General features: G+C 31.3%; 1 long non-coding RNA gene across 2 annotated transcripts; it reads right to left on the minus strand.

Annotated features, from left to right (window-relative positions):
* Positions 1-1,369: 1,369 nt before the first annotated feature.
* On the minus strand, positions 1,370-52,825 carry LOC127723323 (uncharacterized). Of its 2 annotated transcripts, XR_007991999.1 has the most exons (4): positions 52,752-52,825; positions 9,091-10,298; positions 8,117-8,196; positions 1,370-4,682 (listed from the first exon to the last, which is right to left on the minus strand). It is a non-coding gene; the product is annotated as an uncharacterized LOC127723323 (long non-coding RNA). The 2 variants fall into 2 exon arrangements; XR_007991996.1 differs by lacking the exons at positions 1,370-4,682; positions 8,117-8,196 and having other exon boundaries at positions 9,015-10,298.
* Positions 52,826-72,089: the final 19,264 nt, after the last annotated feature.

The following is a 72,089-nucleotide window of genomic DNA, read 5'->3' on the forward strand; positions in this document are numbered from 1 at the left end:
ATTACTGAATTATTATGCGGCTATATAGATTTACATGATAAAGTGCAAATTTGGTAAGTTTTGGTTGATACGGTCAAATAATTTTGCTATACGAGTCAGCCTGGGGTATCAAAAATACTGAAATTTTGTTACGTATCAATATATTGAACAAAAGGAGGACATGCTGGCACTCTAAATTTATGCGGACAAAAATGCGGGTAAAATTTTGTAGTGATTGTGTTCCAATATTGCTGTCATTTGTATTATATATTCTATCCCGACATAAAAATATTTCTGATTTACTTTACGGCTATATAGATTTACATTATAAAGTGCAAATATGGTTAATACGATTTAAAGAATTTGATATGTATTGGAATATATATTCAGCTCGTTAGCATTGTAACCATTATCGTTTTTTTAATATATAGAAAGGCAGATCACGGATAAATTTGTATATAAACAAGCAAAGTTTTATGCGTACTATATTTACAAATAGATCACTTCAACACGGAGCTACATGTATTTAATCATGTTTATATCACGGAAGTATTAAATTGACTTTATTTTTTTTATGTTTATACCAAAAAACAAAGACATTAAAAGATATTAAAAAAAAATCGATGTAGAGCGGTCCTGGTTACAAGTTATCTTAGTGTTGAGCAGACCAGGCCAAAAGTTAACTTGAGATCAGGTCTGGTTCGATCGGAGTTGTCAAAATCAAAGTTAACTTGTGTTAACTTATGACAGAACTGGTTTCGAAAATAACTTATATCAATAGCGGATCTGTTTCCCAGTTAACTTTTTCGGCAGACATAAAAACAGTCCTAGGACCAAGTCCGCTTTTCAAGTTAACTAGATTGTGGTCCTAGGACTGGTCAGAGCAGTCCTAAATCCTGTCACAGGTTAACTTTGACCAGTCCAAATGACTGGTTATCAAGTTAACTTGCTGTACAGGTTAGGACTGCACCCATCTGTAACTATATGACTCTCTGTGGGGCCCATGGACTTGAATGTAGATGAATTTAAAATTTCATTCTTAAGAACGTCCGTGTAGTATTTACGGCATACCACCACCACATTGTTGGCTGCTTTGTCGGCAGGTACAAACACAAACCGCTTTGAAAGTTCTTGAAGTTGATTTCTTATACTGGAAATAGGCGTATGTACTCTATTATTTACTTCTAAATTATTTTCAAAATGTGATATTCTATTATCTACCACATTTTCCCCGTTTACACCAATTTTTACAAAACGAGGAAAGAGCATCTTTGGTGACCTGACGACACTGTTTCCAATCTATTTTAGATGGAGGACGATATTTTGGTGTGTTCATTTCTGACAGTGAATTTGATGCTTCTGCATTCAAAATAAGGGAAAACAAGCCATCATCACTAAACACAATTTTACCAATACAATGACTGGTTATTAAACTATAGAATAAAAATGTAATTTAACATGTTTGATTGAGAACAAGACAAAGTTTTAGCTTTCATTAGATACATTCTGTGATTATTTTCAATAAAAGGAGACAGATTATATTAAATGGAATATTTAGACTGTCTTTGAAACCATGGTACACTGTTGATCCCTTGGCCTTGAAGTGGATGGCATATGCTCTAGTGCTCTGGTTTTATGAAACTTCAAAACAACTTTGGTGTTGGAGTTGTATGTAATAATCAGGTTTTGTTGTTCCAAGAGATAATCTTCAACATCTTCCATTTTTGCAAGCAGATCTAATTTTAGATTTCCTGTACGGAAGGTCAATACGACTGATGAAAACATTTTTATCTTTATCACTTGAGGTGTAGACAGATCTTTAACATTCATTGTGCAGGTGTATGCATTATTAAGGTTGCCTTTTGTTTCATATTACAGGAGTTGCAGCGTACTAAATTTTCTGTTGGTATCTCTTTGATGGATTTGTGACAGTTGCCACATTTAGCTGATTTGTGACAGCTGCCACATTGTGCTGATTTGTGTAGGATTATCTGGGTAATTGCCCTGTAATAATAGAAGACATGGATTCTTCCTCATGTGTAGCTATATTTAATAAATCTTGATGATCGTTTATATCTGTTGATGATGTAGTTGTTTATGGAAAGCCAATTAACAGGGTCAAAATTCATAATTCGTAAATTGTCAATTTGTAACTTGTAAATGTGTAATTTCAAAATTCTTAATTCGTAAATTGTCAATTTGTTACTTGTAAATGTGTAATTTCGAAATTCTTAATTCGTAATTGTCAATTCAGACTGTGGGGGAAGATATATACTAATATACATGCCTACTAAACTTTATTGGTCAAGAAGTAATTGCCGCCACCCGATGTTTCGTCCTATAAAAATTTACAAAACGTGTTGCAGACAAAACGTCCTACAGGGTGTTCTCCAAATACTCCCGATTCCCGATTCCTTCCCCTTCAACTCCGGCTTCACGCCCCTACTCCCAGGATCCCACCCATCCCCTAGCCACCCACTCCCCATGGTTTGCCACCATTTTGCTCTCCAAAATGAGCTCTCACAGACCGGGCCCCCCAATCATGTGCAAAGATTTTCATGGAGAAATGAAACTGTTGCAAACAGATTGGCGAGAATGGTTTCTGTGAGGTCTTCTCTATGACCAGCTAGAGAAGTACTGGTCAAAAAGTATTTCTTGCCGGCAAGTTATTCTTGCCACCCAATTTTTGGCGCCTCTCCTGTCCGAAAAGTTATACCTAAATTTGAAGACATAACAACTAGCAGATTGCTGATATCTTGCTCTCTAAAATGAGCTGTCATATATAAAGATTCTCAAAGAGAAATAAAATTAGGGTAAGCAGATTGGCGAGAATTGCTTCTGTCATGAAATTGGCGAGATGGCGATATCTTCTCTCTGACCAATCAGTGAGGGAGGGAGGTGTCACTTTGGTTAAAAATGATTATAGATTTGTAATAAAAAAGAAACAGTTTCATAGTTTTACGATCATGGTCCTTGACAAAATATGCAGAGGGGACACCAGGACATCACACCATTATCCTACTATTATATGTCATGTCTCGACGATCTCGTATTCAGTAAGTTTTCTGATTGGTCAGATTCATTTAGACTATATAGATAACAAAATATTGGATATTCAAAACAGTTTTAATACATAGTATACATTATATTATTCAGTGTTTAGAAATAAGATCCAGGTGGAAACAAAATATATAAATGATATTTTATTATTATGAGACATGTTGTAATAGTTATATAAGACACATGATGTGTTAGGCTCTGATCCTGTCCATAACATGATAGAATTATATAAGGTTCTTGTTTTTTTGTTTATGTTTTTTTATTTCCAATCATATTGTGCATATTGTTGTTGTAAAATGATACCCTTTATGAGTTCTTGATTAGAATAATTCTTATTCTTATTCCTATACATTAATTAAGTGAATCGTTTAAAATAATATTCCTTTGCTCATTCAATTTGTTTTGCAAAGTACAAACATGATATAAACATTTTTATCTTCATTACTCAAGAGCCAAATAATTAAATATTATTCATAGATTTGCTTCTTGTATAAAAAAAAATCATAAGATAGTTTAGTTCTTTTCCAAAATTTTGAACTCATTTCTCCCATCATGTATTTAGTACTAAATACCCGGCCCAGAACAATATTAGTCTGAATTTTCCAGTCCAGAAAAATATTAGTCTGAATTTTCCGGCTCAGTCTTCTATTTCATGTATTTAGTCCGAAAATTTTGACCCGGTCATATATTAAGTCATATATTTGCCATTTTGAAAAAGGGACCCATTCCAGCGACACATCTGTATATACCTTAATAAAGGAAGTGACCCCCCCCCCCCCCCCTTTCTCAGGTGTGGTGACCAGTAAAATAGAAATACATGTATCTTCGAGGTCACCTCTATATAAAACAGACTCTCTGTATATATTCCATATAAAAATAAAAAAAAAATATTTATCTATTTGTTTCCTTTTATATGTATGTGCTGTACATAATTGATTTAAATTACTAAGAGTATATACTCCATATGGAGGTGCTCCTACTTACAGGAGGCTAATACACAGAAGAATAAAAGCGAGCGCCATCTGTCGTCATAATGATCGTTAGAATAATACAACGATGACATTTAACGAATCGACATGTTTCAAGTTACAAAACATCAATATACGAATTTCAGCGTGTCTATGTCAAATATTTATTAAAGTGATCTTAAGTGACATGGTAACAAATGAAGAATGGCAGAATAAGAAATAGTATACGAATGTTAGATTTAATGAATTACAAAGTCGCAACTATAAAAGAATCTCAATATTACAAATGTTGAATTTCAAAGTTGCAAATTGACAATTTACGAATTCAGAATTTTGAAATTGCACAGTTATATGTTACAAATTGATTATTTACGAATTAAGAATTTCGAAATTACACAGTTGACAAATTACAAATTGACAATTTACGAATTAAGAATTTTGACCCCATTGGCTTTCCATAGTGGTTAATGTATATGTGTTGAAAAATCTGGTCGACACATTTGCGAAATTATAAGTATTCCCACCAACTACGCTGTCAATGTGGTCTTTCCACAAGGTCAACTCCATTTGCTGTGTGTTGTCTGCAATTATGGTTGTGCATTTGGTCATCAGTGTTCCTTGTACATCAACAATTTCATTGTTGGATTTCCTTATAACAGCTGATACTACATTAACCTGAAAGAACATTTTATTATTACACCTATAAAAAACCTGACACACCAATATCAAATATTGATAAATATGATCCAAAGAGTTGTGCTATAGGGATTATATTGGTCGATTGGGATATTGTAAAACCATATCAAAGATTTTACTATAATCAATTTGTATATATTTTAACTAATTTTAAACTGTTAGTTATACATGTAGTCACATGTTTAACTACATATATATCTTAAAAGGTAGACCGGAAATGGCTGATAGAAAAGTGATTGCACTAAAATTATATGTACTATTGAGAAGCATGTCGTTCTTCCCCTCAAACGTGTTCATTGCTCCAAACGTGTCCACATGACGTCACTGTAGAACACACAACGTCTTAAACACCTAATTATGCCCATATTCTGAAATGGACACCAAAACATGTCTATATTCATAGATCATGAAAAGCAAAAGTGATCCGTTATCACATAATAGGTTGTCTGAAAACCTTTAAGTGCTGAAAGAAAGAAATGGAGAATGTGTCTATGGACCACAGATGCCCCCGCTTGTAAATATGCATGAAGTCAATGTGCTAATTATTGACATTTTCTTTTCTTATAAAGTTAATGACACATATTTCTACATGTTGTCATTAGACATGTTAGAAATTGCTTACAGGTTTGAGTGCTGTCATTGTTCAGTAACATATAGTAATAAAAAAAAAACAGAGTTTGAATGTCCCCCACGTTGCACAAATGTTATCTATCCAAGGTACAAGGGCAATTACTTAAAAAAAATAAATTTTTGTTCTTTGAAAGTTTTTATAAATATCTTGGAAAAATGAAGGCTTCAGAGCAAATAAATTTCATAAAAATCTGGCAAGAATTGTACAAATGAGAGTGCTAACAATGCAATTTTCCATATATTCAATATTTCCAAGGGGCGTAACTCTATTAAAAATAATTGATCAGCACTGATTTTCGAACTCGTCTAAGACATTGCTATAATTTAAACCTCTGATATAAGTTTAAAAAAACCTGGCAAGAATTGCCAGAGCGCTAACAAGACCGGACGAACAGACGCCCGGTATTTCTATGTTTCCTACAACGCGTTGCGCGGGAGACAATTAGAAATGTTGTTTGTTTTTTTTGTTTTTTTATGATCTGTGTTTTGTGGTAATAGGCATTGTGTATAAGTTTCATAACATTTGCTTGAGGCAAACTAAAGTTAGAAAACGGAAATGAAAAATTCAGCAATTTTCATGTTCATAAAGGGACATATCTCATGAACGGTGAAAGTGACGCCACCCAATTTCGAACTTGATCTGTGTTTTGTGGTAATAAGCATTATGTATAAGTTTAATAACATTTAGTTGAGGCAAATTAAAGTAAGAAAACGGAAACGAAAAATTCAGCAATTTTTATGTTTATAGGGCATAACTCTTAAACAGTAAAAGTGACGCCGCCCAATTTCGAATTGATCTGTGTTTTGTGGTAATTAGCATTGTGCAAAAGTTTCAAAACATTTGGATTAGGCAAACTAAAGTAAGAAAACGGAAACGAAAAATTCAGCTATTTTTATGTTTATAAAGGAGCATAATTAATGAACAGTAAAAGTGACGCCACCCAATTTCGAACTTAATCTGTATTTTGTGGTTATAAGCATTGTGTATAACTTTTATAACGTTTGGTTGAGGCAAACTAAAGTTAGAAAACGAAAACCAATTTCTGGGACGTACGCGACAGACGGACGGGACGGACCAGGGTAACACAGTTGGCAATCATACCACATCTTCTTATTTTTATATTGTCATATTTGCTGAACTTTGTCATAAACTACCTTTTAGTTTTAACCAAAGTAAGTGAACTTAAATTTGAACCTGAGGGAGCAACGTATGAAAGGAGATATTTTTTACTCTGTGGCGCCCCCACCGAAACAAATATCGTGAATAGTCGATGCATAGCTAGTTTAATTACCTTTGGTTTTTCTGCAAGGTTTTGAATCTTATCAAGTGTGCACTGTACAGTGGTTTCCTTTTGGCTGTTCCTTGTTCGGAGCACATTCAATGTTGATGCTATTTTGACCAATACATCATTATGAAAAGTGTCTCTTTTACTCGGTACTTGTGAAATACGCTGCAGTTTAACTGGAGACTTTTGTGATGACTGCTGTACCCATATTTTGACTATTTTATTTATAATGTCTGTTTTGTTCACGCATCGTTGTAAATATAACGGAATTTTATAAGACTGTCGTACAAGTGAGAGGTTTAGCGCTATAAAACCAGGTTCAATCCACCATTTTCTACATTTGAAAATGCCTGTACCAAGTCAGGAATATGACAGTTGTTGTCCATTCGTTTGATGTGTTTTGTCATTTGATTTTGCCATGTGATTAGGGACTTTCCGATTGAATTTTCCTCGGAGTTCAGTATTTTTGTGATTTTACTTTTTGAGTGCTGGCTGATCGGAATTGTGCATGTTTTCCAACGTCGAAACAGACAAAATGTTGAAAAAGTTTTCTATCTGAATTGTATATTCATAATAATTTTAGGGAGCAACCATTTGATTTTTTTTAATATTAGAGAAAGGATCAAAGGTTTGTTGCTGGAATTTTATTTTCCTGAGCGATACAGGTCCTGTATTTTTTTTAGCACCGAAAGTGATCCTGTCTATTTTATTGTGCAAAAATCCTGGTGCTTTTTATTTTAAAGAATCATCCGGCCTTAAAATTAAATGCTTGCTCTTTTTTTTATCATAAATTCATAAAAATATAAATGGTAATTGAAAAATTAATGATTAGATTCATAATATTATTGAAAATGAAATAAAATATGTTTTAGCCTTTACTTTAAAATCAGAAAATATATACATTTTATATATATAAATTGCCTAGAAAATCAACCTTACAATTTTATATATAGAGATAAAACAGTACAAAGTAGCCAGTTAATATTTGAATAAATTATTATTTTTCGAAGTTATGAATGTGTCGTTTCAAATCTCCTTTTTATATGAAATGTTGTAAGAATGGACCCATAAGAATATAAATATTTGCCACTGGACATTAAAATAGCATTCATTCATCCGTCAAACAAAAAGCAAAAACTACAGCAAATAGTAGCTATTAATCCAATTCCTGACAAAATAATATGATGATATAATCACATGTTTTTATCTTCACAGAGGAAAATTTAGAGGGGGAAGGGGTGGGGGTTCAGGGCATACGACACACTTTATCATTTTGGTTTTTTGGGGGGGAGGGGGTTTCAGGGCATATGACACGCTTTATCATTTTTAGTTTATTCTCTTTTCTTTCAATTGAAAAAACAAAATTTGAATCTGGAATAACTGATCTAAAAATGTTCATAAAGGATATACTCATTTTAAAAGCAAAACAAATTGTAGAGGTTTAGTTACATGTATGTTGCAGTTAAAAACATTAAAACATAAATTGAGACTTCTTACTTTCTGCTTCAGCTTTTCGAAACGTTTCATCCTTTCTAGCATTTCCTTTAGAAACAAGTTCTCTTTGTCTCTCTTTCCGTCTTAAATCAGAAATATCTCTTTGAGACTTCTTACTTTCTGCTTCAGATTTTCTAAAATCTTCATTCTTTCTAGCCTCTCTTTTAAAGACAAGTTCTCTTTGTCTCTCTTTCTGTCTTAAATCAGAAATATCTCTTTGAGACTTCTTATTTTCTGCTTCAGCTTTTCTAAAATCTTCATTCTTTCTAGCCTCTCTTTTAGCAGCAAGTTCTCTTTTTGTAAAATCTTCATTCTTTCTAGCTTCTCTTTTAGAAGCATGTCCTCTTTGTCTCTCTATCTGTCTTAAGGATGTTCGCTGATCTTGTTTTTGAATTTTTGTCAGATGTTCGGAATCCTCTGGTTTTATCCATGTAGTGCCAATAAATATTTTGCCCACTAACCCCTACTTTTCTTTTCATAATTTTATTACATATAGTTTAAAAAGCCATATTTGAAAATCTTATAAAATCCTTTTATTTTTTTTCTTAGTTTTCGAAAGAAAAAAGATGGCAATGTTAAATCTATGAAAAATCTAGAGAGAATCATTACCCGCAAATTTTTCAATGGCTTATATCTCGAAACAAAGGACACGGACCCTTCATCTTTTTCTCCTTTTTTAGTTTATGTTATTTATATACTATCAATTTATAACAGTCTTTAAAAAAGCTTGTTTTTATTAAACAGAGTAGCGAACATCCTTAAATCAGAGTTATCTCTTTGAGACTTCTTACTTTCAGCTTCAGCTTTTCTAAAATTTTCATCCTTTCTAACTTCTCTTTTAACAGCAACGTCTCTCTTTTTGAAATCTTTAACTTTTCTTAAATATCTTTTAGCATTTAAATCTTTTTCTTTGGATGTTTTATTAATTTTGTTCTTCTATTTTGCATGTACGTTTTCATGTATTAAAATCTGGGTACCTTTGTAAAAACTTGACTCTTCCACATAACTGTTTGATCATCTTTTTCATTGCTAACATTCAGTTACTTGCCACAAGATTTTGTATACTGGTATTCAATTCTTTTTGTTTTGTGTTCCTTAGTTTCTGATCTTCAAAATGATTCTTGATCTGCTTGTTTAAAACTGTCTCTGTATCTTTACAACTGATGCATACAGGTAGAATTTTATATTATGAGTCTAAATCAATTTGTAAACTTGTGTAAAAAGCAAACAAGTAACTGAGGAGGTCATGTAAGTCAGCAAATCCAATCAAAATACTTTTGCCATGGAAATCTAATGGGTTATTCAGTGTACATTCTGAATGAGAATGAGTGTCAAAAAATAGTATACTTGATTAAATTACTAAACTGCCGAACAGATGGCTCCGATATTAATAAGAAATTTGTTTGACTGCTTTATACAATTTTGAATTGCTTCTTGTAATGTGAGAAATGCAGTCAACTCTTGGTACTGTAAAGCTATACCAAACCGAATATTTAATTAGTTAATTGTAAAAAATCCTTCAGGAATTTCATCAAAATTTAAAAGCATATTTCTAAATAATTCATGTGCTGTTAATTCTTAAACATGCTTCCTGTAAATTTCATATCCTTTATTGAAAATGTAATCCAGGTTCAGTGTGTTTGGATAAAAATTTAAAGTAGAAAGTGATAACAAAAACCAAGGATTTACAAGTACATTGGCTGCCCCTGCTTTCATCATCAAATTTTGTGGCATACTGATCAAAAGTTCCAAATTTAAGAAAGTGTGCATTAAAAGAATAGAACTTTTTTGATACCTCTGTATCTGAATTAGTTAGAGATTGTTAATTTTGGTTTTGCACTAGATCAGTTTGGATATTACTATGAGAATCTTTCTTTGCATAACTATTGTTTTATTCATTTAACAGAATATCTGTTTGTATACGAGAATTTTCTTTTGCACAGTTATTGTTACTATTTGGATTCAAGTTACTGTTGTTTGCATTTGAGTGGAGGTCAGTATCCCCCCAAGTTCTTTGAGTAACTGTTGTTGAAGGTGTCAGTATCACCCATGCCAAGGTCAAATTTTGTACTGTTAATGGAACAGTATCCCAAGTCAAGTCCGTCAATCTCTGTTTCTTTGGGGTTTTCACACCACATTTAATGTCTGCTACTCCCCAATTTTTCTCCTTGGCATCTTTAAAAATCTATAATTACATATGTAAATGACGTACAATACTGAGACCTATAGTTATTAATTTCTGTGTCATTTTAGTCTATTTTGGCAATCATACCACATTTTTTTTTTATATTTTCATCTTTTTAGTAAAAAAGATACACCAATCAAATGAATTATATTAGATACATTCAATTACTTTTACAAACTCTACTGGAACACATTTTGAAAGATAAAATATCGCTTGTTCAAGGGAGAATAAAGTTTAAAACTTACTTTACTGTTCAAAAAAATAACTTACTACGGACTCCTAGAACCTTGCCAAAAGTACACTTTTCAATTTTCAATCTTATTTTATTTTTTGTAAATATGAATTTACAGTGACAAAACATGGTTAGTCAGTCAGCTAAAACATAAAGAACTTAGAAGACACATCGTGTTTTACCCTAATAGAGCTAAAATGTAAATCAAGTCGCAATATTGAAAAAACTGAATAAAAGATTCGTCTGAACATTGTGTGTCGCTTTAATTTATGGTACAAAATGTGAAAAATTTACTTAATTCAAACAAATAAAAGACCAGTAACTAAGCATTGAGAAAGTAGGATTTTTTTTTTCAATTCTAAGTAGCATCCGTTTTCTCATGACAACAATAGTGTACAATTGAAATAAAGCAATACATAAACCCATGAAAAAAAACCCAAACTTAACATTGACCAATGAACATTGAAGAGGTCAAGGTCAAATGAAACATGCCAGAAAAACATGTACACCTTACAATCATTGCATGCAACAAATATAGCATGTATAGTTGACCTATTGTTTATTGTATCTGAGAAAATAATCAAACTAGGAAAACTTAACATAGATCAATGAACCATAAAATTAGGTCACGGTCAGATGACACCTGCAGGGCAGACACAAACACCTTACAATTAATGAATATGTACTTTTTTTCGGATGTACTTATTTTCGCGAAATCGGTATTGCAGATGAATTCCTGTGTATTTAATTTCGCTGTATTGCCGAAAATATAAAAAAATTAATCACAGACATTTTGTATTTAGTGAAACAAAGAGTATCAATTTAACAAGGTAAAAATTCTTAAGGCACAAATGATAAAAGAGAGTAAAATTTAGTTCATACCTTCGGTAGTATTTCATTTATATGTATTTGTGCATAAGTGAAATTTGACATTTGTGATTTTACATCAGTCAATATACTTGTGTTTAAAAATGTTTTGTGTTCTAATATGACGTTCTTCTTTCGCTTTGGAAACAAAATCATGTTCTAATTGCAATAGAACATGGGCTGCACATGACTAACGTCACATTTAAATTGCAACGTCAGTTGTATTTTGAACAACGCGGGAGATCGAAATGGATTTTTGTGTTGTGTTGCTCACTAGGCAATTTAATAAATCATTCTAAAAGTAAAATTACATGAATTTGTTCATTTTTTATTGTAAAACGGTTGATTCTCTATATCGTTTTAGCTTCATAAAAAAATGGATGCCTTTCGAACGTGTATTATACATGTAATATGTCCGCTTAGAAGTACAGAAGTTCTAATAAATATTCCTATTAGAATTGAAATAATTCTATCATGCCATGCTCTATGCTCATTTTAATATGAGTAGGCATTATATTTGTCAACATTTTACACCTCGTTAACGCTCAGTATAAAGATATTGACAAATATAATGTCTACCCATGTTAAAGTGAGCATAGAGCATGGCATGAAATAATTATTTCTAAATTTGTTAATATGTTCATAAAATATTTAAATTTTCATTAATTAAGCCTGTGTTTGTAAAAAACTAAATATAATTTAACACAAAACAGGTCAGTGATATTGCTTACAAAATAAACATAGATTATTCAATCATCAAAACAGAAGTCCGTTAGAAAGACATTATTCTTCAATTAAGTTATAGTTACACAATAAAAACTGTCAAATTTGGCTTTGGTCATTATTTGATACCCTTTGTCCTTAATTGATTTCACTGGTGTTGTTTCAACAGTTTTACAGTTCAAACAAGGCTATGTAAATGAAACCAGATGAATGTACATGTACAGTTATAAAATCAGTGAAAAATTATTCAAAGATTTTTACATACAAGCTGCATTTGTATTCACGAAAATAAATACTTCATGAAAAAAAGTACAAATACAGTATTCCGTATACCAAATATAGTTGACATTCTGCTCATAGTTTCTGACAAAGAGACCTTATCACATGACTAACCTTGATGACTGATACACAAAATGAGGCACAGGTGAACCCTGTCTGACCAACATGTAGACCTTGCAAGGATTCCATATACCAAATAATGTTATCCTATTACTCATAATAAGTTATAAATGTTTTACAGTAAGTTTAGATTTAGATTTTTGGTGTTTTAACGCCACTTTTAAGCACCGCTTTTAGACTATTTCGTGGCGGCCAGTTTTTATTGGTGGAGGAAGCCGGAGTGCCCGGAGAAAACCATCGACCTTCGATAGGAAAACTGACAATCCTAGTCAATTAAGATTGAAGTCGAGTGCACCCGCACGAGCGGTGTTCGAACTCACAACCTCAGTGTTGACTGGCTACTGATAACAGTAGTAACTACTTAGACCGCTCGGCCACCGAGGCCCCTACAATAAGAAAACAACTGCTATCGGTCGGGAGACAGGAAACAAGCATATCATTTTTTTTTGGCCTGACTGAGTTTACAAAAAGCAGCATTTTACAGAAAACACACAATTTGTTTTTTATCATGAAGTCGATTAACTCTAGTATACGTGTACAGTTCTTCTTATCAAAGGTGTATGGCGTTTCATTTAACATAAAGGTCATGGAAAAAACATATTAATTTATAGATCAATAACAATTGGTTCAATTTTTATTTCGTAGGCCTACAAATAAAGTATCAGTACACAAGAAACAGAACTGCAAATTAATGGTAAAGCTTTTTCCATAAGGTAAATTTTATTTGCTGTCTTTATATTTGTTTGCATTTTAAATTCTTGCATCATCATTTTACTTCTAAACGACTAAATTTAGTATGCTAGCTGAACAAGTATCCAAAAGATTTTTTCATTTATACTGGTCCTATTTATTTATATTATATCTTTTGCCTATTTCTATTTGATAATACTAAGCCATTTTGTCCCAATTTTGTTTTAAACTTTAGCAACTCTCTAGCACTCCTTGTGTTACCTTCAAAAGGTTCACCAAAAAGGAAGTTTTTAACTTTTCATTGAAGAGTTTCAATCTGCTATATCTTGATACCACAACAACAAAGTCCAATATATAAATCTGAAATTCATGACGTCTTCATTCGTGTTAAGTAAATTGAATGGTTTAAATATTTCTCATATATTCATTCAATACCAATAATATATATTCAATTTATCCCAGGACATGAGCCAGGAGGGACAAAATTTAATCAACAATATTTTTCCTAAACTACTATTAAATTATAAAATAAATTTTACAACTGCTGCTCAAAATGAATTGTAAACTTCATATATGACTTAGGTTATCCTTTAACAATGAAAGGTCAAAAATCAAATTAATATTCTCGATATTTTGGGAAAAAACTTCTATAATAGTTTATTGACATTTTGTGCAATTTAGTAATTCAAGTTAATTTGTACATCTTGTCTTGTTTTCAAATTTACATTTTCAAAGTTTTTGTTTATCTACAAAGTTTTATGATATTATAGGTTAAAGCACTTTAGTTGGTCAAAATTCATCATTTATTGGCAAATAATCTTTTGACTTGCTTGACAACTTCAGTCTTATATTTAATTATTATCAAAGCTTCATTTCAATTATACGTCACTATGGGGCAATTACTCATAAATAGAATCAACCAATGATTTATGCCACATTGAATTATTTTTTGATCTTGCCTTTCTTATCATTTTTGTCTTTTAAAATGTCTATCTATCTATTATAGTTTTCAGGATAATAGACATAAATGATTTTTTTTTTTTTATTAAATTCGTTGTCTATAAGGACAATAACTCTTAAAGGAGTTGCCTGGCAATTTGGGACATGTTGACTTATTTGTAAGTCTAGTCTTGCTGATCATTTTTGCCATCAAAGTTTCTCTCTATTTATTATATTTTTCAAGATAATAAGCAAAAATGAATAAAAGAGGTAAAATTCATCATTTAAGGGCAGTAACTCCTATAAAAAGTGGTCTGACAGTTTGGATGTAAATGGAGGGTAGGTAGATCTCAACATTTTGAACATTTATGCTTTGTCAGATTTTCTCTGTTTATAGCGGTTTTCAAGATAATAGAGAAAACTTGCATTTCTATTTTTAGCCATGATTGCCATATTGGTTGGCAAGCGGGGTCATCGAGCATTTTTTTTAAAACTAGACACCCTAATGATGATTGTGGCTAAGTTTGGTGAAATTATTTAAATATTTTAAAATGTCAAAATCCCCGCTTGGTCATTCTAGGGTAAAGTGTTCATTTAAAACTTCGATAAGGCAACTAATTGTTTGTTTGTTTTACAATTCATGATTTCTTTTTGGAATTTTATAATGTAATCAAAATCCCTTTGATGAACAAAAAAAAAATCATCATAGATACCTGATTGAAAGCTTTTTCATTAATCACGACATAATAATCTGTCATTAGAAAATGATCAAAAGTATAAAACACCCTTGCAATGTTTGCAGCCCCGTAAAGCTTTTTAAGAACTAATATGTAGTGCCTGTTTATAATTTTACACTGACCTTACTGCAATAAGGTGTCTGTTTAAAAGCAAATCATTTTGAAAACCGATATGACTAATGATTTGCGTTATATAAATGTCAAATTCCTTTTCCTTTAATCATTCAATTTTGTGGTATATCAGAACATCTTTTAATACGAATATGGTTTTGTTCAGGGTCGATTAAATCAATAACAAAAGACACAAAAATGGATCGACAAGTATGTACCAAGATTGCTTACAATAAAAGTAAACATTAGTTAAAGTAAAAAAAATATGGGAAATTGGTAATTCAAGAGCAAAATCCCTGACAAACATGTAGCATGTTTTTGAATAAACTGTGGTATTGAATTATTCATTTTAATCAAAGGCAAAGAAATATTAAGACTTTGATATCCGATTAATTTTTTGAAAAGATTGTTGAAGATTTGAATTCTACCATTTAATAATGTGAAGTAAGAAAGATGATATAGAAATTCAAGACAAAATGAGTAAAGCATCAATGTGAATAATGAATAAAAATTACAAGTAACTTTTTCTATGTTATAACAATATTTCTATGTTTTTTTCTTATAAGAAAATTCCATGATTACCTCTTTTGGGAGGAATCGTTAATGTTCAAGAGCATATATGTGTGGTAGAGTTATCAGCACTGACACTATGATACGATTTCATTCGACCAGTCTGTTTTCCTGGTGGAATGATATATTCCGTGACCGATATCTAAAACCCTTGACAAGACATGACATAATGTTGTTCTAGTCGATTATGAACTTTCCTGATGATGTGCTTGTATTTTTGTAAAAAATATTGAGGAGCAAAATTTTGCGAAGGGTTTTGCCAAATAAAGATAAGTAATCTATAAATGAAGTAGGACAACATTACGAGTTTCTCGAGTTTTTTTTTTAATTTTGAGCGTCTATTTTGATATGTAATAAATTACACAAAATTATCCTTAAGTGGTCAACATGTAAGATTATCATTGTAAATAATACATTAGAACTTCATATAATGTGTATTGTTTAAAATCTGTTGTATATGGATTCTGCGGGATTTTGGTTTAGTGGCAAAGGTAATTGATATCGGCCACAATTAATTCATACAGAAAAGGAACATTCTGATCTTTTTAAATGATTGTTTGCCTTCAAATTCTCTTGTGTTATTGTCATTATTCTAGTTTTTGTCTTCATTTTTATTAAATGAATTAAATATATAGAAGGAAAATCGACAGTCAATACTGAGTGTTCTTGCGTTTGTTTGTACTGTATTCCTGTCACGTAGTGTTGTCATTTTAGCGGTATTTTTTAACATTGCCATATAAGCGGGAGGTTTGGCTAGCCATAAAACTAGATTAAACCTACCATTTGATCTTAAAATGTCCAGTACCAAGTCAGGAATATGGCAGTTGTTATCAAATATTCCGTTTCCATGTTTGTTGGCGTTTGTTTTTGTTGCAGTTCAGTGTTTCTGTTGTTCCGTTGTTTTCCTCTTAAAGTTGATGTGTTTCCCTCGGTTTTAGTTTGTAACCCGGATTTGTTTTCTCGTAATCGATTTATGACTTTTGAACAGCGGTATACTACTGTTGCCTTTATTGTTTTATTTTAAACAGAATCAGTTAAATGTGTAACTTGAGTATTATATTGTTTGAAGCAGTAGTCGGATATACACATTGTCGCCCTCCCAAAAGGTTATGTATCCTTTACCAAAGACTTCATGGATTACATTTAGGATGTTTACTTTGAAAATCTACACATAAACCAACACAAATAGGATCGTTATTTACAAGTACTGCATTTAACTACATTATTACCGGAATAGTCGACGTCCACTTTCTAAAAAAGTAAGTAATAAAGTCATCGTTTGGTATTTACGAGTCTGATTGGTCCGATCAAGACTTTTGTCTTAAACAGGGATATATTTTATACCCTAAAACCCTTGACAAGACATGAACTAATGTTGTTTTTTGTCGATTATCAACTTTCCTAATAATATGCATTTATGGTTGTTAAAAAAATCAAGTATTTGGTTTAATATCCCCAATGGTTTGACTCATAAAACATTATAAAAACGATACCAGGCTTATAATTTCGTAGGTCAGACACGCGTTTCGTCTGAAAAGACTCATCAGTGACGCTTTTATAAAAAATAAAAGCCAAGTTAAGTACAAAGATGAAGAGTATTGAAGACCAAAAATTACGAAAGGTTTTGCAATATACAGATAAGTAATCTACAAATGGAGTAGGACAAAATTTCTCGAGTTTCTTTTTTAATTTGAGAGCCCGTTTTATATGTAATAAATTACACAAAACTATCCTATGTGTGGTGTGATGCCGCAACTATATATTTTGTCACAAAGGAGAAAACGATGGTCAAAATGACTTCGTACAAAATGCAAGTTAATAATTATAAAGAAAGTTTTTTGTATACACACTAAAAATTAGGTGTTTGAACAATTTATGTGGTCGTCAACATGTAAGGTTATCATGGCAAATAATACAAATTTACATTAGAACTTCATAAAATGTGTATTGTTTAAAAGGTCTGTTTTATATAGGTTGTGTTTTGGATTTTGATTTAGTGGCAAAGGTATTTGATATCGGCCACAATTTTTTAATACAGAAAGGAAACATTCTGATCTTTTTAAAAGTATGTTTACCTTCAAATATCATTATTGTAGTGTTTGTGTTAATTCTTATTAAATAAATAAAATATATATAGAAGGAAAATCGACCAAGTCAGTTTAATCCAATATTTGATTATCATATTGTTTGAAGCAATAGTCGGATATACACGTTGTCGTCCTCCCAAAAGGTTATGCATCATTTATCTAAGACTTCATGGATAACATTTAGAGTGTTTACTGTGAAATTCTCCCCATTCACCAACACAAATAGGATCGTTATTTACAAGTATCGAATTTAACTAAGCTTTTGCTGGAATAGTCGCTGTCTATTTTTTAAAAATGTAAGCAATAAAGTCATCATTTGGTTATAACGAGTTTGATTGGTCCAATCAAGACTTTTGTCTTAAACAGGGATATAGTTTTTACCCTACACCTTTTCCATTTTATTGACGGCCCTAAGCTATATGTTGAAGTGGTCAAATTTTGGTATTAGCATAGTTGTTTGTTCAGTATATTACTTGTGTTTTTTTGGTGAATATTTTGTTTTGCTTAAATCATTATTTCATAGTGACAAAACTTCACTTGCCTGTGTTATGAAGTAGAAAATAGAAATGAAGTTTTCTTTCTGTGATTATGTTACGATTTTCTTTACTTTTTCCTTATAACAAAATTCCATGATTACCCCTTCTGGGAGGCTTCGTTAAAAGAGCATATGTGTCGTAGAGTTATCAGCACTGACACTATAATACGACTTCATTCGACCATTCTGTTTTCCTGGTGGAATGAATAAATTCTGTGACCGATATCTAAAACCCTTGACAAGACATGACGTAATGTTGTTCTAGTCAATTATTAACTTTCCTGATAACGTGCATGTACTTTTGTTAAAAAAAAAAACATCAAGTATTTGGTTAAATATCTCCACTGGTTTAATTCATAAAATAGTATATAAAGATACCAGGCTTATAATTTCGTTGGCCAGACACGTGTTTCGTCTAAAGAGACTCATCAGTGACGCTCAAATAAAAAATATAAAAGGCCACGTAAAGCACGAAGATCAAGAGCATTGAGGATTAAAAATTTGCGAAAGGTTTTGCCAAAAAGAGCTTATTAATCTATAAATAGAGTAGGACAAAAAAAACGCGAAATTATGTAATTTTTCAAAACAACACGCTGTCAGTTATCATAATCGACATCAATTTATTTTCGATATTTAAATTATGAAATTTTATCAATTTCATTCAAAAAATGGTGCAAACTATTTTACTTTAATTAATACATTTTGCAGTCTCTCTAGGTAATACTTCTTACATATAATGTGCAATTTCTGCTGTTTATTTTCAACTTACGTTCCTGCAACTCGGTGCGTGTTACTTGTCAAATTATTCTGAAAACCGATAACACTTTCTAATTTCCCCTATATAAATGTACATCCTTTCATTTAATGTACATCCTGTACATTTAATCATATAATGTTTTAAAATCAATTTAAGTATTGAAATTCTGATTTTTTTTATACCAAATCAAGTCTTAAAATTTCTATAGTTTTTAATTTTGGCAATACAGAATTATTTATAATTTGTCTAATTTTTAGTAATGATCAATGTAAGTTATTAAAAGCTCAGCTTTTTCCAAAATGATTATACCTTACAGTATTGTGACTTCAGTTTTCATAGACATCCCAACAAGTCATAGAAATAAAGTTAATATTTAATGCTTTATAGTGAAATGGTTTGACATATGTGTGAACACTTTTTCAACTTTGATATTCTGTTCATATAAAATAAGGGTTTTAACAAATATAATAAAATCCATATCTCGACCAAAAAAAAAAAAAAAAAAAATACGATTGTCGGACAATTGAAAAAGATGAAAAAGAATTAAAAGCATGGACAGCACATTCCTCATGTGTTTTGCTTTCTGGCAAAAAATCCTAATTCATAGTGATTAAACACTTATGGATTCAAACTTAACCATCCAGAAAACATTACCGAAACATTTGCTCAATTTCTTGCGATAATCAAGACATTGAGAAAAAAATAAGAAGAACATTTTTTTGTCAAGAATGACTTGAAGGATGGCCTGACAAATTGAGATAATATAAACTTTTTTGAAATACAGTTTCAATATACACAATCTAGCTTATTGAATCTTTATGTTTTTAAAGAACACTACTCCAAATGAGGAAATGTATACTCGATTTATCTAATGAAAGCATTATTTTTCATTTTATATTGATTATCATTGTTATTATAATTAAAATTATTATTATTGATATCATTATCATTTGCAGATCGGCGCAGTTGTAACCCTTTCATGTGCTTTTTTGACAGGTAAAAACAATATTGAGGTTAACGCAGAAGGAAGTTGAAACTTGACACCAGTCCTGAACACACGCTTATATTGACCTAGACTGAACAGGTCGAACAAGACACGATTTGAAGTGAAATAACTGGGCAAGGTCAAGTCAAAAGTTTTCTTATGAGGAGATCCACTTTTATCAATTGGTCTCTTAGTTTCTTTACATTAAAATTTTACAATTCTAATCTATTACATAAAAAATATGTCTTGCAATAGAATATCTCCTCATTCATTTGACGGAAGCTTTCAATAGTACATGAATTTGTTGTTTACACAGTTAAAAGGCAACGAACTTACAAAGTTCACGAGGCAGGGAAGTTATATCTTTCATCCAAAGAAAAGTTCTAAATCTTTGTAAAAGGTTGCAATCTGAAACCGTTTGTAATCATCAAATTAGGTTCTCCACCAGAGGAAAAGATTGTGTGTTTACATTTGTGTGTTCCTGTTGTTTCTGTCACTCACCCACGTTTATTGCAAAGATGTCTTATGATTTCAAAATAAAGGCAATATAAATATACACTGAACAAATAGATAAGCGTCTTTAATGAGAAACGTCATTAAATGTTTTCTATATCGGAAATAAGCTACTGGATTTTTAACGTGCTAATTCAAATGGACTGCAGCAATAGGTGCACCCTATTTGGACATTTTATTCTGATTCCGAGAGAACCAGTATTGTGCCATGCGGGATGATCTAAAATAGATTTATCTCACAAATAAGAAAAAATATGAAATTTGAAATTTACATTAACACTTATTGAACTTATTGACAGTCTATTCACACATAAAAAAAATCACACCTGTGTTCACTCATGTTAGTTTCTTCGTTCACTTCGTACTTGCTGTTGACATCTAATGGGTTTCGTCACAGGTGGATTTGTTATTCCAGATTTGGTACGCACCATAGCAACGCGTACTAAACCGTCCTTTTCCTTAACAGTGTCCTAAACAACACCAAGTTTCCAATGCACGCGTTTCGATTCGTCGTGTATCTGAACAACATCACCTTCGTTCATCTTCCGAATATTGAATCCCGCTCACTAGAGATAATCTTGCAGTGAAGTAAGGTATTCTCCTTTTAAATCTTGTCCTCAATCAAATGTCTTTATCGTAAAGCTTGACAGTTTAGTTTTGTGTGCGTTAATTCATAAATATTTAGTTTTTCACTGTTTGACGATACATACGGTAAAGAAGTTAATCTTCGTCCATGCATAAGATGAAATGGTGAAAGCGGCTTCTTATCTCGGATATCTGTAAAAATATACGTGATTGATCGGTCATTGTACGTGGTTTCTATCTCCATTAATTTAGTTCTTAGATTTTCATTGTTGACATGCGCACGTCCTAATATTTTCTCTAGGGATGTTTTATCAAGCCAATCATCCTTTCCAACATGCCCCCGAACCATGAGGCTATATTTGGAATGCATTTCCATTCAACTCTGAATATTTCCCATAACTTTTCTAGAATTGTAAAGTAGTGAAAATCTGTTTGATGCAATTTTGAACTTTAGCGCATTGTCTTACATCATTATTGTATGCACTGAACGTTGAATCACTGGAAAACAATGCAAAGATAAACTAATTTCAAATGTATAGCTCGAGTTACGGCAAATGTAAGCTTTCGATCATCGTTGTGTCTATTCTTTAACATTATCGCTCCTTTGAAGTCTACAACCGTGATGCTAAAGGGTGTAGCATCTTGAAATCGCTTTTTCGGTAACGGTGAAATTTCTAATGCTGGATAAGATTTTCCAATTTCTTTTCGGCATGTAACACACTCAGATAATATAGATTTCATCTACTGTCTAAATGTCGGAATCCAAATCGTTTGTTGTATGTAGGCTTGAGTAACATTTATACCAGAATGCAGAGTGTTCTCATATGCTTCTAACGCTATCAAATGTGTAAGACGATCTCTTGCCGGTAACAGATATGGAACTTGACTGTTTTGCAACTGTCGCATTGTCTATTTGTTGTCCAACACATCATAATAATTTCTTTCGTCTAGAAAGAGCTTCTATTGTTTATACAAATTTATTTAGACTTTGAAGAAGAAAAAGTACATTCTTACACAACGGAACAGTGAAATTCTAGAGGAGATAACCGAGGAAAACATCATGCAGGTCAATGACATGCCTTACAGATCGTCAATGAAGACAACAAGTTGTAGTATCTATCACAGGCTACCAAAATTGAATCTTCCATATCTTAATGGCAATCTGTTAAACTGGTAACCCTTTCTGAGATGCGTATCAATTATACACGATAACCAAACAATAACAGACGAACAAAAGTAATTGTATTTGCATTATTCATATGTTATGTTTTTTATATATAAAGAATTGGTATTATTGGCAGATCTTTGATAGTCTCTGTTAAATTGATTCACAAGCGATTAAAAGCTTGCCATATCGTGTGGACCATGTTTATTTTTTTGACGACCCTATATTTGCTTCTACATGTTTCTGAATGTTTTGTTTAATCATTGCAGTTACGTCTATCTTTATCTATTTAGTAATATCAATGTCTTCTTCAGAGAAGAATGAATATTATAAAATTGGACATTGAAGGTTCTGAATGGGTCAGTATGTCAGTTATGATCAAGCGAGGATATTTTAAAGATGTAACACAGCTTCCTGCTGTATCCTATCTATCGAAATTAAAATCATTATATGATATAAGATTTAGGATTTATTGGTTCCATAGAAATCAAGTTTGGAAACATTTTTTTGTTTACAATCTAACTCAACACTCTGCTTGCTACGAGGTTCATATGATGAATGTTGATGTGTAGAATTGGAACTGACATGGATGATGAACATTTGATTTGACATATAAACAACAATTCCGCTATAAAAGATGTTATAGTAAGGAGAACACATCGAATCAACGCGAATGGATATTCCTTACAAAAGGCAGGTGACGTTATTAGGCGTTTAGTAAACAAGCCCGATTAACAAAAAAAATTATGGGGATATTTAAGCTAGCAGGAGAGAAAACACTTTATTTAAAAGATTGAGGAAACAAAACTCCTACCGATCGACTAGTACATTATATTCCGCATCACCCTGTTGCCAAGGAATATAAGCTACGCAGATACGTATTGTTTATGATTGTAGCTACAGAAATGGAAGAGATAATACAAGTCTGAATGAATGCTTCGAATCGTACCCGCATGTTATGAATGACATTACGGGAGATTGCATGCTACAAAACATTATACGACCGCGGTTTGAGAAAAAAGCATCTATACAAACACAGTTCGACGAAATAAACAGAGATGCCACGAGGTAACTGTTGCTTAGCGATCCTGCAATTACATCAAGTCCGCTCAAAACATATCGCTTTAAGTATGTACTCTTCGCATCTACATTTTCGCACTTCACGTTGAGCATCATACTACTCAAGCATTTAAAGGAAATTCCGAGAAAACTTTCAGACAACATTTTAACTAGCTTTGATAAGGAATACAGGGTAATAGATTATTACAGGAGATCGAAGGAATTACTCACGAAAGACGGATTCAATATATGCTCTTGAAATTCGAAAAGTCAAAAATTACAAAAAAATGATTGCAAAAAAAAAAAATGGACAAAGATAAAATTCTTGGTATGCAATTAAACGTTCAAATGGACAAGTTGGTTTATCAAATTACAACTTTGAAATAGACGAAAAAAATGTAAGCAATAAAGTCATCTTTTGGTAATTACGAGTCTGATTGGTCCGATCAAGACTTTTGTCTTAATCGGGGATATATTTTATACCCTACACATTTTCAATTTTATCAGCACTGACACTATAATACGACTTCGTTCGACCATTCTGTTTTCCTGGTGGAATAAATAAATTCTTTGACCGATATCTAAAACCCTTGACAAGACATGGCATAATGTTGTTCCAGTTGATTATTAACTTTCCTGATAATGTGCATGTATTTTTGTAACAAAAAAAAACATCAAGCATTTGGTTAAATATCTCCAATGGTTTAAGTCATAACATAGTATATAAAGATACAAGGCTTATAATTTCGTAGGCCAGACACGTGTGTCGTCTAAAAAGATTCATTAGTGACGCTCGAATAAAAAATATAAAAGGCCAAGTAAAGTTCGAAGATCAAGAGCATTGAGGATAAAGAAATTGCGAAAGGTTTTGCCAAATACAGCTTATTAATCTATAAATGGAGTAGGACAAAATTACGTGAAAGTATGTAATTGTTTAAACCAACAAGCTGTCAGTTATCATAATGACCACCAATTTATTTTCGATATTTAAATTATGAAATTTTATCAATTTCATTCAAAAAAAGGTGCAAACTATTTTACCTAGACAATTAACAAAATTTGCAGCCTTTATATGTATTGTAATACTTCTAACATATGATATGCAATTCCTGCTGTTTATTTTCAACAAACGTTCCTGCAACAGGGTGCATGTTTCTTGTCAAATCATTTTGAAAACCGATATCACTTTCTAATTTCCATTTGATAAATGTACATCCTTTACATTTAATCATATTAATTTTTAATATCATTTTTAAGTATTGAAATTCTGATTTTTTCATACCGAAACAAATCTTAAAATTTCTCTAGTTTTTAATTTTGGCAATAAAGAATTGTTTATAAATTGTGTAGTTTTTAATAATGATCAATGTAAGTTATTAAAAGCTCAGCTTTGTCCATAATGATCACACCTTACAGTATTGCGACTTCAGTTTACATAGACATCCCAACAAGTCATAGAAATAAAGTTAATATTTAATGCTTTATAGTGAAATAGTTTGACATATGTGTCACAACTTATTCAACTTTGATATACTGTTCATAAAAAATAAGGGTTTTAACAAATATAATCAACCCTACCTAGATCCAAATCTATATCTCGACCAAATAAAATACGATTGTCGGACAATTGAAAAAAGATGAAAAGGAATTAAAAAGCATGAACAGCACATTTATCATGTGTTTTGCTTTCTGGCAAAAGTTCATAATTCATAGTGATTAAACACTTATGGATTCAAACTTAAAGGTTGCAGTCTTGTAATTGACTTCTCCATAGGCTAACATGCAAAACAGCTGATCTTTGAAATTTGTTTAAAATAAAATGCTACATAGAAATTGTTTTTCATGTGCATATCATGTATGTAGTAATGTGAAATTGTGATTTAATCGAAAAAAGTGGGTCATGCCACGAAGAATAAAAAGTTATGTAACCCTGAAGTCAAAACTATATTTTTCTACTTTCTGTTTGCTGTTTTTACTAGGCCGCACCACTTCCAGTAAACATAATATCCTTCCACTTTCATGGTTTGATATCCCCAAAAAGATGCAAGATTTTTTTAAAATTTAAATATATGTTTCAACTCAGCATAAACTTTTAATCAAACAGAAAAAATTGAGTCCAGAAAAAAATTCAGAAAAAAATGGACTATTTTATTTCACGCCATGATTTGACATGCACCGGAAACTGGAGTTGTAATACAAGACTGGTACCTATAACTGTAATGACATGTCTTAAAAAAGTAAATCATTTATTTTGTTTCATTAAGTAGCCATATTTGAACATAAAAATGACCATTAAAAGAATTGTTTAGTTGTATTATTAATTATAATCCCATTATAAAAGGATTACTTTTTTCTGAAACAAGGCAAAATTTGGAAATAAGTCATGTCTATCAAATGATCTGTAAATCTCATTCTAGTTTATCTTTATGAATGTTAACTAATTATTTGGATACTGTGAAGCCAGAAGAGAATTGTTATTTATTATTCTTATTTTTTTCCTTCTCTTTGATCGAACCACATTCAATAGTTTACCCCTCCCCTTTTTTTCCATAAAATCTATCCAAGTGGGCCTCTTGTTTTAGTCAAATTGAAAAACTACCCCATAACTTTTTCATATTGAAGAATTTGTTGCAATACAACTATTTGAAGACAAGAAAGACTATACCTTTCTCTTTTTTTGACAATACATGTCTTTATACATGCCTACTAATAGGCTACTATATGATGGGTTTTTGGGCTGTACATCACACCCCTATGCATATAAAATTTGCAATAAAATCCTAGAATAAACAAAATGAATACTCAAGTTGGTGTTTTTAGTAAGAATATTGATTACTTGTCACACCTAAGCACGGATAGTATTAGAAAAAGTCTACTTTTTAAACAAATTTATAACCCAAATATGGAAATTTCAATTAACGATGCAGTGCCGCAGATTGGAAAAGAAGTCATAGACCCTTTTAAAGTAAACATTTTGTAAAAATATTTTTCACCAAAAGTTCATTTTATATATATTCTACCTTGATGTCAACAATTGAGCCATCAAAATAATAACCCTAAAGAAGAAAAATACATTTGCATATAGCTGTCTATTCAACTTTACATTGATTTTTAATGAAACTGCTCAACTAGAATTTTCATGACAAGAGGAAGTTTTCATGGAGGAAAAAATCTCTCTAATACTACCAGAATCTCAATTTACCTCAAACTGTTGTGCTTTATATCTTTTTATACTTTTGTATGGTGTTTTGTATAAAAAATCATAATTATTACATAATTTCCGTTTATTCAGTGTAACTTGATACCCCATGATTTTTATTTCTTAAACAGTACTTAAATCATGATGTTTTGTCATTTTAGGCACACAAATGTCCACATGAGCTACTTCCTTGCACTGAACATAGGAAAAAATTCCCCTATGCAGGTTGCAGTCTTGTAATTGACTGCTCCATAGGCTAACATGCAAAACAGCTGATCTTTGAAATTTTTTAAAAATAAAATTGCTACATAGAAATTTTTTTTCATGTGCATATCATGTATGTAGTAATGTGAAATTGTGATTTAATCGAAAAAAAAGTGGGTCATGCCACGAAGAATAAAACGTTATGTAACCCTGAAGTCAAAACTATTTTTTTTACTTTCTGTTTGCTGTTTTTACTAGGCCGCACCACTTCCAGTAAACATGATATCCTTCCACTTTCCTGGTTTGATATCCCCAAAAAAGATGCAAGATTTTTTAAAAATCTAAATATATGTTTCTACTCAGCATACACTTTTAATCAAACAGAAAAAATTGAGTCCAGAAAAAAATTCAGAAAAAAATGGACTATTTTATTTCACGCCATGTTTTGACATGCACCGGAAACTGGAGTTGTAATACAAGACTGGTACCTAAACATCCAAATATCAAACATTGTCAATGGGCTGGAAAACATTACCAATACACTTGCTCAATTTCTTGAGATAATCAAGACATTGACAAAAAAAAATAAGAATTACAATTTTCTGTCAAGAATGACTTGAAGGATAGCCTGGCAAATTGAGATAATATCAATTTTTTGAAATACAGTTTCAATATACACAATCTAGCTTATTGAATCTTTATGTTTTTAAAGAACAATATCTAGTCTAAATGAGGAAACGTATATTCGATTTATCTAATGAAAGAATCATTTTTCATTTTATATTTATTATCATTGCTATTATAATTACAATTATTATTATTGATATCATTATCATTCGCAGATGGGCGCAATCGTAACCCTTTCATGTAATTTTTTGACTGATAAAAGCACTATAGAGGTTAACTCAGAAGGAAGTTGAAACTTGACACCAGTACTGAACACACGCTAATATTGACCTAAACTGAACAGGTCGAACAAGACACGATATGAAGTAAAATACCTAGGCAAGGGCAAGTCAAAAGTTTTGTGAGCAGAACCACTTTATATCACTGGGTTTCCTAGTTACTTATCATTAAAATTTTACAATTCTAATCTATTACATAAAAAATATGTTTTGCAATAGAATAGTCCCTCATTCATTTGACTGCAGCTTTCAATAGTACAAAAATATATTGTTTACACAGTTGAAAGGCAACGAACTTACGAAGTTCACGTGTCAGGGAAGTTATATCTTTCATCCAAGGTAAAGTTCTAAATCTTTGTAAAACGTTGCAATCTGAAACCGTTTGTAATCGTCAAATTAGGTTCTCAAACCAGACGAGAGAACCAGTATTGTGCCATGCGGAATGAACTAAAATAGATTTATCTCACAAATAAGAAAAATATGAAATTTGAAATTTACATTAACAATTATTGAACTTATTGACAGTCTTTTCACACATAAAACAATCACACCTATGTTCACTCATGTTAGTTTCTTCGTTCACTTCGTTCTTGCTGTTGACATCTAATTAGTTTCGGCACAGGTCGATTTGTTATTTCAGACTTGGTACGCACCATAGCAACGCGTACTAAACCGTCCTTTTCCTTAACAGTGTTCTAAACAACACGACGTTTTTAATGCACGCGTTTCGATTAATCGTGTATCTGAACGACATCGCTTTCGTTAATCTTCCGAATATTGACTCCCGCTCTGTAGGGTCTTTATCGTAAAGCTTGACAGTTTAAATTTGTGTGCGTTAATACTCATTCTCTGTAACCACTTAAACTTTTTCGGCACACAAAGTCACCGATCTTTCTGAAAATTGGCTGATATGTAGATCCTATTAGCCTAGTCAGAAAAATAATGCCAACCGATATATAGATTGGTTGGTTACCATGGTAACAGCGGAGAAAGTCGGGATTTTTGAGAAAAATACAATATTTGGTGTAGTGTTGTGAAATTATGCGGCTACATCTATTAAAAAGAAACACAAAAACAATTAATTTCATTCTTGTTTTTATCAAAAATCAAAAAATGTTATGGGGAATCTACCTAGCAACATGTGAAATTAATATCTAAAAAATTATCATTGTGCAATATTCCTCACAATACGAATTATCTCCCTTTGGTGGGTAACACTAATGACTGGACCAAAACGAAAATGCTAACTTTTTTATTTCTCAAAGGAGTCATGTCAAATTTGAATTGTAATAAATTTAGACCATTTAATACATAAATATAAGAAAAAATAAGAAAACTTTTTTAAATCTTCATAAAACGTGACCTGACCAACGCTGACAATGACATGGCCAAATGAAAATGCTAATAACTGTTTTTTATTTCTTAAAGGATTTATGTTAAATTTGAAATAATAATAAAATTTTATAATTTAATATATAAATAAATGAAAAAATATAGAAAAAATATTAAAAAATTCCGAAAACGTGACCTTTCTAACATTACAATGACCTGACCAACGTTGACTGTGTCCTGATCGTTGTACTACATAATACTTATTTATATATTATAGGATTTGCTTAAAATTTATAAAAAAAAACCAACAACATTAAGATTGAATGGTAAAGTCTTTATCAAATGATAAAAAAAAAAACCTTAGGGAAAACAATTTAGGGTACTGTCACGAGCACTGGGTTTTTAAAACTTTTTATGGTATTGCTGGAGTAGTACAACAATGTATATTGTATTTTACTGTGTTGTAAATTATGTTGTATATTACCGGTTATAATTTGACACGTTTGGTCACAAACATAAATTAACACACAAAAGTTTGACGGTAGGCCATAAATACATGTTAGTTGATAAATCCAATATAGTTTGTTTTTAATATTTTCATAACAGTAAATAATTGTTTCCACGTCCTACTTAAGGCATGCCCGAGCCTTGTGCAGGATATTTTGGTAATTTTAAATATTTTCATAACAAACAAATAAACATTTCGCGGACTACTTGAGGTATGCCCGTGCCCCTGCATGCACGATATATTGGTAGTTTAAATATTTTCATAAAATATAAGTAAACATATTTGCGGACTTAACTTGAGGTATGCAAGAGCCTTGTTTAAATGTTCCCGAAAGTCAATACATTTATCGTTTGCTAATATATTTGAAAATAATTTTATATTTTCTTATTTGATAAAATTAATGGTTCAATCTAAGTGTTTCTATAAATTTGATGCAAAGCCTATTACATATAAGTAGGTATAAAGTCATTTTTCCTGGTCATGATAACGGTCAGAATGTAGGACAGAAAGTCACAGATAAAAAGCCACAGACAAAAAGTCACGGACAAAACGTCACATGTATAATATGTTATAAACATAGAGTCCTGTTCAAAGTAAAATCTAAACTTTTTTTGTTAAAAGATAAAATTATTGGTTCAATCTGAGTGTTTCTAAGCCTATTACATATAAATAGGTATAAAGTCATTTTTCCTGGTCATGATAACGGTCAGAATGTAGGACAGAAAGTCACAGACAGAAAGTCACAGACAAAAAGTCACGGTCAAAAAGTCACATGTATAATATGTTATAAACATTGAGTCCTGTTTCATGGTAAAATCTATTGTTTTTCTTGTTAAAAGAAAGACAATTTACTAATTTTGAGAAATATCTTTCTGTAATAGGCTTTCAAAGAAAATCAAATTATATGTACATGTATATAATTCTTTTAACTTTACCCTGTGTAAAGTTATCATATTGTCAATCTGTTTTTACTTGCTGCTAAAAATCCATAAAGATAATTGTTATTTTCTCAAATTTCAATGATCCAATGCCTATAACTAATGTTAAGATAGTGCTACCATAGTCGGATCTAGGGGGCCCGGAGGGCCTACCCCCTTCTTTCATTGGAAACATTTGGTTGATAACATATGGAATCACTGAAGCATGTACATTGTATGGAGCGGGCCCTCTCTAGAGACAGTCAGTGGGACCCCTTATATGAAATTGTCTAGATGTTATATTTTCCGCCCGCTGCTCGACGTAAGACCCGCAGCCGCCCGCTGACAGATTTTCCGCGGGTCCTCGTAGGAAGCTGAACTTTTTAGAAAATCTCAAAAAAAAATCCTCCCCGGCCAGAACGGCAAACAAGAAATATGTCGGACTGATAGCAGTGACCATCGGGTCGACGACCGACCGTATCCGACCTGGCTGGTTACGCCATTTGATTGCTAAGGAACCCTTGCGTTAATTCTTTTTTAAGGGCTCCCTAGTTGACCTGTTGAAATTGCTGTCCTTGTCTAATTGATCCCGATTTCCAGTGATATTTCAAATTGTCCGCCTTCATCCAAGCCTATTCCTATTTCAGAACCTTTTTGAAATTGTTTTTTTTCCAACTTCACCTCAAAAATGATCTTCATATAGATACTCATCATCCAATAATACAACATTATTCAAAACGTATAGCTATACATGCTTTGCCATTTCAACATTGAGTTTAAGAAGGAATAAGAAAAATAAACAGCTCATAATGTAGGTATTTTTTCCTTTATAGAAAGAAAGGTTAGATGGTCAATTATCTTTTATTAAGAGGATCAACGTCTAAATCTTTTTGTTCTATTTTTTATTGTGTTGAATTGTATCAAATTATTACCTTTAATTATTTTTTGGTCAGTAGACTAGCAAAGGACCTACAGTGTTCCTATTAAATTAATTGATTTTGTTCTCTTCTGAAATATGCATGAGATGTTTGACACTGGATATAAAGCAAACCACAACTAATCGATCATTTCTTTTTTTATAAAATCTTACCCCCTCCCTCCCAACCCCAACCCCAAACCAACGATATTGATTTTTTTCATTTGTGAAAAGTATTTATTTCTGTGCCTCACACACACAATTTTTCTTGAACTGTCAATGTTCTGATTGTATCTTCTTAATATTATGTATAAATAGTTAGGAGCTAGTAGTTGCTATAATTATAAACTGGCAACACTATCACTAATAATGCCTGGAATATTATTAATATTTCTCAAATACAAGAAAACCTGCATAATGTAAGCAAAATTGTATAAATTTATTGCTATATGTATCGAAGTACTTTGTAAAAATCAGCACTAATCAGTAATTTTGCAAAAGGACTGCTTGTTTCCATGGCAACACATTCAATGGCAAATATTGCACAATTGAATACTAGTATATATAATTTTTTCAAATGATGTTATTTGTTTTTTCTAGATTGAGTAATTGTTTTTCTTGTATATTTTTCATGATCATGAAAACAAACTGAAATTTCTTCATAATCAGCACTTTTATCCAGATTAGAGAAATTGTGTTTGTTTCTTTCAAGTGGTAACACCATTATCGATATACTATACTAGCAAAATTATTTATATATACACATGTGTGTAAACAGTGAAACTTAATAAGTGTTTTAGTTTTCCTACTTTTGTGCACATTTAAGAAACTAACTGAAACTTTTCCAAAATTGTTTTAAACTTGTGTATCATCATGAAATTGTTTCCATAGTAACACAGTTTAAACTATAATACCGTTATATATGAATATGTTTAAAATTTTGATGATTACAATAATTTATGCATATTGTCTATTTATTTATTTATTTTTGACTAAAGAACTAGGTTAAACATGTTAAAAAACATTTTTTTTTCAAAATTTAAAAAAAAAAATTTTTTCTGAAAAAATGAAAACTAAACATTTTGTATCCATGGTAACAAAATAATGAGACATAATTCCTCATTACCTTTTCGCGTCATTGATTAGATAAGACTATGGTATTTATGAATTCATGGTTGACTTTTACTCAGGTGTCCGCAAAAAATTATGGTGAGCATTCAAAAATGACCTCAAAAGGGAATTTTTTTACCTAATGCAATCCACATAAAAAGGGGGGTATATGTGATTATGATTGAAAATTGATATGAAAATATCAGTTATTAAATCACATTAATAAAATGCATATATTTAATAAAATCATAAACAATTAATCTTTCTCTTATTTATTTAATATGAAAAATTATGTTGAAAATAGCCTTTTTCAGCTTAAAATCATAAATATTCAGAAGAGGTAAAACTGGTCATCGGTTGCTATGGCAACCGATATGCATAGCAACCAAAATTTTGTTTGTTTCATCAAGGCTAGTAAGTGTGTGAAGTTTGAAGAAAATCCATGACCATGTGTGCCACACTCCCTATGTAAGAGTTTAAATAGTTACAGAGAACCAGTATTAATTCATATAAATTAAACTAAAATCTAATAAATGAAGGGGGTGATGAATTATCTTTACCATAACACACGATTGCAACGTTTTACAAAGATTTAGAACTTTACCTTGGATGAAAGATATAACTTCCCTGACTCGTAAACTTCGTAGGTTCGTTGCCTTTTAACTGTGTAAACAATATATTTTTGTACTATTGAAAGCTGCAGTCAAACCAGAGGAAAAGATTGAGTGTTTACATTTCAACAGTTGTTCCTATTGTTTCTGTCACTCGCCCACGTTTATTGCAAAGATGTCTTAGAATTTAAAAAAAATCAAGTTACATATACACTGAACAAATAGTTAAGCGTCTTTAATGAGAAACGTCATTAAATGTTTTCTATATCGGAAATAAGCTACTGGATTTTTAACGTGCTAATTCAAATAGACTGCAGCAAGAGATGCACCCTATTTGGACATTTTGTTCTGATTCCGAGAGAACCAGTATTGTGCCATGCGGAATGAACTAAAATAGATTTATCTCACAAATAAAAAAAAAAAAAAAAATTTGAAATTTACATTTACACTTATTGAACTTATTGACAGTCTATTCACACATAAAAAAAAATCACACCTATGTTCACTCATGTTAGTTTCTTCGTTCACATCGTTCTTGCTGTTGACGTCTAATTAGTTTCGGCACAGGTCGATTTGTTATTTCAGACTTGGTACGCACCATAGCAACGCGTACTAAACCGTCCTTTTCCTTAACAGTGTCCTAAACAACACGAAGTTTTCAATGCACGCGTTTCGATTCATCGTGTATCTGAACGACATTGCTTTCGTTAATCTTCCGAATATTGACTCCAGCTCTCTAGTGTTTTTATCGTAAAGCTTGACAGTTTAAATTTGTGTGCGTTAATATATAAATATTTAGATTTTCACTGTTTGACGATACATACGGTAAAGTTTTTAATCTTCGTCCATGCATAAGATGAGATTGTGTAAGCGGCTCCGGATCTCGGATATCTGTAAAAATATACGTGATTGATCGGTCATTGTATGTGATTTCCATCTCCATTAATACACCTTATCGCTATTCCCGGCTGACCCGGCCGCTTGAACTTTTGACGTCAACAACAATCACTTTTCCATTGTGGCGTCAGATATTTTGTTTTATGACGTCAAAATTTTACGGGAACCTGTGTGATATCCAGTAATGGCGGACAAATAGCGATAAGGTGTATACAGTCCTTCGATTCTCATTGATGACATGCGCACGTCCTTTTTTTTTCTTTAGGGATGTTTTATCAAGCCAATCATCTTTTCTTACATGCCCCCGAACCATGTGACTCTATTTGGAATGCATTTCCATTCAACTTTGAATATTTCCCATAATTTTTCTAGAATTGTAAAGTAGTGAAAATTTGCTTGATGCAACTTTGAACTTTTGCGCATTGTCTTACACCCTTTTTGTAGGCACTGAACGTTGAATCACCGGAAAAAATATGAAAAGATAAACTAATTCCAAATGTATAGCTTGCGTTACGGCAAATGTAAGCCTTCGATCGTCGTTGTGTCTATCCTTTAGCATAAGCGCTCATTTGAAGTCTACACCCGTAATGCTAAAGGGTGTAGCATCTTAAAATCGCTTTTTCGGTAATGGTGAAATTTCTGATGCGGGATAAGATTTTTCCGATTACTTGTCGGCATGTAACACACTCAGATAATAAAGATTCTACGTACTGTCTAAATGTCGGAATCCAAATCGTTTGTTGTATGTACGCTTGAGTAACATTTATACCAGAATGCAGAGTGTTCTCATATGCTTCTAACACTATCAAATGTGTAAGACGATGCTTTGATGGTAACCGATATGGAAACTTGACAGTTTTGCAACTGTCGCATTGTCTATTCGGTGTCCAACACATCTTAATATTTTTTTTCGTCCAGAAAGAGCCTCTATTGTTCATACAAATTTATTTAGACTTTGAAGAAGAAAAGTTCATTCTTACACAACGGAACAGTGAAATTCTAGAGGTCATAATTGAGGAAAACATCATGCATGATAATGACATGCACTACAGATAGTCAATGAGGAATACAAATTGTAGTATCTATCACAAGCTACCAAAATTTAATCTTCCATATCTTAATGGCAATCTGTTAAACTAGTAACCCTTTCTGAGATGCGTATTAATTATACACAATAACCAAACATTAACAGACGAAGAAATGTAATCGTATTTGCATTAATCATATGTTATGTTTTTAATATATAAAGAATTGGTATTATTGGCAGATCTTTGATAGTCTCTGTTAAATTGATTCACAAGCGATTAAAAGCTTGCCATATCGTGTGGACCATGTTTATTTTTTTGACGACCCTATATTTGCCTCTACATGTTTCTGCATGTTTTGTTTAATCTTTGCACTTACGTCTATCCTTATCTATTTAGTAAGATCAATGACCTTTTCAGAGAAAAATGAATATTATAAAATTGGACATTGAAGGATCTGAATAGGTTAGTATGCCAGTTATGATCAAGCAAGGATATTTTAAAGATGTAACACAGCTTCCTGCTGTGTCCTATCTGTCGAAATTGAAATCATTATATGATATAGGATTTAGGACTTTTTGGTTCCATAGAAATCAAGTTTGGATACATTTTTTTGTTCACAATCTAACTCAACACTCTGCTTGCTACGAGGTTCATATGATGAATGTTGATGTGTAGAATTGGAACTGACATGGATGATGAACATTTGATTTGACATATAAACAACAATTTCACTATTAATGTTGTTATAGTTAGGAGAACACATCGAAACAACGCGAATGGATATTCCTTACAAAGGACAGATTGTTAGGCGTTTAGCAAACAAGCCCGATTAACTAAAAATTTATGGGGATATTTTAGCGAGCTGGAGAGGAAACACTATATTTAAAAGATTGAAGAAACAAAACTTCCTACCGATCGACAAGTACATTATATTCCGCATCGCTCTGTTGCCAAGGAATAATAAGCTACGCAGATACGCATTGTTTATGATTGTAGCTACAGAAATGAAAGAGATAATAAAAGTCTGAATGAATGCTTCGAATCGTACCCGCCTATTATGAATGACATTACGGGAGTTCTTATGAGATTTCATGCTGGAAATCATTCTACGACCGCGGTTTGAGAAAAAAGCATCTAAATAAATACAGCTCGACGGAAAAGACAGAGATGCCACGAAGTAACTGTTGCTAAACGACCCTGCAATTACATCAAGTCCGCTCAAAACATATCACTTTAAGTATGTACTCTTCGCACCTACATTTTCGCACTTCATGTTGAGCACATACAGGGTAATAGATTATTACAGGAGATTGAAGAAATAACTCAGGAAAGACGGAATCAACCTGCGCTCTTTCAATTCGAAAAGTAAAAAATTACAAGAAAGTAATTGCAAAAAAAAAAACACCCTTAAACAAAGATAAAATTCTAAGTATGCAATTGAAAGCTAAAACGAGAAGTTGACTTATCAAAGTACAGTCCCTGTAACGTAAAAGTTAACACTTTTTTCATTCGGGAATCGTACGTACAGCGTTCGGGAATCGTTCGTATAGAGTTCGGTCATCGTACGTACATCATTCGTATAGCGTCCGTACAACGTTCGGTCAGCGTTCGTTCATCGTTCGTTCATCGTATGGTAAATGTCACCGTTTAGGGTTTTATATATCGTATGGTTCATGGTATCGTTAAGCGTTTTATTTGTCGTATGGTACATGGTATAGTTTAGCGCTTAGCGTTTAGCGTTTCGTTTATCGTATGGTATGTGATATCGTTTAGCGTTTCATCAATCGTATGGTATATCGTTTTGTTAAGCGTCTGATATATGTTAGGGTTTTATTTCAGAAAGTTATTTCAATTATTATTTTGAGTTAAAATAATTTAATATAAAAAGATGCGGGATAAAAAAAAACAATTATTAGTTTGGATTGGATTAAATCTTCTACTAATATCATTATTTGACACTCAAATAAAATATATATTTATTTATTTATTTATTATGGAATATATATAAAATGAAGGGGAAACGTTTCCTCCCATATCATTTTGACATGAATAACATGAGACCAAATACCGCGATATAAGTCTCTTTCTTTCTCTCTCTCTCTGATTTCTCTGATCCAAATATTTCCTTGACACAATAAATTATATATAATGTTCTATAAATGAGGCTTTATATGAGATACATGTTTTATATCTAAATGTATTAAAAAAAAAAAAGACAAGACATCCATGGTATTTGTTGCCCTCAATGTCAGAGTCTGATATAAACCGAAAATTGCCAGGGATATATAAAAATTCGTTGACGACATCTATGGAACCAGTGTCGCTTGTGATTCCTGTTGTCAGTGTTAAAACTATTATTTTGACAGTAAAAAGTGCTTAAGTCCATGTATGAGTAAAATACCGAATTAAAAAATAACTCTGCCTTTTTTATATTTCTTTATTTTAGAGGTAAGCTTCTGGCCAAGTTTCACCAACATTAACGCAAATCATTTACCTTAAATAACCAATCAATTGTATTCTAAAAGTTGTTGATTTGTTCTTTGTACGAATACATGCAATATTTGTCACTGGACGTTTTGCATGCAATCGATGATCAAATACAAATCTACAGTATTTATAAACATACTGCCATTGTATATATGAAATAGACTAAATAATTTAAATTTTAATTATTTTACACATATTTGAAGGATCGAAATAATCAGTTCTACAAATGGTTGTTATTGAAAGACTTGAAATTTTACAAATATCACATGCCTCTATGGAATTTCTTATCGACGCACCAAATATTTTCCTTTCATCGTGCATAGTTCATTTTCCGATTCACTTAAGGTTTCTAACGATCTTCTTACTTGTTCATTACATTCTAAAATTAAAATCCTACACAAGTTGCCAAAACTTTTATTCTCAGGCTAGACTGCGTAAAAGATGAATATTGTTTTGTTTGTGTACACACGGTGTTTTAAAGGCCGATATCCAGTTTCGCTGAAAAAGAATTAATTTGCGCCACAACTTAATTACGCCAATTCTTTTTTTGCATCATTTTATTTTAAAAACTGCAGCATTCATTTCCGCCAATAAAACAATCATTTAATTGCCCAAATGTTATAGACTTGTTTGCAAATGTTTGTTCTTAGTGCACTGAGGAGGTCCTTTCCGGTATTTACAGGTACAAGTAGAAATACCGCAAAGGGCCTCCTTAGTGCACTAAGAACAAAATATTGAACCAAGGACCTGATGGAATGATAGAATTGACACAAAAAACATGGCATATAGAATGAGACTTTCTAAAAGTACATAATTTCAAATTTTATAATCATATCTTTAGTATTATAAAGTTATTTAACAGTTGAAGTCAGTATTCTAATGTTACATGTACGTGTAAATAGGTTAATCGTTTCGAGGTAAATATGGCACAATTAAGTTCCATTTATTGGCGCAATTCATATTATAAGAAAAGAACAGATGGCCGCGATTCAAACCTTTTCAATATGATGGTAGTTGGCACAAATTACACCTAATCGTTCTGTCAACCTAGTAAATTCTTCGCCCGGGGATATGCATTTGACGTTAATCTTCCTTCAGTAACTTTACAATACCCAGTCGTGTTATTTCTGTATATTGTACATGTAGATAGCACGTGTGATACATGTATATACACCAGAAATACCCATTCAAGTGAATTTTATCTTTTAGAAGAACTCCATATCGGGTATCATTAAATATACATAAACATAAAATTACAATTAAAAAAAAATGGTAATAATAAGTTCAAATGTTGCTTTATTAAATCATTAAATGCACCTAAGTACGTATTTGTAAACTTATGTTATTACTTTATTTCATGTATCTTTTTTGTATTCTTTTTTTTGGTTTAAATTACCTTCTTTTTTTTTTGGTTATCTTATTGACTTATTCGTAAATCGAAAAACGCACAAACCTAAATAGAATCAAATGGCATTTAAATGATTTCTCTAACTCAAAACTAGTTATAGATGCTTCTTAATTTTATTTTTCTCGTTGGGTTCCTTGTCCATTAATTGACGTATACGCCATATTCTTTTTTTTTCGGTATTTGTGAAAAGCCGCTCATCGATCAATTTCAAAAGAAATCTTATACTCGTAAGTCAGGAACATTGAAGTTCAACTTGCTATCAATTGTTCGTATACGTCCAAAGATAAAATAAATGAAACACTTTTAAGCTGTTCTGGGAACAGTATATCTAATATATATGTTCCTGAGTTGTTTAAATCATGCAGTGAATTTTGAAAATATAGTTTTGCAAAACCGGTTATTTCTGTTTAATACTTTTCTGTCCCTTTTCTTAATAATTAGGACATGTGTCACTGGTTAATATAGAACTAGTCAACCATGAATAATCCCAAACAACAATTTTTTTATTGGTTTGTCCTGAGACTACTATAACACATAGTAGTCTCAGGTTTGTCATACTTGCTTATATTATCAATTACGTATTGTTTTCGGCTGAGACTACTACATGTATAACAGTTATAGTAGTCTCAGTTTTCGGAAATATTGTAACAATATCCTTTAGAATTTCAAATTGCTTTAGTCATTTAATATATATATATATATATATATATATATATATATATATATATATATATATATATATTTTGTTCATAATTAATAAATTAAGATTGATAATATAATTGCATCATTTTTTAAGCATTATTTATATGACATTTTAATATTTATTGAACGTGCATACCGATTTGGTTGGCAAATAACTGTTTAAACACTTGACGCCATATTAATATTATATATGAACATTTCGGAAAAATTAGGCGGATATTTAAACATCGGCTCTCAGGAAGTTTTCTTGTAGGTTAAAAGAAGGGGGGAAATATACCTCCAAGTAGTTAAACTTTAAGATTGGTATTCTTTAAATTGTATAACTTTCATTTTCTTGCTTTCTCCTCAATTTTTAAATTATATGGAGAATCAAGTTTTAATGCCAGATCTTTTATTATTTGTTCTGTTAAATCAAAGACATGTAGTACATGTATTCTATTTTCCGGGATAACTTTATTCACAATGATAAAGAAATTAGGGATGATTAAGAAATTGGCATGTTGTGTATACACCTTTCTATTGGTGAATACTATATATGTTGCCCACTAGATGTCCTTGTGTGCTTTTTGTTGTTTGATTGCTGTCTCGTTGTCGTTAAACCCACTATGATCTACAGTTTCAGTTCCGTTTGATGTACAATTAATTCGGTTTAAAACAAACCATATTTGATAGGGTTATTCAATATATATTTCCCTTAAGACTTTGCTCAGAGGAAAGTAATAGAATAGGTTTGTATATACATTTTAGTGCAAAGTTAACAATACAAGTAAAAGTTTCACTTTTCAATTTTTAACTCCCCACAATTTTAAACTATTAATTTTGAAGACGTGTTTCATCTAAACGAAGTCTAAATGGTCACCAACTTACCAGTTTATTGTTTCCCTATTTGGCACACACCTACATATAAACCACATTGTAAATGCAATTTAATTTGTCGTAGTAAATTATATTGAGCACAAAACAAATCCATTTTTTTTTAAATGAAGAAAAATAATATTTTTTTTTCTTTGAAAGACGGAGTTAATACTTTAAATTACATTGTGCAAAAAAAATCCTTAAATCTTCCTAGGAATGAGAAACTCTTTTCTTCATAGAAATGTTTAAAATAGTTTAAACTGGACATTAAACACCTTACAATCAATCAACTAAAATATATCCAAGGGATTTTCATTATGCATGTACATGTATATAAATGCCGGATACCATATACATATATTGAATAATCAATAAAATATAGTGCTGTCAAAAAGAAACATTATCATTAGGATATCAAAATAATTCAGTTTTTCTTTCAAAATGATTTGCAAACAGTCCTCTTTCCAGAGCATTTTTCTGTCTGTGCTATCGCTCTGTGTGGGATAATTATTTGAAGCATAAAGTTTATAAATCGATCTCTGAAACACATTATATATATATAGAAGTCAAAGTAAACATTAAACTTATACATGGCGGAAAAGAAATATACGAAAACGATAGGTGCAATGTGCATGCAGCCTTGCAAATGATATTTAAAAAAAATATATTTAATTTATAAAACTTAGGACTTTAATTAAAGTACTGTTGATGGGATGTTGAAGTTTCCAGAACATAGAAAATACACAAGAAAGTCTATCAGTACTACACTAGTCTATCAAAATGTGCTTGGTGTCCATTTTACAATATATTGTTTAAGAATTTAGTGTTTTCTTATTCATTCTGACATCTGTGTCCCTGGATCTGGACAAGAAATTGCGAAGACGTTATGCTTATCAGTTTACCTTTAAAAAGATTTTTAACAGAATATTATATATATATAATTTTTTTTAATATTTTTTTCTTTGCGAAAACAAAATGGCCCTAAAGCTAAATGTCATCGTCAGATGTATAATGGAAGGCGATAAACATTTTAGAATATACACCACCTGTTGGATCTTTTTACCTGGACACAGATCTTGTTACGTAACAAGTACGAATGTAAAATTATCGATATGGTATATTCAGTCGAATATACACGGTATCTCAGGACTGGGGTATTTAAAATATTTTGATCTGATAATGTATGTAAATTTATTTGTGCTTTATGTTAAAAAAAAAGCATTTAACCATTTTATTTTCAAAACTTCTTTAAAATGAGTTGACTTTGAGCATATATTTTTTTTCAAAACCGGAGACAAATCACTAATTTCCAATTATAAACCAATCTCATTATTATCAGCAGTGGGCAAAGTATTTGAAAAAAAAAATGTATTTAAAAATGTATTTTATCACTTAATTAGTTATATTTCAAATATACAAAAAGCGTATTTGTTTCAAGTTCATATTCGCTTTTTGAGAATAATAATGCAGGAGTTCCACAAGGCTCTGTATTAGGTTCCCTACTATTCCTTATTCAAGTATATGACATAGCTGGTAATTTGATAAGTCTAACTCGAGTGTGTGCTGATGAAACATCCCTTTCTTATTCAAGTAAAAGTCCTTACACAATAGAGGATGTCTTAAATAGCGATTTACGGTAGATCAAATTTCAGCATGGTCTAAGGATTGGTTTATTGATTTTAATCCTAACAAGACAATTACTATGCTATTCTCCTGTAATTCTTCTCCAGATGAAATAAAAATAGAACTTCAATATCAAGTAGTAGAATTGTCTTCTGTCATAAACACTTAGGTATTACTTTTGATTCCAATGGTAAATTCTATACAATATAGAAAACGTTTTAAAGTGTGCAAGCACAAGATTAAATTTCTAAAAAAATTGAAATATGTATTGACTAGGAATTATCTTATTCGCATAAACTTAACACAGTCACTTATAAGACCAATTATGTCATATGCACGTGAGTCATGGGATGGTTGTACTCAACAAGATTCCGACAATCTAGAACATGACGTTTAGTTGGAAGCAGGAATATTAGTAACTGGGTTGCCCGTGTTTGCTAGTCCGGAAGTTATATATTTTCAGTGGTACATGCCGACATTTGGTAGTGAACAGAAGAAAATCCAAAAAGCTCAATATGTTCTATTCTTCACATAAAGTGGGACGACCTCTACGATTTAATGCCACTTTTATCAGTTATAGATAGAATATCAGAAAATCCTTTTTTCATCTACTACTATCGAATGAAATGTCCTAAACCCCGACATATGTACGTCCAGAAATATGAATATATTTATCTAACTTGACACAGACACAATTGCACGCTAATCTTTATTATTAAGGACAGTTGGTTGGATAAAAGTGATGGATTGCCACGCCTATATTAAAACTGATAGGACTCTCAATGTAAATGTAGTCCTGCTTTTTTATTTTACACTCTATTCTGTCCTGCCTTTCTTAGTTATTAATTTTTCCTGAGTTGTTTTTACATAAAGTCATCATGCCTTTTCTTTTTGGCAAGATGCCCATACTGCCTTTTTTTCTCTAAACTCCGGTCATGCCTTTTTTTCAATTTTCATACGTCAGACAAACTTCTGTGTGCATGTGACTTCATATTTCAAAAGGGATAAGAAATGTCTTAATTGATAAGTTCTACATTGCATTTAAAAATCCATTGAAAGAATATTGTATAATTAGAAATCATTGTCCGCTGTTGGAAGTCCAGTTTCGCCATTTTTGACAAGCACGATATTTCAGGGGTTTCGATTGTTAAACTCGTTAAATCAAATAACGAAAATATTCCATCTCAACATGAGAAAGAGTGGCTCATTAACCTCTATCAATGTTTATCGTTTATAAGATGTTGTACCTTCAATGCTATTAATAGACATTTGCGGAAACTGTCATACACCTACGATTAGGATTACATTTACACTTACAGGTAGCATTTAAATTATGGGTCGTCTCAAAGTGTAAATATAAAACGTCGTTCCAAAACAAAGTCTAACTCCTATGCAGTTTTTCTATAGTTGAACAACGGGGTTTTTAAAAGAAATTATGTAGTAATGTGAATACATTAATTATTACGCATGGTATTTTCAAGGTTGGAAATGATGCAAATGCACGGCCGTGAAATATTTTAGAATGGTTAACACCATTTCATAAATTTTACACGAGATGTATAAAAAAAATCGCAAATGTCGTTGGCTAGGTTGGGACATTTGGAAATTCGTTTCAGAAAAACTGTGTTTAGAAACGGCGATCAACTAAGAAGCACGTTTAAAATGATTAATGTTTATAATTGAAAAACAAAGGATATGAGGTATTCATGACACACACATCAGTACATGCACAACAAAAAACACAAAAAGCAAATGAACAGCGCTTTTATTGCTGTTCTTCATCTCAAAGTCACAGTGAGGCCATCAGCACGGAGCAAAAAATCTGTCACCTCACTGCAAGTTTAAGACGGCTACTGTAATGTTTATGCATAGACATAGAGTATGAGAGGGTCAGCGGGTACGTGTTAAAGAAATATTTATTCGTCATGGCATTGTACTTGACGTTCGGTTTTTTTTATTATCTTTTAAATTTTCTGAATTAGGCAAACACTTTTGTCCACGTTTTTAATATAAAATCTCTGTTGAAATGTGAAATAAGTGTACTCAAATAGTTGGAATTCAAATATCTACCTTTTAAAGCAAGACAAATACCAATTCTAAACCTGCGTTGCTTCATTTAATTGATTGAGGTTGGATTATTCTGATTCCGAAGCAAAAATGAACATGCCCTTCTTTCAAGTCAAGAAAACCTAAACGAAAATAGTCCTTCTTGTAAAATGTCAAACTATCGCCAAACAAGAAGTGGCTGCACGGCAGATGTAGAAAATACTTACACCCTGCAACTCGTAATTATCAATTATAACGAACTATAAAATGAATCCCTTAAAGAAAGACAAGAAAACTTTCCTACCCAAAATTTTTTTAAGACATGAACGGACGGAAAGAGTCAGTCGGTTAATAAACCTGCTTTCGCCTTCAACGACGCAGGAAAAAGTACTACAAGATCCTGGGTTGTTTGTTTTTGTGCATTTTTTTTTATAGATATCTTGTGAATCGCTTTAGTATGGACGTTTTTTTCACCGTGTATATAATTCTCTCCCTGAACATGGTGGTTTGGTCTGCTAGAAACATGATGCGAAACTGGTACAATTTTCTTGAAATTGTACTATCATAGAGTACACTTATCAAACGGTGTTCATTTCAACACAAGTCTATCCTCAAAAGTATCCCTTAGATTAAAAGGGATAAAAAGATACAAAGGTTAATCAGGCGAGGAAAAGTTGTTAAAAAAAATAGCACACTATTAAAGTCGGTTAGGGAGCAGGCTAGACTCAAGCTAGCAGCCACTCGCTAGCAGCCACTCCGCTAGCAGCCAGTTTTCAGGTATGTCTATAAACCCAAAAGTTGCATAAGATTCAAACTAACTTAAACTTTTCAATTTTATATTACCACTACAATATCTGTTTTAATTTTTAGCCGTCGAAAACACTTTTCAATGAATCTGAAAATTTCATTTCCTGTTCAATATGAAAATTTCATTTCCTGTTCAATATGAAAATTTCATTTCCTGTTCAATATTTTAATAAACAATAGTATGTGCTTTTAACATCGTGCAGGTGCTGCACGCTTAAAGACTTAACTTCAACTGTCAACACTGAAAAATGACATTATTTAAATGTTGCCTAAATTTTCTTGTTACATGGTATCGACTTTGCCATCAGAAAATGTTTGTGCGATATTGTGCGAAATAGCTTTCCATATTCTCGGCATCCTGTAAAATAGTTCCTAAAAAGTAAAAATTTTACGCACTATAGAGCAAAGGTTGATCACGCCATCGGAGAATTAAAAAAAAAATACAAATTCATAGGGATTTTTTTGTGACATCCAGCGAAGCCGATTCGAATCTGTTCTGACCATATACAGTAACACTGCATTAGTATGTCGCCGAAAAGACTTATTTACAATACAAAAAAGATCATTTGGTTTTACTATGTACTAGTATCTCCATATTTTTTTTTATTTTGAGATCACCCCTTGTTTTTTGTCAACTGTAATCGTAAGTCTAGGTGTAATCCTAGGTATAGAGCTAGTTTCCGCAAATGTCTAATAAACGCAGAGTAAAATTTTAAATGTTTGGTATACAAATTTTAAACTAATCAACTTAAAAAATATTCAGAAGACAATAGGAAATATCGAAGAATCATTATTTATTTATTATATTGTAACAAGTTTTCTTCACAAAGGCTTATGATGATAAATGAAATCAATGTTTTTTGCTGTCAATATTACAATTTATGTATTGCTCTCTGGTGATGAGTCTTTGAGTTCTGACGAAAATTACAGTGTTTTTCTATCTGTACAAAAGTATATAAAAAGTACCAAGCGTTTTTCTCAACTTTGACAACCTTATTCTGTAACAGATCTTACTAGAACATGATCAATTTATGCTCTTAAGGATACGGTAATCGAATGATCTTTATGATTGACTATTGTATTCTGAAACGTTTCAATGGATTTAATTAAAAAAACAAAATTGATACTTACAATTATGTGTAGATTTATTCCGTTTTCCTATTAATCCGTAACTAGAAAAGCGACTTAATATGTATCACATCATAAACTATGAGTGTATAATTTACATTTAAACAAATTCACACATATGACTTGTCATGTACACTAACATATTTTATTTTACACAGCTCGGTGTGTTTGTATTTATTTCTTCTGAAAATAGGCGCACTTCATTAGTTACATTAAGAGGAACATATCCAATGATTCGATTCTTAAAATTTATATGTAATTTATTTTAATATCTTCATGCTAAAATAAAAATTGTTAAAGTCAGATATATGTAATGTTCATTCATGTGTATATTTATGTATGTAATGGAGAAGACGTTACTAAGTTGAAAAACTTGTGTCTAATCCATTTGTCATTTTGGAACAATAAAATACGTCCAAACTAAAGAATCATGATATGAATTTATAGAAAAGAAGATAACCAAACACATTTTTTTTTATTAAAATTGAAAATCCAACTGATTAAAAGTCGTATTGACCTCTAAAATTCTATCACAGAAAACAATTACTTATAGTATCTCAAAATGTCAAAATACAGCCCGTTTTATAATCGCGCAGTGGACATAATTGTTATATTTCTATTCAGACATTCCACATTTTATCAACCGTTTCAGAACTGTTTTTGAAGATAACGAATCCGTGGTTTCATTGCACATTTAACGCAAAATACATTTTTCAATTCTTTATTTACACTCAAACACAAATATGTGTTACATGAGGACAAATTACAAATCAAATGCAATAAATGACAGAATAGACAGGAAACTAGTAACTTATAAGTTATAACTAATAATAATAGGTCTTTCGCCAATTCATGTGGGCGTGCCAAATTGTCACGAATGTCTAATCAGGTTTTTCAGTTGTTCAAAGTTTGACGTGCGGTGATGTTTGAACAGTGTTGAGTGTATTTTACATTTGTCATTTCGGAGCCTTTAATATCTTACTATGCTGTATGGATTTTGCTCATTGTTGAAGGCCGTACAGTGACCTTTGATTGGTCACTTCTACGTTATTCAGTTTCTGGTTAAATTCTCTCATTAGACATTATCCCATCATAGATGATCAGATGTGTTATAAAAAAGAAAACTACATTATCGTATCTCGGATATATATCTATTAAATATAATAAAGAAAACTTTAGTAAGATTGAGTACAACAAAGGCTTTGCCTTATTAAATCCTTGATGCTGTCTCCTTCAGACTGTCAAACACCGTCTACCGTATTGTTAACGTGGTATTATATGTGATAAATTGCTGTAAATAATAGTAAACTGAGTATTTATTCACAGTACGCACTTCCTATTTTAGTTGTGGTGATAGAAATCTTAATGTCATTGATACACAGTTGAGAAATATGGTGCAATTATTCAAATGCAGATTTAAACCTTATTAATATTAAACCCAATCCCGCATGCAGCTGTGGAGAATAGTATTCACTATTTTTTAAGTGCCCTTTTATCAACGAAGCAAGAGAAATATTGATTTCAAAATTAGAAAGATCTACTATATCCATTTTGCTTTTATTAGTGGCTGGTGACGGTGACCTTTCATTTCACCAAAACAAAGAATTTTTTGAGTCTGTACAATCATATATCAGAAATACACTAAGATGTAGAACATTCAATCAAAATTCGGAATTCGTACTTCCCAACTCTTTACTCTGGTCCAGTTTTATATATAATACTCAATATTATATTATACTTTTTTGTTTTTGAGACAAGGCCATGCATAATTTGTCAAAAGACAAGCACAATAACCCCAAAGCGAATTGCGAGAAGTGGTTTCGTATTTCGTTATAGAAATAAATACTAATAGTTTATGTAAAATAACGACTCTCGTACGGTGTCGCGTTTATATCTTTTTAAAACATTGGTGCAATTTGATGCAAAAAATAATGACCATAAAATGTCAGGTTTGCGAGATCAGACAGTAACCTAACAACTAAACAATTGAAAATCTAGGGATCAATGTTTAACATTCGTCAGCCATGAGCAATTTTCATAAATAAAACATGATTTAGTAGAATACTTTGCGAGTAAAAAAAAAGAGACTACCATAGATTTGTTATTAACCACAAATGCTTAAGGGGTACAAATCAGTATTCAGGAGTTACTCTTTTTGCATTACACCACATTACAACAGAAATTAGAAAATAGGGCCTGGAAGTATTTCTAAGACATTGTTGTTTTCCTGTTCTATGTAGCTTTCTTTCTGGCAAACACGGTGTTAGATTTTATAAATGCTGACAGGCACCGACCATTGAAAAACCATCGATCTGTTTAAAATGAGAAATGAAAATAATTGTTTGTTTTTTGTTTTTTTTTATGGCAAATAAGAAAAATGACCGTTCGATTCAAAATTGTTTAAAATTATTTAGAAATAGATTTATGAAAATAATGTATTTTAATGCGAAAAGGCTAGACTTTAATTTGTGGTGTAGGGATGTGATTGAGTGGTTTTGTCTACAATTATTTCCCATGATTTCCGTAGTGAAAATCTGCAATAATTATTGTTTCATCATGTTGTTTGATTTTCACATTATAACAAAACTAAGAATATGACGGATGAATTTATAGTTAGCTGTTTAATGTCCAGTGGTAACTATTAGATGTATCATTAGGAGGACATTTACAATGTTATAAATATGAACAAGGTCAAGGTATCCTTTGTTATGCAAACATGTGTATCACGGTACAAGCGATGACCTATAGACCGTGTGTATCATATGTATATTTAGGGTGGGTTGCTCTGAATAAAGGAGGTATAGATACAGGAAAATAAAGAAAAACATTTTATAAAATTAGAATAGAGTATAACAGGCAAAATAAAGAACAGAGGAAAATGGTTTAACAAAATTAAAGAATAGAGGGAAATGGTCTAGTTTTTTGCCGGACAATCGTTGATGATTGTTTAAAGTCAAGTGCATTTATAGGTAAAATAATACACAATCGTTTGTACATTGGTAGGGATTTATGTTTGAGGTTGATAAGGCACATAATGAGTAATTGTTTTTATTTTAAATTTCTCGAATATTTGTTTTTTTTTCGTCTGATTTGAAAATGAATAAAAAAAATCTATAATCTAAAAAAAATCGTTTAATACTCTGCAGACAGTAGTTTACTCGCACATTCACCAAGTCCGTATTTCTACGGCTAAAAAAAAATCATAATTGTATCTTTTAATTTGTTTAAATTTATTTCAGTGTTTATTTTTCAAACTTTTTATGTAAATAATGTTGGATCAACATCGAGTCAGATTAAATTATAATTTATTAAATTATTAATTAAAAACTAAAACATGCATCCAATCTAAATTTTACGCATATTATCACCTATATAAAAAGATTTAACAGAACACAATTCTTGTTTTATATTAAAAAAAACATATACGCGAAACGAAACTATGTACTCCAAGAAACGATGTACGCTTAACGATACGATATACGCTAAACGAAACGATGTACGCTAAACGATACGGTATACGCTAAATGAAACGATGTACGCAAAACCATACGATTAACGATACAAGGGAGCTTATGTTATCGTTAATGGTATGGTTTATGGTACATGGTTTCGTTCGTACATCGTTCGTTCAGCGTCCGTACAACGTTCGGTCAGCGTTTCGTTTGCATTCGTACACCGTTCGGGAAGCGTACGTACATCGTTCGGGCATCGTCCGTACATGGTTCGGGCATCGTTCGTATTGTTAACTTTTACGTTACACGGACTGTAACAACTTTGAAATAGACGAAAAAGGAAAACTGGAAAAACGGTATATTTTATGACAATTTTCCAAGATTTTCAAATTCGTTAGTATTATTAAGCCCAGCAGCTGTGAAAACGAAAATCTTTATGCAATCACTTTAGAAGCTAAATTTTGAGTGGGACGAAATATTACCGGAAGATATTCAATCGAAATAGATATTATTTCACGAGATATTGCACCGAGCTTTAAAACGGTGAGAAATCGAAGTCCACAAAACGAAATTAACACAAAATCACACGTATTTACCGATTCATCAATACATGCGTACGGCGCATGCGCATAAATCGTGTACGACGGAAAACCAAAAATAGAGCTCATGGGTGCTGTGATCGAAACAAGACCTGCTGATCATATCTGCAAAAACTTTCTTGGAACTTTCATTGAAATACAATTTTGAAATGTCAGTGAAATCGTACCAAGTTGACTTGCATCCGTAACCACAGAGACAATTTATCAGAAATAGAATTGAGAAAATTAAAACATTTGTGTAGCATGGTGTAGAAACAATGTACAATGCACAAACTGCAGAGCAACGGAACACTATCGGAAGAAATCTTTGTTACATATTGATGAAATTGAAAATGCAAAATACCTATGGAATAGATATACGCAACGCAAAATATTTAGAGACGAAATAAACTGTAACGATAATTATTCAAAACGTAAAGCACTCGTACGACAATTAAAGCTCTTTCTAGACGAAAAGAAACTCTGCCAATGTGGTGGACACCAAATAGACAATGCGACAGTTGCAGAAACAGTCAAGTTTCCATATCTGTTACCGTACTCGTCAAAATACTAAACTACACAGTAAATAGTGTAAGAAGCACACAAAAACACTATTCCTTCAGGTATAAATGTTACTCTAGCTTACATACAACAAACGTTTTGGATTCCGAAATTAAGACAGTGTGTAAAATCTATATTATCTAAATGTGTTACAGTACACACTTGAACATACTCTGAAAAATGCTGGTATTTTGTATGTCTGACATTCTAGGCATTGAGGTCCCTGATTAGACCACATGTTGTGATTAGGGGAATAGGTGACAAAACAGATGTAATAGAATTATCAGGTCTTGATTAAGGGCAGTAAAGTATAAAAGGGATTAAAACATAATAAATTATAGGTAAAGTCTAAATGAATGTTAAACAAATGATAAATATTAGTTATGATTTTATTTGTCAGCATGGTCATTTTAAATCATTATCATTTATTTTACTTTAGACTCATTTTTCTGTTAATGAGTATACTATTATAAATACATGAACCATGAACAATAAAGCAGTGACTCTGAATGTGTCACATGTGTAGTGATAATCTTTTAATTTCACTGAATACAAATCCAATATTTTTAGTGGTTTTGGTTTTAAATGTGTTTGTTAGATTTTATTTTCCTAATTTAAAATTGTAAGAATTTATATTTCATTTACTTTTGTAGCATACATTGTACCAGAGACATCAAATACAAGGTGTAACTGATGGTACTCACATTTATTATTAATCAAACTTTCTAAATATTTGAAATTGTTCAAAATTGCGTGGACATTTTTTTTTCGTAACCATAATATAATTTGATGATTATGATTGTTTTATAATAAATTGTGTTTCCAAAGTTCTATAATGTATAATTAGTCTAGAAAAATATCAAAATACCAAAATACTAAAAATACTTAAATCCTTAGCCCTTTCATGTTAAATATATCATAAAACGAATATAATTAGATGAATATTTTAGGAGTAATAAAAAGATAGCATTTACATATGATTTACTTCATATAAATTAAAAAAAAATATACAATTAATCAATATCCTCTTTAACTATAACCAGATAAATATTTTTTTCATTTCCTGTTTAATTGATTTTTCATATCCAAAGTTCACCTTTAAAACAAAGGTAAACATGAAACTTTGCAGGTAAAATATGAAACAAAATTGCCAAAAAATTGGCAGCACAATTACAGACCTGGGTGACCACCTAATAATTGGTCCAGCAGGTAGACATATTTAAATTTCCTAGCAGTCAATGGTTTATGACCCCAATAAATGCATGACATCCAATGTCAGACATATAGGATGCTGATGATTTATCAGACTATGTCCCAGTGTGTACTGTAAATGCAGAGAAGTAATCGAAAAATCTTATCCCGCACCAGAATTTCCAACATTACCGAAAGAGCGAGTTCAGGATGCTACACCCTTTAGCATTACCGGTGTAGACTCTACAGGAGCGCTAACGATAAGGAACCAACACAACGAGGAAGCGAAGGTTTACATTTTCCTATTTGCAAGTACCGTCACTCGAGCTGTACTTTTGGAATTAGTTTAAGATCTCAGCGCAAAATTGTTTTTTCATCGTGTTTTTCAGAGATGTGTAAGTCGACGTTCAATGCCAATAACAGGGATTTCAGTCAATGCGCTAACATTCAAAGTTGCATCAAGCAAAATTTCACGACTTTGAAAAGTTATGGAAAATGAAGTTATTGCGTTGAATTAAAATTCATCATGTTCATCCCAAATAGAGTGCTATGGTTCGGAGACATGTGGGAAAGGATGATTTGCTTGACAAAATATTAAGTTGTGTACATGTCAACGATGAGACTGTAAGAACTGCAACCTGATAGAGATCGAAACCACGCTCAATGACCGACCAATCATCGACACAAGTATCGGTTTTTGGAAATTAGCCGTCTAGATATCTCAGGGTGAGTTTTTTTTATTTCAAATTTGCATTTCAATCCTTGTTTTTGCTGTGATACTATTTATATTCAGCTAATATAAGTTTGTGATATAGGATTTTACGGGATTTTCTTTACCTAACGCTAGGATTAATAAAATTTTATCACAGAAAAAAAAATCCTGATATTATTATATTTAAAATTTAGAATGAGACTGTTGAATGTATACAATTTATTAAATATAAGTATTATGGTCATATCCCTTTTTTCAACCGCATAAAATACATGATTTCGTGGAACTAACAGAGTACAAAAAATCATAAATATATACATACTTCAAGAACTTTCCGCCTCTTTTTTAAGACGATTTTTGATTTTGTGACAATAACTCCTAATTTAAAGATATGTGTTAAACTCAACCATCTAAAAAAACCAAATATATTCAATGTACAACAAATCCTTAATGATGCGTTTATCTAATGACTTATGATTTTGCCTATCTTTTTCAGTACTTCCCTTGTCTGTCTAATGTTATTACGTATCTCATTGTTCTAATTTAACCTGTTATACCGAACATAAACTATTTATGTGCAAAACGCTATTGGTTTTCTGAAGCCTACTATTCAACTTAATATAGATTCTCTATCAACTGGATCCCAGGTGTATGTAAATTAATCCTTTTATTTCAATGTTGTACCTGTACGTTTTCAGTTCATGCTTTTTCATAAAACATGATTTTAGATATGTATTTAGGAAGTAATTGGACTTTAACTGCCAAAAGGCATGGTGCAATAAAGGTATTATTTGGCTTATTTACAATGTAATATTTCAATATTAGTCGGTTTTAAAGTTGAGGTTTGGTGAAAATATAAACCAAAAGTGTTTTTCCCATCACGTCGCAATACATGTAGTTTGGAAATCTGGAAAAAAGTCCTTCTACGTTTTTTGATGAAAAATATATAGATTTTGGCATTTTGGCACAAAATTGGACACACGAATATAGAGCGCATGCAATTGGCAACTATATAATTAACCGCAATGTTTGTCTATATAAACAAAACCTTTCATGTAATATTTTTTTGTAAAATGATTGGAATTTCGCTATCTTTAGACTACTAAATATCTGTAAAAAATAAAGAGATTTCAAAGATATTACGTTTCAAACTTAGTTCATACTTAAGGATTATTTTGAAGCTAAAATCACATTGTTCTGTAAAACTTCATTTTTGAGGGCATAAAGGGCCAATAATGCACATACTCTTTTAAGGATGTACACCTCTGAGGAGCCAACATTTCTAGAATTAAACTTTTTTTCTTAACCTGATTTTTGGGTTAATATGACTGTAAAACAAAATTGGTGAAGAAAAATCATATAGTGGTGCACTTCTTTTTTTGCTACAGCCATTTGAAAGTACAAAATTTTGTTGATTTTCCCATTTTTCATCAAATTTTTACCCATTTTTGGGCTATTATCATGAAAAAAATCACAGTTTCACAATTTAACTTTTTTTCATACTTTCACTAAAGATGAAATGGACAAATCTGAATAAATTTAGCTTAAAAAAAACTATCGGTAGGTGTTAATATAAGAAAGTTTTATAAAATTTTGTTGCTTTTTCGTGTCAAATTTAACATGTTGTCAATTTTGTCAATTTTATATTTTTGTCTTTTGTTTTAGAACAAAAACATATTATTTCAACTTCTTTGTTATAAATGATTGAACCAATACATATCTAAGAAATTTTAAAAGAAAAAAATGATATGGGATGTACATACATCTGGTAAAATCATTTCTTGTACCCCACACCCATTTTCTCAACATTTTGGCTAATGAGACTGACTTGATTGGGTATAAAGTTTGAATTTATTATTACTCAAAAACTACTTCTTGTAAATACTCAATTTTTTCACAGAGTTAAGTTTGATTATAATATTTTTTAAATTCATTGATATTTTCTACTTGTATTACATGTTTTCGAAATAATTCAAGAACGAGATTTCAACGAGACTGAAATGTCAGAAGAATACATCCTTCAAGTAATGTTTCACATGTTGCACATTTACTGTAGTATGCTTGAACGATTAAATTGATACTTTACAATGTTATGGTGATTGGACAAAGTAAGTTTCCGTTAAATTTTGATATTTTCCAGATTGTCTCTCCCTAGTTATCTAAGATCTCAATATTCATAGAAAAAACATATCGTGAACTCCTGGCAAACCTGCTTACCGTTGTGGAATATCTGTTGCACAGATAACGACGGTTATTTTCTGTTTCAATTGTTGTAAACACAATCCCGTTTTAATTTCCTCGAATGTGACTTATCACTGGGTTGGTACTTGAAAAAAAGTAAAATAACAAAAATACCGAGCTCCGAGGAAAATTCAAAACGGAAAGTCTATAATCAAATGGCAAAATCAAAAGCTCAAAACACATTAAACGAAATGATAACAACTGTCATATTCCTGACTTGGTACAGGCATGTTCTTATGTAGAAAATGGTGGATTAAACTTGGTTTCATAGCTAGCTAAACATCTCACTTGTATGACATTCGCATAAAATTCCATTATATTGACAACAATGTGTGAACAAAACATAATAAGAAAAAATGTCAAAAATAGGGGTTCAGCAGTCAACATTGTGTTATAATCTTGAGACATACGATGGGTGAGCACCTGATATCATCCCAAGTTTTTGATGTTTTTTTTGTTGTCGCTGAGTATTTAGTTTTCTATGTTGTGTTTTGTATACTATTGTTTGTATTCAAATACAGTGTAAATTTCAATCTAATGTTCAATGGTATGGCAATTTTGTTGAAGATTTCAACTTAGACAATGGTAAAACTTGCAAAATGTCTGATTCAGGATGATACATAAATAAAATCAAAGACATTACAATAATAATTCTGTAACCTCCAAGAAAAGAAACTAAAGGGTTTTCAAATTATGGAAACATTTGACTCAAAACTTATCAAGTGAAGAGGTAAGAAAACAGAGAGACAGAGATAGTAGCCCAATTTGATATGTCTAGATATGACATGAATAGCATGAACAAAGAAATTTCAGAATAGTGTAAACCAAAAAAATGGACCCTGCAAAGTATCATCGTTCCAGTCGTCACTGCATAAGATAATAGAAGCTTCAAATTTTATTCGAGATTTAATTTCATAACTGATGCATTTGGGTAGTACCTGATTCAAATGCAAGGCCTGAGAGAGTTGTAAACGGTGTAAAGAGGATCAATACTCGTTTGAGATCTAGACTTTAAAGTAATATGCTAAATGCTTTGATGTCAGTCTCAATAGATGAAGAGGAACCAGGGAGTGAATAAGCTAGTTCAGTAGTAAAACAGTCTGTAACTGACTGGGGAAAAATGAAAAAAAGAAGAAGGTTCACTTATCAAGAAAAGATAAGGGTTTTGTTCAAAGTGCGGTTAATGATCTTTCAACTATCTCAATGTCTGTGAATGATGCCTGTGTTCAGACTGAATAAAACAAATAGTATGAACTAAGCAGAGAAGACATGTATGACATTGTCAGGTCGAAAATCCAAGCTTATGTTAAAGCCTGAAAAATAAGTGATGCCTCAGCCTGTGATACTGCTGATGCTGCTGTTGCTGCTGCTGATGATGATGATGGAAGAAAAGCAATTAATATATACTCAATAACCCTTTCAGTTATGAAACACCTATTTAAAAGTACACCAAAACGGAACTAAAACTGTAGGAGATTTAGGTTATACGTTAATAAGACAGCAATAAAAAAAAAAAAAAAAAAAAAAAAACAACTAAAGACATCTAGCGGGCAACATACAGTTTTCAAAAATAGTTATAGGTTTCTACACAATATGTCAAATTCTTAATCTTTACTAATTTATATAAATATTGAGAATAAATCTAACAGAAACGATAAAAAAAATCTACCATTAAATCGCAATTCTTCAAATAATGTAACAATTTAGGAAGAAGCCTAAATATAAAAAAGTTAATAAATTAAAACTTACCAACCTTTTATTACTACATAATTAAAGGCGTATTTCCCCTTTCTTCACCCTACAAGAAATTTTTCTGGGAGCCGTGGATTGCGATTTATCGTCCGCATATTTCCAAAATGGACAAGTAAATTGGTGGCGTCATGTGTTAAAACAGTTATTGGCCAATCGAATCGGTATATATTATTTACTATGCATGGTTGGGATGACCCTTTAACCCGAACTTCTTTATAGATACAGAGTGAATGACAAAATGGTACAGTAATTGACATTTTAGGAGAAAAGGTGAGATATTTGCTTTTGCTGCGTTAGTTTAAGAAAAAAAGTAGAACATGAAAAGTCGAACACATTATATGGTCTGTATTAGAGGAAAAGAAAGGGCTCCAGAAGGGTTCTCCTACGATCAAATGGTCACTTTTAGAAATGTCTTCAGTTAACCAGGTAATTTTAGGCAAACTATACAGTTCTAAACTGATCTGGTTCTCGGTTTTAAACATTTCTAAAGTATCAAACAAAGCAAAGTAAAGTAAAACAGGCATAACTCGGGAACGGTTAAAATGACGCCACCAAAATTCAAACTTGATCTCTGTTTTGTGGTAATAAGCATTGTGTATATGTTTCATAACATTTGGTTGAGGCAAACTAAAGTTAGAAAATGGAAACCAACTTTTGGACGTACTAACATACAGACTGACAAGGGTAAAACTTAATCCCCCCCCCCCCCCCTCATTGTGGCGCGGGCATAAAAAGTGTTTATTTTAGTTATTGCCCTTGTACCTTGGATAGATAAAATATGTGCAACGCGGGGGACATTGGAAATTTGTTTCACATAGGACAATGAAGTCTTGTTTTCATGAACGATTACAGCTTGATGGGACTATAAAGCATCGACAATTACAAAGCAAAATAAGATTGGTATGTACTGCGCTGTTTCTAGTGTTGCAGTTAAGAGATAAGACCATGTTTGTAATTTGTCTTCGAATTAACTGTTAATCTTGTATTTATGCACACTTTCTCAGCTTAGTGGTTTGATTCCAAATCTCGAGATTCATTCACAGTCTTTTATAAAGGTTACAGAGACGGATACACGGTCCGAGGAAATAGGGGGCGTAATTCATTAAAAGGTTAAAAAACCGTTGAGAGTAGCAAAACGATTTTTTTTGAAGATTCAACCTAAAAAAATGATACATTTTTATACGCCCGTTTACGGGACGTATTATGGTATATGATTTTACGTTTACGAGTTATGGTATTTTATTCATTAAAAAGGGTGATTTTCCAGTTTTCGGACAATAACTCAAAAATGCTTTCACCAATTTGCAAGAAATTTTTGTGAATTGTTTAAATTTATTGCCATGAGCTCCCTTTCGAAATTTATAAATTTTAGATTTAACTTTTCCAAGTTACGGGGTTTTATTCATTAAAAAGGGTGATTTTCCAGTTTTCGGACAAGAACTCAAAAATGCTTTCAGCAGGTCTAATGAAACTTTGGGGAATAGTTTATATCTATTGACGTAAGCTCCATTTCGAATTTTATAAATTTTAGGTTTTACGTTTCCGAGTTATGGGGTTTTATTCATTAGAAAAGGGGGGATTTTCCAGTATTCGGACAATAACCCAAAAATGCTCTCAGCAGTTCTCATTAAACTTTGGTGAATTGTTTATATCTAATGACGTTAGCTCCCTTTCGATTTTTATAAATTTCTGATATGATATAGAGAAGTAATTGAAAACGTTTTTCAATGTGCTTTATATCTTGTACCTTTGTAAGACTTATCATTCGTATTCTTCAGTAGGACACATTATTCCCACTCTAAACAGACAAGAATACTCGGACAAGCGGACAAGCAGTAGTATTTTAAATTTCGGTGATTTAATACCAAGTAAAAAACACCGAAATTAATTTGATACTCAATATGCTTCCGTGAAAATAAACATTATATTCTCAATCCGTCTGGAAATTAAATATGAATTTGGTATACAGAACATTCAGAAGTGTGAATGTCATAAAATATTGTTATATCAGAAAAAGGTATTGAACGCCATTATAAATGTGAACCTGTATACGTAAGACCCCATGGGACGGCACCTTACCATATACAGGTAATATACATGTAGCTCTGTAATACCCGGAAATGTCAAGATAAATCACTTTCTATACAGAATGTACCATGTCAAAAGAAATTTTCACGATTGTAAAACATGACCATTCATGATTTAAGAGGGGTCCTGGGTAGGGGAATGATTTAAATTGTGCCTAATTTTTTTTCTCAACTTATATCACTAGACTAAAAAAAATTAATTACATCCAGGAACAAAATTCTTTTTGTAAATTCATAGAATACTCCTTAATATCGGCTACAGTACTTTTTAATTTCGATGATTTAATACTAAGTAAAAAACACCGAAATTAATTTGATAGTCAATATGTTTCCTTCAAAAATCAAATATCCGCAAAATGAAATATGAATTTGGTATACAGAACATGCAAAATTTTGTGATTGTCATAAAACCTTATTATCATAAGTAGGCATTGAACGCCAATATAAATATAAACCTGTATATACGTGAGGCGTCATGGGATGGCACCCTACAATATACAGCTAATATACAATGTAATACCCGAAAATGTCAAGGCAAATCACTATCTAAACGAAGGTACCGTGTCACAGAAATTATCACGATTGTAAAGCATCACCAGTCATCTTTTAAGAGGTGTCATAGGTGGGATAAATGGTTTAATTTCTGACAACATTTTTGTTCTCAACTTAAATCAGAAAAACTGAAATTAAGTTTTTAAAATACATCCAGGAACTATTCTTTTTTGGTGTAAATCTACGTTTTTCATCTGTAACTTTCGATAGAAGTGAGTTGTTTTTTAAATTCCCTTTTGGAACAATGTTTTTTTTTAGTAAAATTAGAATCATAAATTGACTCCACAATTAAACAATGTATACCCCCCTCACGCCCCCCCCCAAAAAAAAAGGATAAAAAAAAGGGGGGGGAATGAACGGTAAGTCACATAAAATTCAAATATTGAAAAAAAATTTGTTGTTAACCAGATATATATATATATATATATATACATGTCTCTGAGTTAACCTATAAAAATATCAGAAATAAACTGGAAATAGATTTATGGTGTGTACTATGCAACTGTGGCTATATAAAAATAAGAAGATGTGGTATAATTGCCAATGAGACAACTCTCCACAAGAGACCAAATGACACAAAAAATCAGAAACATATAATAAATTGTATTATATGTCTTTGCAGAAATTAAAAAATATAGGTCAACAATGACACATTTTCTAGGAAGTTGAATAACCACTACTAATCACAGCGTACATGCACATTTTTTTAAATGACTCCTTCCATCATTTCAACCAAGAATGACAAAAATATATAAAATGCTATACATGTAGTTGGTGAGACTTTATTTTCTAGAAGATGTGTGTATTTCTTAAATTTATATACCAAATGTGTGTATTTTTCCCCTACAACATTTGAGAAATTTTTCGTATATCCGTTCCTATTATGTACAGGAATATGCAAAATGTATGCAATTTATATGAATCTTTTCTCTCATTTTCAATATATATTTTAAATTGTGCCTATGTATAGTTCCATGACTTTCTATCTGTATAAACCAATGATCGACAAGTGCATACATTTTTGTGAAAGAAATTTATATAGGCTATGTTTCAAATTTTCCATAATTATTGACAACGAGTATATACTTAAATTTTTCCAAATTTTACCCTAGGAAGTACCAAAAAAAAAATTATTTCCTCAAATCTTTAACTGGAATTATTTAGATTTTCATAAATATCATTTTTACACCCAAAATGTCATTCATAAACAAGTGGTAGTAAAATTGTATACACGTATGAACTTAACAATGACTAGTACATCACTGTCGGACTCAAGACAAAAAATGTACACATGATGTATATTACATCTGATAGTTTTTAAATGGAAAGTTCCAAGCGTGTACACCGATACGCTCAGTAGTGAAGCGATGTATGAACCCGCATTATGTAATTGTGTAATCAAGAGTTTTTTTTTAGCCAGACAGCTTGCATACCTGGACGTGTCACCTCACAATACCTCTGACAATAATTCCTTTAGTCATGCTGATGATCAAATTAGAGAAGGACTGACTTAAATAAATGTATTGCATACAAGACTTATGACCAAATTAGATTTTTGAAAACAATTTTACACGGAACACTGCTAGTTAAGTATGACTTTAAACTTGGAGAGAATCCATAAAAGTAATTGCTCTAAAGTAATTCCCCTATATATTTACTTGTTCCAAAAACTTAGTAAAAAAGTTACAGTTTAAAAACGACAGACCATAGTTATTGAAGAAAAATTAGATGTCCAATCGGCCGACTTTTCCGACTCTTAAACCTTTTTTTAAAACATTGTTCCATATCAAGTTAGTTCAAAAAGTTTGCCGTTAGGTAATACAACCATGTTTCCGTTTGAATGGTTTTACACTAGTAATTTTTGGGGCCCTTTATAGCTTACTGTTCTATGTGAGCCAAGGCTCCGTGTTGAAGACCGTACTGTGACCTATAATGGTTTACTTTTATAAATTTTGACTTGGATGGAGAGTTGTCTCATTGGCACTCATACCACATCTTCTTATATCTATTGATATAATTCTATTTTTTGGATACGGGAAACTGTGATTGCTTTTGTCATTATCTTGTCGGATTAAAACAACCGTACGCTTGACAAGTGATTTCGACACTGAATTACGACTACGTTAGTCTCTGCTTGTTTTGGTTCTGTGTGGTTTATAGATATCACGTGGTTTTTTAAACGGGAAGCCGTCAAGATAACTACATGTAGAGAATTGATAATCTCAATTTAAAATCAATGCCGATCTCTTATCTAGGGGAATAAAACGTTAATATTTATGAATTTGTGTTTTTTTTTATACATAATGAACATAATATCAATTTTTCATTTTTTTGCGAAGTTTCCCTTTAACAAGGTCAACTTATATAGGCTTCAAATTATGTATAGTTGTAAGCGCATTATTGAAAATCAAACAATGTTGCACATCATATAATCAACTATATAAATTCATATTATTCACATAATGCCCTTGTAAAAAGGAAAATTCTTAATGACACTCTGGAATTCCGAAAGGTTGACTCAGATGTTGACTGGTTAGAAAAATGCAAACAGGAAATAGATCTGGTGTAGGTACATGTTAGTAGCTTTTATTTTTATTGCGCTTGATTTTGTGATGTTTGTCAAATATATCTGCATTCAAATATGCACATTCAATAAAGTTAAGTAAACCTTAGTGAAAGCATGCTTTGTTAACGTTTTATGCTTGAGATGGACAATAAGAAACTAAAAGTTAGCAAGTAATTATCAATGACATAACATGAACATGTGTACGATTGTACAAAAATTAACTACTCAAAGAACTATATGTTAGTTATACACTGTTATAAACAACCATACATTTATTCAAAATTTGTTTTTATGATAACAACACCGTCTGTCATATTTTGAGCAATTTCCGGATCAGAAAAACAACCAGCTATGTGTACAGCGTTTGAAAACTATAACTCAAATTTTTTTTTAAGCTTTTAATTTTTAATGTGTCATCTTCACCAAGAAAACGTAGAATTGATTTGTTGTTTTAGAGAGAAAATGAAATCGTTTCCGAATAGGACCAAGGCGATCTCCAATGACCTGGTAAAGTCTTGAATGTCATATTTTTGACGACCGTCGTTCTATTTCACTAACTTGACTGACACAAGTATTAATACGTGGTACCTGTCAAAAACATCGATCACAGTTTCAAGCTTTCGGAGAAACTAAGTTTTAACCGATGTTCTCATTGACCCGTCATTATGAATCATTGAAGTTTGAACCGCGTCAATCGGATGCTTCATGATCCTTTGTATAGAAACGTCATCATATGGGCTGCTTAAGGTCATGGCTCTTCACCACAAGCTCTGAATCAACATTTACGTGAAGAGTCTCTCCTGCGAGAACGGGTTATTTAGACATGTCGAAAAATGTTTTTCAGTTAGACCGCGACAATGGACTCAAGAAACTAGAGCTTCCTGGTCGATCTGTTTCAATCACCTTCAGAAGATATTTTTGAATTTCTGGTAGTCCCTAAATGCCCGTAGAAATGTTTAGCAAGCATGCGAGTGAACACTGATATCAAATAGATTGGTCCTACGTTCGGTAAAATGATTAATTAGCGTCCTTGCATGTTCCTTGTTTAGTGTTCCAGGATTATAAAATTAATGGCCTTTTCAATTGTAAATAATAGGATAGAACTGTATGTTCACCACTGTGTAGGGGAGTAGAGAGTTGGTGTGAACATAATCACAAACATGTCTTTTTTTCTGCAAATATGTCAATTTTTGATATTTTGCTTTATAGATATTTCGACTAGATTTAGATTTTTTGTACATAGTTGACACTATTCTCTTATGAACGTACTCGGTTTAAAAGACGTCATGACTTCGTAAAAAAAAAGATTCTGGAACAGTTTTGATTTTGAAAATTTGTCATTAGAACTTATATTTCATTTTCTTATTTTTACTACCAGGTGACATTATATGTATATAAAAAAAATAACAGCTATCGCTAAACTTCAGTTTTATACATTTTAATACTGCCATATCCAACTTTCGCGGTCATCACGTGACTTTTACATTTCAGTTGTATATCATTAATGGCCGATTGATTATCTATGAAAATGAACGGTGTACATAGATTAAACGGTCATAACGGTTTTGTTACATTGTGTATTTTACCTCCCAACCCCGCATTTTACAGTATTTTCATTTTTACAATTACAAATGTTTTAAGTTTCAGTTCAGATATATGATTTCTTGCTTCAAAATAAGTTTGAAAATTGAGGTGACATAACCACACAGCCTCCGTTGACTTCTTCGTTATAACTCGATAAAATTGCAATGGGACCTTCTTATATAATCAATTTTCTCTACTTATTTATTGTTACTAATATCCTCCCAACCCCTAAACAGATCGACAACATATTCATTTTAATGAAATCGAAAACAATATCAGTTTAGGTATCAAACTTTTTGCTTCAAAATTTGATTGAAAAATTCACATTTTGGCATTCATTAGCAATATTTTGAAAATGGCGGCCGCTGTTGGAAGTAAACATCGAAACGACATGTATTCATTTAGTTATTATTCAAAAAGTTATATTTGAAATATTTATTGAAGTGTGTCTTATTGTATTTAAGAAATTTCTTATTTCACCTTTTCTTTAATATATTTATTAGAAACAGTCTCTCACACACAAAATAAAGACTTATACGCATTAGCCAAAGGCATGCAGTTTACTTTGACAGCTTGGGCCGACTTGTAAAGATATATTTTGTAAGATTTTTACGATGAAAATCGAATAAATGTTGGATGCATGCATTTTCAGTAATTGTCTTACCTTAAAGCAGCATAGTATCAAACATTGTTTCTCTTTGTTAAAGTGGATACATGCTGTTTGTTTTGATAAATTTCGAAGTTACGTAAAAAAAATGGCGACCAAATAATTTTCAAACGATGACGATGTTCGACACTGATTTTACCCATGCAAATAATTCAATTTGATTTCACTGTTGATATTGCTATTAAGTATGACACGTTATTGTCACTTTAATAATACCCAAGGACATAGCTAGAATATGGAGATATTAAGTCATCAAAGTGATCAAAGAAAACAACATTGGCACCTAATCATGATGTAAGTTTTGACAAGACCTATGTACATGTAGATTAGTATTGTTCGATTCTTAATGAAATTATTTTATGCTATTATTTTATATCAATAAAAGAAAACCTCGAATGGATGGTAACCGAGGTGAAATATCTATATTTTTCAATTTTTAAAACATCACACGGGTAACCAGTAAATTTGACATACTTTCTAATTAAACCAGTAACATGCAGAGTTATCGAACGTAACTATGACTGGAATAGTTGCATATGGCGGATAATTTCTGTATGATCAATTGTAAGTGCCTATTGCTATTTATTTATTTAATTTTTTATTTTTTTATGACATTGTTCTTGCTATTTTGGGTTAAGACCAATCTTACTTTGTGAACCACAATGATTTCAACAACAATTACAAGAAAGATTATATCATCAAATTTCTGGACTTTTTTATTGACAACATATATGTTTGAGCTTGGTGGATTTCAACAGACAGTCGGTATTCCACAATAAAACGCCAGTGCAGTTGATACTATTAATTCCAAGTCTTCAGTGACTTTATATAAAAAGTGTAAATCAACTTATGTTCACAAACACCAATACCATACGCTACTAAATACTGGCAAGAAGTTTGAAGAAAAATATATATTCCTGTTAGTTCTTATTTTTTTCGCAAATAGTTAGAAATACATATGGATCTTTTTTTATTATGATAATAAACATATTGATTAGGATTTAGTACTTGGGCAAACCAAAAATGATACTCAACAGGACGAAATTGAACAGGAAAGTGTCAAATACAGGAACATTATGCAAGGACATTTTATAGACAGATAGAGAAATTTAAAACATAAAAGAGCATTTAGTTTATACTGGGTAAACAAATTCTGTTCAAATATGATTTATGTCACAAATATTGACGATGATATCACAATCAATGTTCCATTTCTGATTCCTTATCAAAACAATAAGCTAGACAAGAACATTATGTTGGTCAACATCCCTATTGCGCCTCAAATTGAGGAACACAAACGTTGTGCGTAAACAAAAAATCTGTGAAGTGATATTGGACATGTTTCAATTTTTAACAAGTGACCGAGCTTAACTATTTGTATTGAAGGAGAGAGTAGTAAGTTCAAAACTTATAAAACGCTGAGACTAGGTTTTGTTAAAACTGTTTGTGGAAAAAAATCTTTGATTTAATTTTAAGTGTGTTTCTGTCAGGTAAGGTTCAAACGTAATATTTGTAAAACATGTGAAATGTTCCATTACCTTTCAAAACATATCAAACCAATCATAAACGCAAAACTTACACGTACAAAATAAATTAGCCATTTAAAATTATGTTCTGTAAAGGCAAAAAGATCATTCAAAAATTGAATTTAGTGAATACATGAACAAGGTTATATATCTATTCTATAATTGTTTTTTATAACATTGACTCTGATTATTTCCTACAACTTAAAATATGTTTTATAATGCTACTCCTACTCATTTCATCTTCCTTACAACGAAATCATTGGTTGTTAAATAAATTTTCCTCTGTTTACTGTAATCAAATGTTTTCAATATTCAAATTCAGTAATGAACAAATCTAGATATTGGCAATTACACATATGAGAATTTATTCATATCTGATTATAAATGACAAGATCTCAAAATGATACATTTTGGCAGATTTTGCTGTTTTGAACTATAAGTTTGAAGCTCGAATGCTAATATGTAAGTCTTATGAAAATCTGAAGGATGTTTTTTTGTAGATTTATAATACTTTTTGATTTCCGAATTCAAGGGGCCAAAAAAGTGACCTTATCAGGCCTTCTCTTTTATCAAAATATACGACGACTAGACTGTACGGTCTGTAGCAAGTTTTGTTCTCATCCATTTTAGCATAATGCTAGCAATATATATGATGGCAATTATTACAGAACTACATGTCAAGTGAAGATAGATCTTAAAAAGAAACGTTAAATATGCTGGAGGAATGTCCTTTCCGAGAGATAAATCATTTTATTTTTCCTTCAAATTAGTGAGGCATTCATATTGTAAATGTTTAGTGTTAAATTAGGAAAATATTTCAAAACTTATTCAATTAAAAGTTAGATTTAGATATTTAAGGCTTCTCCGTAAGAAAAATGTATTATAGCTTTTCTTAACATCTTATACAGTGAGATTCGAAAGATTTGGTTGTTTTAAAAAAGTAGTTCTTGTTTAGTTTATTTTTTTTAAATACTTGAAAAATTCCCGAGGTCATGTCTAGTTGTATGACATTACGGAAATGTGTAGTGTCTTTGATAGTGCTGTTGTCCGACAGACATCAAAACTTACAATTTTGATAAATCATCAAAGTTTAATGTTTGAAGTAACATAATATTTTAATGTGTTTAAGAATATTTCCCCAATCGAATATGTCCAGAACACTCGTTCCGTTGTATTCTGAACAATATATAGTTTTAGCGAAGAAAAAAGGAAAAAAAATTAACAAATTAGTCAATTATATAGCAAACAATAATTTTGATTTAGAAACATTTGACGCTGTCAGTTTAAAGAATTAGCAGTAATATCTTTTAAAATTTGTATGTTATAAGTATCAGTAACACTCTGATCAATTTCATAGAATGATTAGTGCAAGATACGTTACATAGACAAATGTTACATTTTTAAATCTCTCTACGTAATGCTTTTAAAGAACTAAAATGTAATGCTTGTTTTTCTTAATTTTTAACTAACCTTACTGCAATAAGGTGTCTATTGAAAAGCAAATAATTTTGAAAACCGATATGACTAATGATTTGCGTTATATAAATGTCAATCTCTTTTCCTTTAATAATCAAATTTTTTGGTATATCATAACATTTTTAATACGCATATTTTAATACGAATATGGTTTTGTTCAGGGTCGATTAAATCAATACCAAAAGACACAAAAATGGATAGAAAATTATGTACCAAGAATGCTTACAATAAAAGTAAACATAATTAAAGTTACAAAAAAGTTTGGGAAATTGGTAATTCAAGAGCAGAATCCCTGACATACATGTAGCAAGTTTTTGAATAAACTGTGGTATTGAATTATTCATTTTAATAAAAGGCAAAGAAACCTCAAAACTTTGATATCCGATGAAATTTTTGAAAAGAGTGTTAAAGTTCTCCCATTTAAAAATGTGAAGTAAGAAAGATGATATGGAAATTCTACAAATATGAGTAAAGCATCAATATGCATAATGAAATCATTTGGCTTTTAATTTTTAATGTGTCATATTCACCAAGAAAACGTAGAATTGATTTGTTGTTTTAGAGAGAAAATGAAATCGTTTCTGAATAGGACCAAGGCGATCTTTAATGACCTGGTGAAGTCTTGAATGTCATATTTTTGACGATCGTCGTTCTATTTCACTAACTTGACTGACACAAGTATTAATACGTGGTACCTGTCAAAAACATCGATCACAGTTTCAAGCTTGTGGAGAAACTAAGTTTTAACCGATGTTCTCATTGACCCGTCATTATGAATCATTGAAGTTTGAACCGCGTCAATCGGATGTTTCATAATCCTTTGTATAGAAACGTCATCACATGGGCTGCTTAAGGTCATGGCTCTTCAACACAAGCTCTGAATCAACATTTACGTGAAGAGTCTCTCCTGCGAGAAAGGGTTATTTAGACATGTCGAAAAATGTTTTTCAGTTAGACCGCGACAATGGACTCAAGAAACTAGAGCTTCCTGGTCGATCTGTTTCAATCACCCTCAGAAGATATTTTTGAATTTCTGGTAGTCCCTAAATGCCCGTAGAAATGTTTAGCAAGCATGCGAGTGAACACTGATATCAAATAGATTGGTCCTACGTTCAGTAAGATGATTAATTAGCGTCCTTGCATGTTCCTTGTTTAGTGTTCCAGGATTATAAAATTAATGGCCTTTTCAATTGTAAATAATAGGATAGAACTGTATGTTCACCACTGTGTAGGGGAGTAGAGAGTTGGTGTGAACATAATCTTAAACATGTCTTTTTTTCTGCAAATATGTCAATTTCTGATATTTTGCTTTATAGATATTTCGACTAGATTTAAATTTTTTGTACATAGTTGACACTATTCTCTTATGAACGTACTCGGTTTAAAAGACGTCATGACTTCGTAAAAAAAAAAAGATTCTGGAACAGTTTTGATTTTGAAAATTTGTCATTAGAACTTATATTTCATTTTCTTATTTTTACTACTAGGTGACATTATATGTATATAAAAAAAATAACACCTATCGCTAAACTTCAGTTTTATACATTTTAATACTGCCATATCCAACTTTCGCGGTCATCTTGTGACTTTTACATTTCAGTTGTATATCATTAATGGTCAATTGATTATCAATGAAAATGAACGGTGTACATAGATTAAACGGTCATAACTGTTTTGTTACATTGTGTATTTTACCTCCCAACCCCGCATTTTACAGTATTTTCATTTTTACAATTAAAAATGTTTCAGTTTTAGTTCAGATATATGATTTCTTGCTTCAAAATAAGTTTGAAAATTGAGGTGACATAACCACACAGCCTCCGTTGACTTCTTCGTTATAACTCGATAAAATTGCAATGGGACCTTCTTATATAATCAATTTTCTCTACTTATTTATTGTTACTAATATCCTCCCAACCCCTAAACAGATCGACAACATATTCATTTTAATGAAATCGAAAACAATATCAGTTTAGGTATCAAACTTTTTGCTTCAAAATTTGATTGAAAAATTCACATTTTGGCATTCATTAGCAATATTTTGAAAATGGCGGCCGCTGTTGGAAGTTAACATCGAAACGACATGTATTCATTTAGTTATTATTCAAAAAATTATATTTGAAATATTTATTGAAGTGTGTCTTATTGTATTTAAGAAATTTCTTATTTCACCTTTTCTTTAATATATTTATTAGAAACAGCCTCTCACACACAAAATAAAGACTTATACGCATTAACCAAAGGCATGCAGTTTACTTTGACAGCTTGGGCCGACTTGTAAAGATATATGTTGTAAGATTTTTACGATGAAAATCGAATAAATGTTGGATGCATGCATTTTCAGTAATTGTCTTACCTTAAAGCAGCATAGAATCAAACAGTGTTTCTCTTTGTTAAAGTGGATACATGCTGTTTGTTTTGATAAAATTTCGAAGTTACGTAAAAAAAAATGGCGACCAAATAATTTTCAAACGATGACGATGTTCGACACTGATTTTACCCATGCAAATAATTCAATTTGATTTCACTGTTGATATTGCTATTAAGTATGACACGTTATTGTCACTTTAATAATACCCAAGGACATAGCTAGAATATGGAGATATTAAGTCATCAAAGTGAGAGTTTACAAAGAAAACAACATTGGCACCTAATCATGATGTAAGTTTTGACAAGACCTATGTACATGTAGATTAGTATTGTTCGATTCTTAATGAAATTATTTTATGCTATTATTTTATATCAATTAAAGAAAACCTCGAATGGATGGTAACAGAGGTGAAATATCTATATTTTTTAATCATCACACGGGTTACCAGTAAATTTGACATACTTTCTAATTAAACCAGTAACATGCAGAGTTATCGAACGTAACTATGACTGGAATAGTTGCATATGGCGGATGATTTCTGTATGATCAGTTAAAATTGCCTATTGCTATTTATTTATTTAATATTTTATTGTTTTATGACATTGTTCATGCTATTTTGGGTTAAGACCAATCTTACTTTATGAACCACAATGATTTCAACAACAATTACAAGAAAGATTATATCATCAAATTTCTGGACTTTTTTATTGACAACATATATGTTTGAGCTTGGTGGATTTCAACAGACAGTCGGTATTCCACAATAAAACGCCAGTGCAGTTGCTACTATTAATTCCAAGTCTTCAGTGACTTTATATAACAACTGTAAATCAACTTATGTTCACAAACACCAAAACCATACGCTACTAAATACTGGCAAGAAGTTTGAGGAAAAAGACATATTCCTGTTAGTTCTTATTTTTTTCGCAAATAGTTAGAAATACATATGGATCTTTTTTTATTATGATAATAAACATATTGATTAGGATTTAGTACTTGGACAAACCAAAAATGATACTCAACAGGACGAAATTGAACAGGAAAGTGTCAAATACAGGAACATTATGCAAGGACATTTTATAGACCGATAGAGAAATTTAAAACATAAAAGAGCATTTAGTTTATACTGGGTAAACAAATATTGTTCAAATATGATTTATGTCACAAATATTGACGATGATATCACAATCAATGTTCCATTTCTGATTCCTTATCAAAACAATAAGCTAGACAAGAAAATTATGTTGGTCAATATCCCTATTGCGCCTCAAATTGAGGAACACAAACGTTGTGCGTAAACAAAAAATCTGTGTAGTGATATTGGACATGTTTCAATTTTTAACAAGTGACCGAGCTTAACCATTTGTATTGAAGGAGAGAGTAGTAAGTTCAAAACTTATAAAACGCTGAGACTAGGTTTTGTTAAAACTGTTTGTGGAAAAAAATCTTTGATTTAATTTTAAGTGTGTTTCTGTCAGGTAAGGTTCAAACGTAATATTTGTAAAACATGTGAAATGTTCCATTACCTTTCAAAACATATCAAACCAATCATAAACGCAAAACTTACAGGTACAAAATAAATTAGCCATTTAAAATTATGTTCTGTAAAGGCAAAAAGATCATTCAAAAATTGAATTTAGTGAATACATGAACAAGGTTATATATCTATTCTATAATTGTTTTTTATAACATTGACTCTGATTATTTCCTACAACTTAAAATATGTTTTATAATGCTACTCCTACTCATTTCATCTTCCTTACAACGAAATCATTGGTTGTTAAATAAATTTTCCTCTGTTTACTGTAATCAAATGTTTTCAATATTCAAATTCAGTAATGAACAAATCTAGATATTGGCAATTACACATATGAGCATTTATTCATATCTGATTATAAATGACAAGATCTCAAAATGATACATTTTGGCAGGTTTTGCTGTTTTGAACTATGAGTTTGAAGCTCGAATGCTAATATGTAAGTCTTATGAAAATCTGAAGGATGTTTTTTTTGTAGATTTATAATACTTTTTGATTTCCGAATTCAAGGGGCCAAAAAAGTGACCTTATCAGGCCTTCTCTTTTATCAAAATATACGACGACTAGACTGTACGGTCTGTAGCAAGTTTTGTTCTCATCCATTTTAGCATAGTGCTAGCAATATATATGATGGCAATTATTACAGAACTACATGTCAAGTGAAGATAGATCTTAAAAAGAAACGTTAAATATGCTGGAGGAATGTCCTTTCCGAGAGATAAATCATTTTATTTTTCCTTCAAGTTAGTGAGGCATTCATATTGTAAATGTTTAATTTTAAATTAGGAAAATATTTCAAAACTTATTCAATTAAAAGTTAGATTTAGATATTTAAGGCTTCTCCGTAGGAAAAAATATATTATAGCTTTTTTTAACATCTTATACAGTGAGATTCGAAAGATTTGGTTGTTTTAAAAAAGTAGTTCTTGTTTAGTTTATTTTTTTTAAATACTTGAAAAATTCCCGAGGTCATGTCTAGTTGTATGACATTACGGAAATGTGTAGTGTCTTTGATAGTGCTGTTGTCCGACAGACATCAAAACTTACAATTTTGATAAATCATCAAAGTTTAATGTTTGAAGTAACATAATATTTTAATGTGTTTAAGAATATTTCCCCAATCGAATATGTCTAAAACACTCGTTCCGTTGTATTCTGAACAATATATAGTTTTAGCGAAGAAAAAAGGAAAAAAAGTTAACAAATTAGTCAATTATATAGCAAACAATAATTTTGATTTAGAAACAATTGACGCTGTCAGTTTGAAGAATTAGCAGTAATATCTTTTAAGATTTGTATGT

This window comes from Mytilus californianus, unplaced genomic scaffold (genome assembly GCF_021869535.1).
Source record: "Mytilus californianus isolate M0D057914Y unplaced genomic scaffold, xbMytCali1.0.p SCAF_1, whole genome shotgun sequence".
NCBI lineage: Eukaryota > Metazoa > Mollusca > Bivalvia > Mytilida > Mytilidae > Mytilus > Mytilus californianus.